This window comes from Tursiops truncatus, chromosome 5 (genome assembly GCF_011762595.2).
Source record: "Tursiops truncatus isolate mTurTru1 chromosome 5, mTurTru1.mat.Y, whole genome shotgun sequence".
In the NCBI taxonomy this organism is placed as follows: domain Eukaryota; kingdom Metazoa; phylum Chordata; class Mammalia; order Artiodactyla; family Delphinidae; genus Tursiops; species Tursiops truncatus.
Genome location: NC_047038.1, coordinates 135,201,422 through 135,258,924, shown reverse-complemented (window position 1 = coordinate 135,258,924; position 57,503 = coordinate 135,201,422). Strand labels below are relative to the sequence as shown.

Sequence of the window (57,503 nt, the reverse complement as noted above, 5' to 3'; positions counted from 1 at the left end):
AAAAACGTTTATAGCTTAAACGTTTCCATGCTATAAACATAGAACGTTCTTGAGATCAAAGAGGAAGAAAATCAGTGTTTTAAAAATGAAATACACACATATTTGGTTTTCTTTTGCTTTCCCAAAACCCAGCCTGTGCCTCTTATAATACAACAGTGATCAATAAAGTGTTTTTTCTCCTTAGTTGTATGACTGAGCGACGCTTAGTGACAACAACCAGCATCACTTGAAAGATACTGAAAAGCTTAGAATACTGAAGAATTTCCACAACCTCCTTCCCAGTCCTCATCCTTAACATATGACCTTATTTTCTACTTCACAGAGAATTAGGAAAAGATCAGAAGGGAATGTACACAAGCCTCCAGCACATCTTCGCCACCTCCTGAAGCTGCACATGTGTACTTTTTCCTGTGTATGACCTTCCTGTGCATCCAACAAGGAGGCCTCCCTCGGCTCTGCACTAGGATCCCATCTGCTTGCACCCACACAAGGACATTGTTCCAGGAATTCTCTCCTTTCTTTTCCCTGGTGGTCCACCCTCAAGACAGCCCTGGATGATCCTCAGTGCTTGGTACCTGCACCGCGATGCAGTCCCCTCTCACACTGAGTCAGGGATGGACTGTATAACCAGCAGAATTCTGCAGAAGCCACAGTGTGTGACTTCAGATGCCAGGTCATAAAAGACAACGGCACCTCTGCCTTCTTGGAGTTCTCACTGTGGGGAAGCCACACCATGACATGGGGATACTCATGCAGTCCTCTGATGAGGCCTGTGAAGGGAAACTGAGGTCTCCCCCCAAGCAGTGAGGGCCAACGTGCCTGGCCCATAAGCAAACCTCCTCAGAGGTGGCACCTCCAGCCCATCCACATCTTCAGGTGCCTGGAACCATGGCCAGCATCTCCATGCAGTTTTGGGGGAGACTCTGAGTGAGAACCCCACCCAAGATGCTCCCAAATTCCTGACCCACAGAAACTGTGAGAGAGGACAGATGTCCAGTGTCCCCCAAGGCACTGCATTTGGGATAATTTGTTACGCAGCAATAGATAACTAATACATCTCCTGTGATCACAGGACTTGAGCTGCTCCCCATCTTTCCCAGAGGAAAATCCAGAGTCTCCTGTAGGCCTTACAAGGCCCCTCCTATCCTGTTCACCCCATTCTCACCACCCCAGGTCCACCCACGGTGACCTCCTTCTCTTCCTCAGAGCCCTGAGATGGGCCTCAGGGCTTCTGTCCTCACTGTTCCCTCTCCCCTCCCCCCCAGCCACCCCTCAATGTCTCCCTCTCTGGGAGACCTTCCCTGATGACCCTTCCAGAAACACAGCTCCCCACATACAACCACACCCACATCCACACACACTTGTCTTTCCCCCTCCTTTATTTTTTCCTTAATACATCTTACTATTTAATAGACCACATGTACTGTTTATGATCTGGCTGCCCTCATAGCTGAGAGCTGAGCTGGTATAGGGGTTGTTGTCTGTCCCCAGTGTCTATAACACTGCCCAGTTTACTGTACATCCTCCATAAAGATGTCTTGGATGAATGCATGAATGTTAAGGATGTAAGGATGCAAAATTAATAGTACCTTAAAAATGCCTGACATAGGCCTTTGTGATCTGACTCCATTTATAAACCTGCCTCTAAAATTTACCACTAGTTTATACAGCAAATATACAGGTCCTTAGAATCTGCACCTTTTGTTTCACCTTGATTTTCTTCTAAGTTCTCTGTTTTTTAACTTTTATTCCTATTATTATGTCCTCATTCTACACTGCTTCAAAGACTTCATGAAATTAATATAAATAAATGAAAGTAAGTAAATAATGTTAGTGTTCTCCTAAACTCAGAATAGGTGATTAAAACTATCACTGGTTCAGTACATTAGAGAACTGTAAACTTTTTAAGGAATAAAGATCTAATTTTTTGTGAACCCTATTTTTAAAAGTCAGCAAAAGGTAATAGTTTTATTTTTCATTGAGGTAAACTTTATTGTGAAATAGTTTACATGAAAAATAAACTTTGGATCAGGACAGGAACATTTATTTTTAACATTTTGCCTCATCAATTCTCAGTATCACAGTGTATTTTTTCTAATGTCAGGTTATTCTTGGAAAATTTCGTTTGCTTTCTGGATATAATAAAACTCTTCTTGAAAATTATTTGTGATAAACTGATTCCTTCTTTTCCAAAGAACCCAGGGAGAGTTCTTTTAAAGACTACAGTGGATGATTACACTATCTAGTGGATAAACAGGTTTTTTTCTGCCTTCACACAATTCATAATTTCTCATTATGTATAGAATCCTCAAATTTGGGAGCAGGAGAGCACACCCAGTAGGATCCTATACGATCATTTAGCAACTACTGGAGGGAGGGAGAGTAGCGTAGATTTTGGAAAGCCCTTACAGCCATACTTACCCCCAAAGAGTCATAAAATGATAAACATCTGTTCAATGATCAAAATGGGAAATAATTGGTTTTGATTCTAAAGGAAAGAATAAAATAGGACTTCTCAGGATATGTTTCACTTTATAAGTACTTCTCTTATTTAGTGAATGGTTGAAAAATACAATCAAATGAAAAATATATATATAGGTATATACCTTATCATGTTTATGTGATTGATATATTTACCTGGCTGAGGAAATAGTGTAATTGTCATAAAATAATCACAAACTTAATACTTTTGTAGATTTTTTTAAATTTACTTGTGTATTGAAGTATAGTTGATTTACAATGTTTCAGGTATACAGAACAGTGATTCAGTTTTATATATATATATACACACGTATCTGTATATATTCTTTTTCAGATTCTTTTCCATTATAGGGTATTACAAGATACTTAATATATTTCCCTGGTTTTAGATCTTTCTTTTCTAGTATATGTATTAAATACTATAAATTTCCTTCTGCGCACTGCTTTCACTGCATCCCATAAGCTTGATAAGCAGTATTTTCATTTTCATTTTAGCTCAATATAAATTTTATTTCAAAAACTCTTCTTTGATGCCTTAGTTATTTAGAGGCGTGTTGTGTAATGTCCAATATTTGGGGATTTTCCAGCTATCTTTCTGTTATTTATTTCTAGTTTAATTTCATTGTGGTCTGAGAGCATACTTTGTGTGACACATATTCTTTTAAATGTGTTAAGATGTGTTGTACAGCCTAGAATGTAGCCTATCCTGGTTAACATTTTGTTTGAGCTTCCTGAGCTTCTATGTGAGGTTAGTGTTTTGCGTGTTGTCTCTTGTGATTGGATGAAATACAAAACTGTCTTTCAGATCCAGATGATAATGGCGCTATTCAATTCAACGATATCCTCACTGATTTCATGCCTGCTGGATCTGTCCATTACCAATAGAGGGGTGCTGAAACTGCAAGTGTAATAGTGCATTTATGTCTCTTTCTCCCTGCAGTTTCACCTGGTTTTGCCTCATGTACTCTGATGCTCCTTTGTGAGGTTCAGACACAGGATTGTCGTGTCTTCTTGGTGAGTTGACCCTTTATCATTATGTATCCCTGAAAATTTCCTTGTTCTGAAGTCTGCTTTGTCTGAAATTAAAATGGCCATTCCAACTTTCTTCTAATTAGTGTTAGCACTGTGTATCTTTCTCCGTTTTTAATCTGGGTCTTTATAATTAAAGTGGGTTTCTTGTAAACAACATGTAATTGGGTCCTATATGTTACTCACTCTGTCAGTCTTTACCTTTTAATGGTGTATTTAGACAATTCACATTTAAAGTGATTATTGATAGTGGTGGATTGATATGTACCATATACTTTTTTCTATTTGTTGCCCTTCTGCTTTGTTTTCTTTTTTTGTCTTCCCTCCTTTTTTCTGGCTTTAATCAGGGATTTATATGATTCTATTTTCTCTCCTCTCTTAGCATATTAATTATACTTTTTAAAAGATTTTAAGGGTTGCCCTAGAATATGCAGTAAACATTTATAACTATTCTAAATCTGCTTTCATATAACACTATACCTCTTCACAGGTAGTGCAGGTTCTTTATAATAAACTATTCCCAGTTCCTCCCTCCTGTCCCTTATAACATTGCTGTCATTCATTTCACTTACCCATAAGCTATAATCACCCAACTTATTGTTGCTATTATTATTTTGAAGTGATCTATTAGATGAATTAAGAACAAAAAATAAGGTCTTATTTTTACTTTCATTTATTCCTTTTCTCACGTTCTTCCTTTCTTCATGTAGATCCAAGTCTCTAACTATATCATTTTTCTTCTCTATGAAGAACTTCTTTTAACATTTCTTCCAAGGCAGGTCTACTCATGAAAAATTTCCTGTTTTTGTTGTCTGAGAAAGTCTATTTCCTCTCCACTTTCAAAGGATAATTACACTGGATACAGAATTCTACATTGGTGGATTTTTCTTTCAGCACTAAAATACTTCATTCCACTCTTCTTGTTTGCATGGTTTATGAAGAGAGAAGTCTGATGTAATTCTATTCTTGCCTTGCCATAGGTAAGGTATATTTTTTCTTCCAGCTTCTTTCAGTATTTTTTTTTGTCTGATATTCTACAACTTGAATATGATACACCCACATGTAGATACTTTTGTACTTATCCTGTTTGGTGTTTTCTGAGCTTCTTGAGTCTCTGGTTTGGTATCTGCCATCAATTCTGGAAAATTCTCAGCCACTATTACTTCAAATAATTCTTCTCCCTCCTCTCTTTACTGTCTGGTATTCCCATTACTTATATTTTACACTTTTTTGTAATTTTTTCATAGTTCTCGAATATTGTTCCTTTTTCAAAAAAAATCTTTTTTCTCTTTACACTTAAATTTGAGATGTTTCTATTGACATATCTTCAAGCTCATAGGTTATTTCTCAGCTGTGAAAAGCATTCTTCATTTTGTATTGTTTTTGTTTTCCAGCAGCTTCTTCTGATTCTTAGAGTCTTCATCTCTCTGCTTATATTACACATCTGTTCTTGCAAGTTGTAAACTTTTTCGAGTAGCGATCTTATCATGTTAATTATTTTAAGTACTTTAAATTCCCAGTCTGATCATTCCAAAACCTCTACCATATCAGAGTCTGGTTCTGATGCTTGTTTTATCTCTTCAGACTGTGTTTTTTTCTTGCCTTTTAGCAAGCATTCTAATTATTTACCAGCCATACATGATGTATCAGATAATAGGAACTGAGGTAAGCAGGTCTTTAGTGTGAGGTTTTATGTAAACATGGCCAAGAGTCGGGCTGTGTTTACTGTTTGCTGCGTCAGAGGTTCCACTTTCCTTTAACATCATTTGTTCTGTCTGCTGTCTGCCCTTGTGTTTACTTAGAAACTCCTTTCTGAATGGTGTCTGTGTCCTGAAGCTCTCTCAGTTGTAATCCACTGTTATTGTACTGGAGAACTTTTAATAGATCGTAAGGTATTGGGAAGGAGAGGCGTTCTATAATCTTATGATTGAATCTCCCTTTTTATCCGGCAGGAATCCCCAGGCTATTACCTTCAGAATAGTTGTTCAGCTTTTTTCTTGTTGTGATGACAGGCATGACAAACTTCCAGCACCTTCAAATGTCCAAGTGGGAAGCAGCAGTTCTTTTTTTCCCTCATGTGAGACAGGGTAGAAGAGGCACAAGTTATCTAATTGTTCTCCCTGGAGGTCAGATGGAGCTCTGATATTGAAGTTTCCCTTGAGGGCTAGCCTTTGTTTCAGGAAAAGGAAGCTTTGGGTATACTTCAAAATGATTGCTTTCTCCCTCCCCTTGCCAGAGGCAAGAGAGAATTTTTCTCTGATCTTCACAGGACAACCTTGTGGGGCTCCTGAAGGTAAAACTCTGGAAAGTGTGGGTGCTCCCCTAAGGCTGAGTCCTTGCTCCCCCAGAGTTTTCCATTCTCAATTAAGTCCACCCTCAGTCTCCAGCTATTCACAGATCACAGATTAAGTGTCTCCACCCATGACTGGCTCTTGTTCCTAGTCAGCTGGGATTGTCTTGAATTCATTCACCTATTTCTTCAGTTTTCAGGGAGGTGATTTGTCCTGGATTCTCTGGTAGATGTAAGAAGAATTGTTGATTTTCAGTTGGTTCAGCTTTTCTCTTGTTGTGATGGCAGCAGTGACAGTTTCCAAGATCCTCATGCATCAGAGTGGAAACCTGAAGTCCTAATAATAATATTTTATATCCATTATATCTTTTGATGACATGAAAGGGTGCCAATGAAAGATTAGTCGATCTAAGAAAGAAATGGAAAATTTTATTCAAGCCAGTCTTGAGGATTATAACTCAGGAAGACCATCTCAGAAAGCTCTAAGAACTATTGTGCCCATTAGAAGTCAAGGCACAGTTCTCTAAGTGTTTTCAGACAGAGGGCTGTACATCAAGTGACATATTACTGGCAGTTCAGATGATCCAGATCTAATCGGCATCGTGGTGGGACATGTGATCCCCTACAAGGTCAGGAAGTCATGTTGTCTTTTAAGGATCTGTCTTGTTAATGCTGGGAGAATGTTGCTCGTTGTGGTTGAGCAGGTATTCCTACAAATGGGGGAGGTCTGGCCGTTGCATAATGCGGATACACAATGCATAGTGCCGGGAGAGAGGGGGCCAAAGGTCAGAGAAGGCTTTTTTATGTTTAAATTTTTCTTGTCTTGCCATTAAATACAAATTTTTATTTCACAAGGTTGCGGAGCACAGGCTCCGGACGCGCAGGCTCAGCGGCCATGGCTCACGAGCCCAACCGCTCCGCGGCATGTGGGATCCTCCCTGACCGGGGCACGAACCCGTGTCCCCTGCAACGGCAAGTGGACTCTCAACCACTGCGCCACCAGGGAATCCCCACAGATCTTATTACTGGCATTTAACCTACAAGAAAACTGAGGCTGAAGGAGATTAAATAGCTTTCCCAAAGACAAAGGGCCAGTAGATGAAGCATAACCCACATCTTCTAGACCTGCCAACACAGACACGTATGTTCAATCATTCATGCACCTGAAGCAGTGTGAAAGGAAAACTTCCATGTGAGAGAGGATCGTCCACATTTCAGTTGGCTCTGTGGCCCGATATAAAAAGCCCTGCCCTGGGATATTCCATAATGAGTCAAGCCTGACTCAGACCCCAGCTCCCATTTAGATTTTAGGGAATTCACAACAGTGGGAGTCTCGGTTTCTCAGTATGAATCTGGAGCAAGAACTAACCACGTGACCATTCACCGAGGTCTCTTGCAATCACAAAATGAAGCAGTGCTAGGCTGCATTTAGGCTCCATATTTTTGGAAGAGAGAGTTTGTCTATGTGTGTGTCTGTGGGTCTGTGGGTCTGGATATGTGAAAGAGGAAGTTATTTCTTTACAATTTTTCTGAACTGCTAAATTAAGCCTCTCCCTTAAGTGAAAAGCCTTAGCTTCTTTGATTCTTTTAATGACATGACACTTTACCTTCCCACCTGCTTAAATACACTATAGCTTATGAATGTGAATAATATTTAAAGCAGGACTTCCTTCCAGGATTTCCTCTGCCTTCGGATTTTCCTTATGTTTTCTCGTGGTAACTCCACAACCATTACCAACCACTGAAATGTCTCCGTGTGCAATGTCACTTCCTCAGAGAGGCCTTCCTTGACCTCTTAGACAGGACAGAACCCAGCACTTCCTCTTTCTGAACCTACATGTTCATATCTGTGTCCCTCGCTATTCTGGAATCTTCATGAGGGTGGACTCTGCATACGTCACAGCTGCACCCCCAGGGCTGACAGTCTAGGATGGACCTTTCTGCAGGATAGAGATGTTCTATCACCTGCAAGTGATTGCTGAGCACTTGAAAAGTACAAGTGAACTACTGAACTTTTAATCCCAATTTAACTTTAAATAGCTATAAGCCGCTAGTGGCCACATATCAGACGGTGGAGGACTAGAGCAATGTTTCTCAAAATCTAAATCAAGCTGTCAGGAATCTGCTTCTTGATCCGTGCTCCAGGTAATTCTTACCAGCAGTAAAATGTCACAACTGCTGGTCTAGAATGGGCTTCTCAATCCTGGCTTCACATTAGACCCACCTGGAGGAGGTTTGAAAAGAGAACAGTGTCCCAGCCACACCCCTAGAGATTCCATTTCAATTGGTCTGGTGTGGGGTTCAGGTATTAGTATTTAAAAAACGAAACAAGACAGAAACTCTCCCCTGGAGGCTGTTACAGGCAGTCAGCCTTGAGCATCTAGAAGATCTGTTCTCACTTGACCCTCAGAATAGACCAAATAAATATACAGATAAACGGTCTGGGGGCGTTTATAAAGGATTAGTGATTACAAGTGAAATCTTGTGATGTCCGAAGAGATAATTAGTGACATTAGTGGTTCAGATGAATTTCTTGACGTTCCATGAAAAAAAAAATTCAGCTTTAGATAATCTCTAACGACTGTGTGAAATTCCTTGTCCTTTTATCCATAAACGGTACAAATCATGCCAAGCTCTGGGACATCTGGAGAGGGTGACACGCTCAGAGTTCCCTAAGCAATCATCTCTTAAAATACACAAAAGCCTCTCTAGTTTGCTGGTTGATTGACAGAGGGCCTGGTGACTTCACATGGAGTCACATGACCGTGCCCTGCCCAGCAGCTGGAAGAAGGTGTTTTCCAACCTGCCGCTCCGGGCAGGTCCCGGGTCTCCTTTGCTAAGTCCTCCCCGTTCCTCCCTCCTCCAGGTGCGTCGGTCACCGTCTCGGCGGTAAGGAACGGCGCCCGGACTAGCGCGGGAACGTGGGTGCCGGAGTCCCGCCCTCCCCTCCTGCAGGTGCACAGGTAAGGGCCCCGCAGTTAAGTCCAGACTGGCCGGGTGCCGGGCGCAGAGGGAATCAGGCGGGTGCAGGCTGGGCACCGGCGCGGGAGGCGGCCGCGCGGGTGCAGAGCCCAGGGAATTTCAGCCCCGGCCCTGGGCGCGGCGAGGACCGCAACTCAAGGAAACCCGAGCAGCTTTGCAGGGGGAGTGTCTGATGATTTTTCAAAACATGCTCCTGATTGAAAAAAAAATCAAGGCTCAGAATAAGTAGATTCAAGCACTGCTAATTTTAGCCAAGACACTGGAGGAGCTTGCCAGGGGATTTGAGGAAATTAACATGAAACTAAAACCGAATCTTAGGCGAAGAGGAGCAAACAATATTGATCAGCACGTACTAAACGCTAACAAAAAGGTCTCCGTAGAGAGAGGTTTACAGGAAAAGGTTTAAATTACTACGAGAGATTTAAGGGAGAAGCACTATTCAATGAAACAAAAGTACTAGAACAAAAATAAATGAATATAGTTTAACAATATATCAGCATATACTTACACATGTGAAAACTACTTTAGTCTAAAGTATATTAAGTTAATTTAAATTTTATTCAAAAGTAATTTGAGCCTTGTTAACTCAACAGGTTTGCATTTTAAAAAAACTGGGTCTAGTGTGTGCTAGAGTGATATTTTTTTTCCTTTCCACAGAACTTCATTGATTCAGAATGAGGTAGATTCTTCCTTAAAGATAGTAAACATTGCCAACCCACAATGAAAGCAGATCACATACTTCCTGAAATGTACCAGAGGGGCATGCAATAAACTTCATTTATCTGCAGGTAATAACTAAGTAACACTGGCTGATGCTCCCTCAGCCGTCAAAATGCAGTGTATGCACCGTGATTAGTACACCAGATTATTCTTTCAAGGAAATCTGAGAGGTCTAGGGGTGTCAGTATTCTTCAGTGGAGACATCGTTTTGCTCATGTTGCAATTTTTTTAAGCGTAGACATTCTCTTCGCAATGTGCTTATAGAGGGGTTTTTTCCTTAGCTGATTTTAGTTCAAATGGAAACAAAATAAGTTTCTTAGCTGGACTTAATCACATGTCCTTAGTCCTGTGATATCCTTCCTGGATACCTCCTGCCCCTCTGACCTATTGCAGCTCTGGTATTTTAGCAACAATCCACTAGCTTGACCCTTGAGCCAAACCCACGTAAGCTATTGAGGGAAGCCACAGGGCTGAAACTTTCTTTGCATCTAATAGTAAGCCTATTATTATTTTTACTGAAGTAGTGTTACTGTGTCAGTGTTTAAATGTCTTAGCATCTCTTCCTCAACTATGGTCTTAACAGCATTTTGTTTTATTTTAAGAAAACACACAAAATTTTAAATAGATATCTTTTTTGCTAAAATTTATTCATCAATTTGAAGTTATTCCTGTTTTGGGTTAAACTATGTTTAATAATACCAAAGAAGATATATTGTAGGTAGTTGTATATTTGACAATTCTCTGCAAAGAACCCATAAGGAACAATACGTGAAAAAAAAATGAAACACCTTAAATGTAAATATTTATCATTGTAAAATAAAATAATAAGGAAAGGTAATTTCAGGTGTATTTTGTTCAATACACATCCACAAGAGGTTATCACTATAATATTAAATTTGGGGGAAAAAACCCACTAGATTATTTTAAATTCCATTCCAGAAGATTTATGTAGAGAAGTGAATGTATCAAAAGATCAATGTGCAAAATGATTTCACAGTGGTATTGTGGCGTGACTCTGGTTACCTCCTGGGTTAAAAATGACTGTGTTATCTTTTTCTCATGTAGCTTGTACAACTAAAAAAGTGAATTATGCTCAACACGCTTTTCCAAATGTTATCTTATGAAAAATGTCTGGTTCTTAGCTATTCGGGTTTTGGTCCTTTAGGAAGCTAGCACTTTTTAATAAGCTCAGCAGTGTTGTCCAGTAGAATTTTCTGCAATGATAGGCGTGTTCTACGTATAACCTGCTCTGTCCAGCGTGGTAGCTGCCGATTGTATGCAGCCATTGAGCACTTGAAATGTAGTTAACTTAGCTGAGGAGCTGAGTTTTCTTCTTTTACTAAATTTTAATGAAAAGTTAGTTACCCGTATGTGAGCAGTGGCTCCCGGATTGCACAAGCATCTGACTAGCTGTTCCCCTTTGTTCTGCTGGCTGGTTGATAGTACTGCGCAAGACACAACTGCTGATCTCGTGCTGTCGGGGAGTCCTGAAGGTATTTTTCAACAGCCTTAATCTGGAAGGGATTTAAGAGATATGTTTTTTTCATTTCATTTTTAATGACATTTGTTGCTTTGTTTTCATATTACGAGCAATACGTGTTCACTGCAGACTACCAGAAACACATAAAAGCGTAACATAAAAATTTGCTGTCTCCCATAATCCCCACCCTCCAGAGATAACTATTTTAGCATTTTGACACATTTCCTCCCGGTGTCTACCTATTTTTTTTTTCAATTGAGGTATACTTGACCTACATCACTCTGTTATTTCCAGGTGCACAATACAGTGACTCGATATTTCTATGCATTACAAAAGGATCCCTACAATAAGACCAGTTACCATCTGTCACCACACAAAGTTATTACAATATAATTAACAATTTTCCCCATACTGCACATTTCATCTTTATCCCTGGGACTCATTTATTTTGTAACTGGAAGTTTGTCCCTCTTAACTCTCTAACCTATTTCACTCATCCCCCGACCCTGTTCCCCTCTGGTGACCACCTAGTTGTTCTCTGTATCTATGACTCTGTTCTTTGTTATGTTTGTTCCTTTGTTTTGTTTTTCAGAGTCCACATATTAGTGAAATCATATGGTATTTATTTTTCTCCATATGATTGATGTCACTTAGCCTAATAGCTTCTAGGTCCATCCATGTTTTCACAAGTGGCAAGATTTCCTTATTTTTATGGCTGAGTAATATTCCATGTTGTGTGTGTGTGTGCATGTATATATGTGTGTGTGTGTGTGTGTGTGTGTGTGTGTGTGTGTGTGTGTGTGTATCACATCTTCTTTACCCATTCATCTGTTGCTGGGCACTTAGGATGCTTCCATATCTTGACTGTTGTAAACAATGCTGTAATGAATAGAGGTGTGCATATATCATTTTGAATCAGTGTTTTAGTTTTTCTTCAGAATGATACCAAGAAGTGGATTTTCTGGATGGCATGGCAGTTCTACTTTTAGTTTTTTTGAGGAACCTCCATACTGTTCTCCATAGTGGCTGCACCAATTTACATTCGCACCAACTGTGTAGAAGGGTTCCCTTTCTCCATACCCTCTCCAGCATTTGTGATTTATAGACTTTTTGATGATGGCTGTTCTGACAGGTGTGCGGTGATATATCATTGTGGTCTGATTTGCATTTCTCTGATGATTAGTGCTGTTGAGAATCTTTTCATGTATCTGTTGGCCAAGGGTGTGTCTTCTTTGGAAAAATGTCTATTCATATCCTCTGCCCATGTTTTAATTAGGTTATTTGTTTTTTGATATTGAGTTTTATGAGTCCTTTGTATATTTTGGATATTAACCTATTATGAGGTATATCATTTGCAAATATCTTCTCTGATTTAGTAGGCAGCCTTTTCATTTGATTGGTAGTTCCCATGCCGTGCAAAAACTTTTTAGTTAGAGTAGTCCCATTTGTTTTTGTTTTTTAAAGATTTGTTTATTTATTTATTTTTGGCTGCGTTGGGTCTTCGTTGCTGTGCGCGGGCTTTCTCTTGTTGCGGCAAACAGGGGCTACTCTTCGTTGTGGTGTGCAGGCTTCTAATTGCGGTGGTTTCTCTTGTTATGGAGCACGGGCTCTAGGTGTGCGGGCTTCGGTAGTTGTGGCACACAGGCTCAACAGTTGTGGCTTGCGGACTCTAGAGCAGAGGCTCAGTAGTTGTGGCGCACAGGCTTAGTTGCTCCGCGGCATGTGGGATCTTCCCAGACCAGGACTCAAACCCGTGTCCCCTGCGTTAGCAGGTGGATTCTTAACCACTGCGCCACCAGGGAAGTCCCCCATTTGTTTTTTTATTTTTGCTTTTGTTTCCCTTGCCTGGAGAGATAGATTCGAAAAAACTATTGCTAAGGCCAGTGTCAAACAGTGAACTGCCTATGTTTTCTTCTAGGAATTTTATGGTTTCAGGCCTCACATTTAAGTCCTTAATCCATTTTGAGTTTACTTTTGTACATGGTATGAGAAAGCAGTCCAGTTTGACTCTTCTTCATGTAGCTGTCCAGTTTACCCAACACCGTTTATCGAAGAGGCTTTATTTTCCCCATTGTATATTCTTGCTTCCTTTGTCATAGATTAATTGACCATATGTGTGTAGATTTATTTCCGGGCTCTCTGTTCTTTTCCATTGATCTATGTTTCTGTTTTGGTGCCAGTACCATATTGTTTTGATTACTGTAGCTTAGAAGTATGAAATCAGGGAGCATGATAACGCAAGCTTTTTTCTTTTTTCTCAAGAAAGAAAAAAGCTTGTGTCATCTTTGACTTCTTTCATCAGTATCTTATAGTTTACTGAATATGGGTATTTTTGCCTCCTTAAGTAGGTTTATTCCTAGGTATTTTATTCTTTTTACACGATAGTAAATGGGATTGTTTACTTAATTTTTCTTTGTGTTCTTTTGTTGTTAGTGTATAGCAATGCAAGAGATTTCTGTATATTAATTTTATATCCTGCAACTTTACCAAATTCATTGATTAACTCTAATAGTTTTCTGGTGGCATCTTTAGGATTTTCTATGTATAGTATCATGTCATCTGCAAACAGTGGCAGTTTTACTTCTTCCTTTGCGATTTGGATTTCTTTTCTTTCTTTATCTTCTCTGATTGCCGTGGCTAGGACTTCCAAAACTATGTTGAATTATAGTGGTGAGAGTGGGCACCCTTGTCTTGTTCCTGATCTTAGAGGAAATGCTTTCAGTTTTTCACCATTGAGAATGATATTGGCTGTGGGTTTGTCATATATGGCCTTTAGTATGTTGAGGTAGGTTCCCTCTATGCCCACTTTCTGGAGAGTTTTTATCATAATTGGGTGTTGAATTCTGTCAAAAGTTTTTTCTGCATCTTTTGAGATGATCATATGGTTTTTATTCTTCAATTTGTTAGTATGGTGTATCAGCTATTATTTTTTTAAATATGTTTTTCGCCCCTTTTCTCTCCCTTCTCATTCCTACACCCCTTAATGTGAATGTTAGTGTGTTTGATGTTGTCCCAGGGGTCTCTTAAGCTATCCTTCTTTGTTTTATTTCTGTTTTCTGTTTAGCTTGGGTGATTTCCACTGTTTTGTCTTCCAGTTCGATGATCCCTTCCTCTATATCATCTAATCTACTGTTATTTTTTTCTAGTGTATTTTTTTATTTCAGTTATTGTGTTCTTCACCTCTCTTTGGTTCTCCTTTGTATTTTCTAACTCATTGTTAAAATTCTCACTGTTTCATCCATTCTTTCCTCAAGTTTGTTGAGCATCTCTCTGATCATTACCTAAACTCTTTATTGGGTAAATTGCTTACCTTCACTTCACTTAGCATTTCTTGTGGAGTTTTATCTTGTTTTTTCATTTTGAAAATATTCCTTTGTCACCTCATTTTTCTGGTTCTTTGTTTTTGTTCTTCTCTGTATTAGATAGGCTGGTTATATTTTCTGATCTTGGAAAAGTGGTCTTAAGTAGTAGACATCCTATTCATCCCAGCAGCACACTCCCCGCTGGTCACCAGAGATGTATTCTCTAGGGGTGCTTCTCATATGGGCTGCATGAGTCCTTTTGTTGTGTTAGGGCCAACTACTGTGGGTACACTGGAAGGTGTGGCTGGCCCTCAGCCCAGTTGATTGCCAGGCGCTGCCTAGTGCAGAGGCTGCTGGCCACTGGTGGGAGGGGCCAAGTCCCAGGATGGCTGGCTATGGGGACCATGTTGTCCCAAGGCTGGTGCCCACTCACTGGTTGGTGAGGCCAGCTCCTAATGCAGCTGGCTGAAGTGCACCAGGGGGTCATGTGTCTAGTGCCAGCCCAAGTATGGAAGCAGAGACTCCGCTCTTAAAGAGAGAATGCAAAGTCTCACATGCTGTACTAGTGGTCTAACACTAGCTCCATGACCCCTAATGCAGAATCAAGTCCCGGGGTGGCTAGCTGCAAGCGAGGGGGTCCTGGAGCTAGTCTTGTCCTGCTGATAGGCAGGACCAGGTTCTGCAGATACTGGGGACTGGGGAGGGGGGCCACCTATGGCTCCTGCTGGCTTGCTAGTGGGTTGGACTAGTCTCTGCACTGCTGGCTGCTTGGCCTAGGACATCACAGGACTGGTGACAACTGGCCTTTGGGTGAGGCCAGATTCCAGTGCTGATAGGCTAGTGGGAGGACTTCAAAATGGTGCTTGCTAGCACCAGTGCCCTAGTGGCAGCATGAGCTCCTGAAAATGGCTGTTGCCAACATCTGTGACCCCAGGGTGAGAATTGCTTGCCTCCCACCTCTCCAGGCGACTCTCCAAGATCAGCAAGAGGTCTGACCCAGGCTTCTTTCATATTACTGCCTCTGCCCTGGGTCTTGGAGTGTGTGAGATTTTGTGTGCACCCTCTAAGAGCAGAGGCTCTGTTTCCTACAGACCTCTGGTTTTCCCAAATGCAAGTCTCACTGACCTTCAAAGCTAGAAGTTCCGGGGGCTCATCTTCTCTGTGCAGGATCCCCGGTCTGGGGAGCCCAATGTGGGGCTTAGACCCCTCGCTCCTTGGGGAAATCTCTGCAAATGTGATTATCCTACTGTTTGTGGTCACCTACCCATGGGTGTCGGTCTCGACTCTACTGTGTCTTCACCCCTCCTCCCATCACCTTGTGGTTCCTTCTTTATATCTTTAGTTGCAGACGATCTTTTCTGCTAGCCTTCAGGTCATTTTCATTGATAGTTTCTTTGTAAATAGTTGTGATTTTGGAAGGAGGTAGGTTCAGGGTCTTCCTTCTCCACCATCTTTGTCACCTTCAAGAGATTGTTAAAGAGATCTTTAGGAGATTCTTCTATCTGTTCAGTTTTTTAAAAAGTCACAAATATAATTTCATGAACTATTTAAACTAATACACACCTAGGTGGTGCTACTGTTGAAGAAAAGTGCCTTTACCTCTAGGGGATCCTGAGTATATAGCAACAATACAACTTAAATGTGCCCTTAAGCTCGTGTTAAATAGTAGAACAGCTTGTGCTCAGAAGGCACATAGGTCTCAAAGTCTTCACCCGTGCTCTGTCATTGACTTGTCACAACAACCAATTGAACTGAACAGGATCCTGGTCCACAAATCTTCATGATACAATCTACCCACACAGAAGAATTTCTTTACAATATCATACAAATTGTATCCAGGTCTTGGAAGAAGTTAGGTTTTCAAGTGCTGAAGACAAATTTTGCTTGTTTTATTGTTTGTTTTGTAGGTCAGTGATCAAAAAATATTTGTTGCCAACATAAATGAAAAACTGAATGAATGAACATGGGGTGTGAATGTAATACATAATTTCATAATGTCTTAACTTTTTATCTGGAAGGACTCTTGCCGTACTTTTGACAAACTCAATAAGTATCATGTATTGATGACAGTTTGCTCACAGATTCACAACTTTTTAATTGTTTCATTTTTATTCCTTTTATTTCAGAAGCTCTTGAAAAGTACATCAAGTTGGAAGTGAACCAGCTTGCTCTCGGGCAGGACCAGAGCCATGAGCAATAATGGAACAGACCTCACCACTGGTTTCATCTCCTCTATTGTAGCCATCCTTTTGTTTGGCTCAAACTTTGTACCACTTAAAAAATATGAGACTGGCGATGGTAGTTATGTTTCCTTCATTGTTCGTCTTAAATTAATTTTAAATGTGAAGTTCACTTTTTCTGTCTTTTTTAAATGATGGCTATAAAAATGAATTTTGCTGTACCTGAGGCCAAATGAATAGAGCTTAAAAAAAATCCTTTGGCAATGCCCGTGCCATGTTATCTGACTGCTAGTCAGTATAGGATAACCTTAAGATTGTGTTTCATCATAAAGCTAGGATGGGGAAAGCCTTTTAGCCATATCTGTTATGTTCAGAAAAGAAGGAAGTTAGCTCTACTGATAACACTTGTTTTGCAAACACAAATTGCCACCACAATTGATATAATAGAAAACAATTTGCACATAACACGAAATCTGTGTTTGCCTATGAGCAATGTTGACTCTGACAAACATTAGGTGAACACAGAAAACTGCACCCAGATGAACAAAGATGCACAGCAATGCACAAAACATGCTCACACACACCCCTTCACACAACCACCAGGTCTGTTACACCACACCCATACACATCTGGTGTTCAAACCCTCCTTCACCACCTTCCCAATAATTCACAAGCTACAGCACTTCTGACATCCATCTGCATAAGCCAACTTCAGATCTTTTTTAAGGTAAAGTTCCGTATTTATTGCAGCATTTGTGAATGTCTTAACCACTTAACCAGTGTAAAACTGCACTACCATCGTTTTAGGCTCCTATCTTTTCTTAATAAGTTGTTGATGGAGTTTCTGAGTGTTGTGTCCTTAGCCCCATTTTCCCCCTAAGCTCTGCAGGCTTTATCACATGATTTTACACAGTACGGTGATGTTTAGGAACACACATGTCACTTTATGGTAGAACTGACTGTAATGTGAATTATAGGGAAGGAGAAGCAGTAGTTGTTTTTATCTACCTGCCTTTCCTGTTAAAGCCAGGAGGAGAAATTGGGGATGTTATGGTGAAAGCCTGGTGGGAGGCATTGTGTTTTCACTCCAATTTATGTCTTTTTTTTTTTTCAACTTTATCTCAGCCTTTTTTCTTATGTCTTTATACCACTAAGACAATAGAGTTACAAATCCTTTCCCTCCAGAGCCTTTCTTCTTCTCCCCTTTGGAGTTAGAACAGGAATGAAAAGTGCTTAAAAAAAAAAAAAAAAAAAAAACATACTAAGGGTTAGAGGACCTGACTTTTGGGTGTTCTACAAGAACTGTGTGATCCCAGACAAACCTTATCCACTCTTTTGTTCTCAGTTTCTCTTTTGTAAAATGAAGTTTCCTTTCATCTCTGTGTTCTTACTTTTTTGTCTTAGAGGTTAACAGCCTTTTTTTCTCTCCTCCACCGTGAGATTGAATAGAAATAGGGAAAATTTTCCAATAGAGTCAAAAGTGCTACACTGAGTTATAACTACCTTAGTATTTTTTCCAATGTCGATGTTTTCTGTATCCTTTTAATCCCTAAACCCTCCTTCTAAGCCTCAGAAAAGTACAGATACACCTCATATCACCATGTGAACTTCAAGTAACTGGCAGAGCATAGGAAGGGGAGTAGCTCTGACCTAGAAGGCTAATTCTCAGGTCTGGAATGTCTGACTCAGTGCAGACACTCAACTCCAAGTGCATGAGACCTACATATGACCATAAAGGACTTTATGTTTATCCCAAAATGGCACATACGATCCCCAAAGGTTTAAATTACTATCATGCTATTGTGAAGTTCTTAATGCCTTGTCTTTGGTGAGGAATGGCACTAAGTATAGCATCTGAATAAAAGTACATAGTCTTGGTCTTGCCAACATTCTTTGGTAGAAAATTTTTGATCCCTGTTAAGCCGGAATGCACAGTGTAGAGCAAGCTTTGGAGTCCAGTTGAGTTTAAATTCCAGTTTTACAGACTGTTAGCTATTTGGACAAGTTGCTTCATCTCCGGTTCATTTTCTGTCTTTGAATTAGGGTTAATTATGATGCATAGTAGTTACAAGAAATATAATAAACATGTAAAGTGCCTGGCATAGAGGCATGCAATAAATTGTGACCATTACTATAATAATTCACTGATATTCCTAAGCGCACTAATTCCTTAGATCAGTTTGAACCAATGACACCAGTTTTTTTTTTTTTTTTTTCCAGGAATGTTTCTCCAGTGGGTACTTTGTGCTGCTATATGGTTGGTTGCCTTGGTGGTCAATCTGATATTACATTGCCCTAAGTTTTGGCCTTTTGCAATGGTTGGGGGCTGCATTTGGGCAACAGGTAATATTTGATATAATTTATTCTTTAATCACTTTATGCTATGATCCAAATAAATCTGGTTCATAGTAGAAGGAAACTAAATGAACAATTTAGTTTCTTTCATTTATATGCTCCATAAATATTTTTGGTACGTTTCCTGACTCCTTCCTTTTAATGATTTCTTTCTTAGTTCCTGGTAGATAATTGTGATAGTAAAATTATTACTATATATTATATGTATAATTATATAAAATTATTATAGGAAAAATGTTTCATTCACTATCTGTTCGAGCATAACTCATATATTAGTTTAAGTGCTCTGGTCTTTCTTTCTTTCTCTCCCATTATGTTTGTCAGAAAATATTTATTAAACAGTCGTTTCTACTACTATCATCTTTAGGACTTGTCCTTAAAAGTAGACAAACACAGGCACATTATCATTTCAAAAGCACTGGCAGAAAAACAAAAGCAAACAAAAACCTTCCCTCTGTTGCCTTCTCACTGTTGCCTGAAGTTATATAACTAGAATTTACACCTTTGCTTGGCCAATCAGGAATGCTTTTCTTCTTTTAATATAAATACACCCCAGGAGAGTTTTCTTCTCTCTAGCAAAGAGAATCCCAACTATCAAGGCTCTCTAGAGGCAATTTGATTAAAAGCAAATGAATTTTTAAACGTTAAAAATGTATTAGGTAACTACTTAATTTGAATCTCTACAGAATTAGGTGATGTAGTGAAGATGATGAGTTGGAGGACAAAAGAGTTAAATTTCCACTAGAGTTGTAATTATTATAGCTCACTTATACCTTAGTATGCTTATGATTGTCATGTCTAATGGGAGAGGGGAACAGAGAAAGCAACCATTCATCCTGCAGATCTTGACAACCACCATAGTATCTATGTTCACCCAGCAGGTCCCACTGGGAGTCGGTGGGTTAGAGTCTAGTTTGAGAACTGCTGCAGACGGGGATGCTGTAGGTTACAGTAGCTGATTGAATGTGGGGAGCAGAGGAAAGGGAGGACCCAATGGTAATGTAGGGATTTTCTCGTAAATGATTAGGAGAGTGATGGTGTCATTGACTTGGATGAGGAAAGCGGGGAAGAGAACGTGTCCGAAAGGGAAAATAATGAGTTCAGCTGGGACCTTTTGAGCTGAAAGTTCCTGGTGTTGGAAATTTCTTTTTTTTTTTTCTTTTTATAAATTTATTTATTTTTGGCTGTGTTGGGTCTTCGTTGGTGCATGCAGGCTTTCTCTAGTATTAGCGAGCGGGGGCTACTCTTCGTTGCGGTGCCCAGCCTTCTCATTGCAGTGGCTTCTCTTGTTGGGGAGCACGGGCTCTAGGCGTGTGGGCTTCAGTAGCTGTGGCTCACGGGCTCCAGAGCACAGCCTCAGTAGTTGTGGCGCAGGGGCTTAGCTGCTCCGCGGCACGTGGGATCTTCCCGGACCAGGGCTCGAACCCGTGTCCCCTGCATTGGCAGGTGGATTCTTAACCACTGAGCCACCAGGGAAGCCCAGGAAATTTCTTATCGGCACTAAAACTCTGGAGAAAGTCCAGGCTAGCACTGGGAGCATGTGACTCTAGCTGATAGCTGAAACCATGAAACTAGTCAAGTACCCAAAGAAGAATATAGCGAGAGGAGGGGTGTGTTCTAGGGAAAATATTCAGAGGGCATCTGAATCCGGAAGGTCTGATGAGAAAGAGAAGCCAGAGAAAGAGAGAAACAGGAGGGAACTGGGAGATGAAGAGATCTTGGAAACCAAGAGAGGGAACCTTTCCAGAGGAGATTGACTGAGACCAGACAGCCAGTCAAGAACTGGAAAGACGAACCATGAATTTAGTCCTGAGCACGAAGCACTGGGTGCAGGACTCCAGAAGACAAGTGGGAGAGCATGGGAGAGCAAAGTCTGGGCCGTACTGGGACAGGGACATCTGCCAGCGGTTGGCCCTGGTTCGAGTCGTAGGGGATGGTCACTACTGATTTTATCATTGACCAGCTTCTGCAAAAAGACATAAAACAGAGACCTATGCTAAGGACGAGGAGCATTGGTGCAGTTAGGCAAGGAGCTAATTCAACATTTTCTCTGTAGGATTTTGCCCTAAGCCTGGCTCTTTCAGCAGTCATAATCATGAGTTTAAATGCCAAAACACGTGGCTGTTTTATTTTTAAAATGACGAATTGCGCTTTACTAAGTTTGTCCAAATCCCATAAGCTTTTTTTTTTCATTTTTATTAAATCTTTATTTTGTTTTATTTTTTAAAATTTTTATTGGGGTGTAGTTGATTTACAATGTTGTGTTAGTTTCTGCTGTACAGCAAAGTGAATCAGTTATACATATACATATAACCACTCTTTTTTAAGCTTCTGTTCCCATATAGATCATTACAGAGAATTGAGTAGAGGTCCCTGTGCTGTACAGTATGTCCTTATTAGTTATCTATTTTATATATAGTAGTGTGTATACGTCAATCCCACTCTTCCAATTTATCCCTCCACCCCCACTTACCCCCTGATAACCATAAATTTATTTTCTACATCTGTAACTCTATTTCTGTTTTGCAGATAAGTTTATTTGTAGCCTTCTTTTAGGTTCCGCATGTGAGCAATATCATATGCTATTTGTCTCTGTCTGACTTACTTCACTTAGTATGATCATCTCTAGGTCCATCCACATTGGTGCAAATGGCATCACTTCATTCCTTTTTATGGCTGAGTAATATCCCATTGTATATATGTACCACATCTTCTTTATCCATTCCTCTGTTGATGGACATTTAGGGTGCTTCCATGGCTACTGAAAATGCAAATCAAAACTACAATGAGGGGTGAGCTGTGACAAAGCGAGAGAGAGGCATGGACATATATACACTACCAAACTAAGGTAGATAGCTAGTGGGAAGCAGCCGCATAGCACAGGGATATCAGCTCGGTGCTTTGTGACCATCTAGAGGGGTGGGATAGGGAGGGTGGGAGGGAGGGAGACGCAAGAGGGAAGAGATATGGAAACATATGTATATGTATAACTGATTCACTTTGTTATAAAGCAGAAACTAACACACCATTGTAAAGCAATTATACCCCAATAAAGATGTTAAAAAAAAACACAAAAAACTACAATGGGGTATCACCTCACACCGGTCAGAATGGCCATCATCAAAAAACCTGCAAACAATAAATGCTGGCGTAGATGTGGAGAAAAGGGAACCCTCCCATGAGCTTCAGCTGAAATTAAAATAAAAATTAATTCAATTGATAAACTTGTTTTCTGTATTGGAAATAACACCTTTCTTCTGTATATTTCATCTACAGGAAACATTGCGGTTGTCCCAATTATCAAAACCATTGGTTTGGGCCTTGGAATCTTAATCTGGGGATCATTTAATGCCTTAATCGGCTGGGCAAGCTCAAGGTAACACAAAGCAAAGTGTTTCAACTATGATTCTCTGCACTCACCCTCTGTGTAAGGCCAGTGCTAAGCATGGGACTAGCTGAGAGGAATAATGCTTGGTTCCTACCCTCACAGAGGCCACTACTGGTAAGGCATACACATAGCATATGCTACCTTGAATTACTATTTCCCTTAAGTTCTAAAGAAGTGATCTGACACTCTGATCAAGATAAAGTAAAGAATTGTCTCTAGGGAACAAAGCAGGGAGAGAGAAAGGACACTGAGATTTATGTTCCCTTTCTATGTGTGGCAGTTTGCTGGACATATTATATACATTATTCCCATCTCATTTTCACAACTCTATGAGGTAAGTGCTATCTTATAAGAGAACTGGCACACAAAGAAGATGAGGGACTTGCTGAAGTTCACAGAGCTAATCAGCCATGGTTCTAAAGCCCATATTCTTCCCTCTGGGGTCTGAGCCAGTGTCAGCAAACCCTGGTCCAGCTTCCCAGCCATTTTTGTAAATAAAGTGATATTGGAACACAGCCAAACACATCCGTTTAAGGAGTGTCTGCGGCTGCTTGTTCCCTATAATGGTAGAGGTGGGTAGTTGCAAGAGGCCACCTAGCCCGCAAAGCCTAAAATATGTACCCACTGGCCCTTAAAGGGAAAGTTTGCCAACCTGCAGCTCTAGAGCTGAGCTGTCCAGATCGGGTCACCGCAAGCCACATGTGGCCATGTGTATTTAAATTTAAATTAATTAAAATGTGACAAAGTTAAGCATCGAGTTCCTCGGCTGCGCTGGCCACGTGTCAAGTGCTCTATCGCCGTATCTGGCGGAAGCTGCCCTATGGTCTGGTGCAGCCTGGGAACAGCTTCATCTTCTGAGAAGATCCTTTTGGACTGCACCACCCTCGGTCAGCATTAAGATGAACGTTCAAGTTGAGTTTGGGAAAATAAATAGAAAGGGGGCTTTCACTCTAACCTTGCTTTCCGGGCCCCTCTTCCCGCTCAAAACACTACAACAACCTCAGTTATAACAAAGCCAGCTAAGTTCCAGTACATTCTTTCCTGTCCTTTCCTCATCCCCGCCCTGCTTTTTACAAGTGCTATTGTCTTTTTCCTGTCCTTGCCTCCTTTCTCTGGCCCTGGGTGGTTCACAGTGACGGTCGGTGATGATCGATACAACCTCAAGACATGGGGAAAAAAAAAACAAAGAATTTAAAGGGATGCCAAAGAGCAGCGATCTTTAACCAAGCAGTTATTGAATCTATTTCAAGTATTATACAAAGTAGCAGTCAACTCACCAGCATTCAATTACCCACTTAATCTATTTTTTCTTCCTTCTTCCTTAGTCTTAATGAGAAAGGGACTTTTCTTTTAGACAAGTACTTTTACATATACTAGCTCATTTAATCTTAAGAAACCTGTACGTGAGGTGTAATTGGAGGTGTAATTGTCCCAGTTTTAAACATGGGAAATTGAGGCCCAATAAAGATAGTTAACTTATCCAAGTCACAGGTAGGAGGTGAGGGACCTAGGATTTCAATCCAGGAATCTGACCCCGAGTCCATGGCCTTAAACACTGTGATGAACACATATTCAACAATATCTTCTTTGATATGACTCTTTCCATTTCCAGGTTTGGCTGGTTTGGAATGGATGCAGAAGAGGTGTCAAAACCACTGCTCAATTACATCGGAGCCGGGCTGTCAGTAGTAAGGTACATGGCCATTTTTATGATTTAACTCTTCTTCCCAACATTCAGGACACTTGTTAAAGATCCTGATGCGTGGACATTGCTTTACACCCACGTCTTATCAATCAACATGATTTTTTCTCAGATTCTTCATTTACATTGACAGGCATGGCTTCAGGGGACACAAAGTATCAGCTCTGGGGTCAGGGGCCCCAGCCTCAGTGGTCAAAAGCTCTGAGACCCTGGGAAACCTTTAAGCTGCTGTGAAGCTTATTTTCATTATCTGTAATATTCAGAAAAATCATAAGACATAGCTCATAAATGAGGACCCAATGGAGTTAAAGTATTTTGCGAACTAGAAAATGCTATAAGTCAACGTTATTCTGGCTTCCTGGTGCTCTGAAATAGCCACTGATTCTCTCTTATTACTCAGGTATTCTTTGCCACTCAGTTTCCAGTTTCCTGTCACGTCACTCAGCTCTTCTCAACCCGCTCACGTAACCACTCTCTCACCTGTGACGACACACACTCATGTAAATACCTGTTTGGGGATGTCTAGTTATATTCACTGAATGGAAGTGTTCAGCCCATAAAACCATCCCAGAATTAGGTCACCTTAGATTCGGTCCCTTTTCCTCTCTAGACTCCATCTGTGTTTCCTGTCAGCACCTCTCATAATGGATAGTATTGCCTGCGAAGGTTTTAGTCTTTTTTACTCTTCAGGGAAAGAACACTGTATTTCCCTTCCTCCTGCAGTTGATGGCTTTTCTCCAACCACATTCAGGAACAATCTCTTTGTCGTTGAAATGTTGCCTTAGAGAGTTCTTCCAGGCCAATCGGACAGGAAATAACATTGATTATTCTAAAATAGCAGATTCTTGACATTTTTGGTTAGAGGCAATTTTGTATATTTTGTACAATTCACAGAGCATTCAAGCTTTGAAGAGCTCTCTCAGAAAACATTTCTTTACGCCCCAAAATTGGAATGTAGAATGCCTTCGTCTTGACGTAATGATAATTTGAGGCCAATTTATCCACTCCATCAGGCTTTGTTTTTCTCCACGTTCCTTCTCCCTTTAGAAAGTGTACATTCTCTAAAATTACAAATTATTCACGTTCTATCACTTCTACTTGTGTGACCTTGGGCAAATCACTTAATTTCTCTAAACCTTGGTTTCTTCATCTGGGGATAAAGTGGGGATAATAATTGCACCAGTCTCATAGGATATTTTGAGGATTAAATAAATATGTTCAGTGCCATGTATAGGGCTAGACACATGGCTAGTGCTCTATATGGTGGGTAATTTTAATTACAACAGTCACTCTTTTAATTAATAACTATTTCATGTTTGGTTACTGTTACCCCTTTGGGTCTATGTTGTCCAACTCAACAGTTAACTAGCCAGCGTGTCTGGGAGTCACCCAACTTAGTCTGGATCTTGGTCTGAGGCAGGAAAATGAGGTGATCTCTTCTGTGGTGCATCCTGGCTCTCTTCTAAGTTTCTTTTGTTGACCTGAAACAAATAGACGCCCAGATTGTCCCCAGCAAAAATGGGTTTATTCAGGACCAGCAGAGAACTGCAGTTCAGGGTCTGCAACCATGGCGAGCCAGTACAAGTCCCTCACATCAAGGGAAGGAGAACGCTTTTATAGAGGACACAGGAAGTTGGGAGGGTTATAGTAAACGAGGAGTCCACGCTGTCCATTGGCTGAGGCCTGGCCAGGAAGGAAGAGGGGTCTGTCTCTTTCCCGTTGGGCTCTGCTATGAGCACAGGGCATGTGAGCTCCCCATTCCGCTCTCTCGACTCTATTTAACTGAGTTTTCTGTTTGTTAATATTTTTTACCCCTTACTAAAAGGAATTTCTGGAACCTTTCCATTTTAACTCTGTTAAATCAGTTTGTTCTGAAAGGAATTCATTGAAATGACTTGGAGTTTCATAGCCAGTATAAGGAAACTTGGAATCTGGTTACATTGGTTTAGGATGTTGCTTTTCTTTTTAAAATGGAAAGAGTTGCTCCCATTCTCTGGACAGTCAATTGTAAAGCGTTGCTAAGGTCATGTCTAGCCTTACATCTTCCCTACGTGTTATCCAGGTTAAGTATCAGTCAGTTTCCATATCCAAAACCACCCCAGGCATCTTAAACAGCAGAGGATATAGCACAGGGAATTGTTGACAAAAAGTGTTATAAAGCCCAAAAGAGCAAAGGGAGAAGGTGGCATCACCCAAAGCCCCAGGGCACCCACCCCAGCTGGCACTGTGGGGAGAAATGTGTCTGCCCTGAGCTGCTGACACCCCTGCAGCCACCCAAGGCAAGATGATGCCCGACCCCACCCCACCCCCACCGCTGGCAAAGCCGGGATGAAGCACAGTTTGGGCAAATGTAGTTTTCAGTCTTCTAGTTCCCATGGTTCAGGGTGGAAGTGGAGCGGATGCCAAGAAACAAGTCCAGGACACTCTCTTAGACGTGCTTCAGTGAAGACCCAGGAGTCGGAGTTCACAAGAAGACAGATTTCCTTTTCAATTAAAAAAAGGCTTTGAGGACTTCCCTGGTGGCGCAGTGGTTAAGAATCCACCTGCCAATGCAGGGGACACTGGTTCGAGCCCTGGTCCGGGAAGAGCCCACATGTCTCGGGGCAAATAAGCCCATGTGCCACAACTACTGAGCCTGCACTCTAGAGCGCTCGAGCCACAACTACTGAGCACACATGCCACAACTACTGAGCACACGTGCCACAACTGCTGAGCCCACGAGCCACAACGACTGAGCCTGTGTGCCACAACTACTGAAGCCCACGTGCCTAGATCCTGTGCTCCGTAACAAGAGAAGCCACAGCAGTGAGAAGCCCGCGCACCACAAGGAAGATTAGCCCCCACTCGCAGCAACTAGAGAAAGCCTGCGCACAGCAATGAAGACCCAATGCAGCCAAAAATAAATAAATTAAAATTAAAAAAAAAGGCTTTGAATTATCCTTGAATCTACTCTCCATTCTTTTCTCTACTTCCTTAACTTGCTTCCTCTGTAGAGTTGTGTTGTGAGGAAGCCCAGATCTTTGATTCTAGCGGTTAGCTTTCTTCAGAGAACTGCGGATCAGGCTAAACATCTCGACGTGCATGCCCCCCGGGTGCCTCCTACTCCGTCTCAGGTGGGGCTACCTGTGGAAGGAGACCCTGCCAGGTCAGGCACAAGGTCAGCCCTGCACAAACCCTGGGCTGCTGGTTCCTTTCTATTTGCCTTCAACATTTCCCACTCAGAATTACTTTTCTTACTTTAGCCTTCCCTGAGCACTGGTCCCTCTTCCTGCGTTCCTTCTCTCCGTAGAAGGTATTAGCCACAGTCATTCAAATTCAGAACCTCGGGCATCTTGAATTTTTTTTCCTTTGTACCCGACCCCATATCAAATCCTGTAAAATTCTTTCTGAATCTTTCACAGGTTCCTCCTCTCCTTTCCCTCGGTCCCATACTACCTACCCACCTGTATACCGTAAAAATCTCACATCTCAGTTCCCTAGTTCCATTCTTTCCTGTTGCCAGTATGACTTGCTTGTATCTGCTCTCAAATCAGGACATCACTCTTCTATTTAGGAACACCTGAAGGCTCCCCACTGGATTCAGAATAAATCTGTCTTGTTAATCCACCGTGTCCTCCACAGTTAGAGATTCAGCACTTCTTCCCAGCACAGTTTCGCCCTGGGTTGTCAGTTCACTGACCCAGGATTACTTATCATACCCGACACTTCCTTCAGCCCCAAAAGCCCTTTCCTCTGCCTCCCTGAAATATCAGTTAAGATTTCCCATTCTGTATGAAGTTTTCTTGATTTTCTTCTTCCTAATTATCAATAGAATGGATCACCCCTAGTCTCCCATTGTATTTTGCACTTCTTCTATTACCCACATTCTCAGGGTCTGTGTTGTATTATTCAGACAACCCTCTGTATCCTTAAACTATGAGATCCTGAAAGACAAAGGCTGTTATTTTCTTTGTGCACCATTTCTCCCACCATCACTATCAGACTTCGCTGCACAGTGCTTGACCTATAATAGATGCTTGTTGAAATCAGTTGTCAGTGTAGACACACACGTGAGTTTTACTAATAGTAAGTGTATAGGGTTGCAAATCTAGGGAAATTGGCAAGGTTGGAAGTATAGAGAAGTACCCTTGCGTATAACATATTGATTTATTTTTAAAGTTTCCCATGCTTTTGAAAGCATTCACAGACTCCATCATGGAACTTTGTGTTTGACACACTGTACCAAGTTCTTCAAGTCTGTAGCCCAGAAGACCTTGTGACCTATTTGCCTTTATGTTCATATCCATAAGATACATCTCATGACCTTGTCCTAACTTAGTGCCACCGGATTCCCTCTTGACCTAATCGAGCTGGATTCTTCTTTCTGACTCACCCATTTCATGTCCAGTATACAGGCTCAGACCACTGATTCCTTAGTCTTCATTTCTTCCTCATGCTCAGCACCCCATCTCCCATCCAATTTGTAGTGAAACTTCTCAACTAACATATTTTGAGATTTTATCATGTGCCAAAAAATACCCCGAGAATTTTGTAGCCATTGCTATTTAATTCTCATCACAGTTCTGTAAAGTGGGTATATCTCCATTTTTATTTTATTTATTTATTTTTATTTATTTATTTAAAAAAATTTTGGCTGCATTGGGTCTTCATTGCTGCGCGCAGGCTTTCTCTAGTTGTGGCGAGCGGGGGCAACTCTTTGTTGTGGTGCACGGGCTTCTCATTGCAGTGGCTTCTCTTGTTGCGGAGCCCGGGCTCTAGGCACACAGGTTTCAGTAGTTGTGGCTCGTGGGCTCAGTAGTTGTGGCACGTGGGCTTCAGTAGTTGTGGCTCACGGGTTCTAGAGTGCAGACTCAGCAGTTGTGGTGCACGGACTTAGTTGCTCTGTGGCATGTGGGAGCTTCCCAGACCAAGGCTTGAACCTGTGTCCCCTGCATTGGCGGGTGATTCTCAACCACTGCGCCACCAGGGAAGTCCCTCCCCATTTTTTAGATGAAAAAATTTGAGGGTCAGAGAGGTTAAGTGATTTGTTGGAGGGTCACACAGTTGTTTGAAGAAGCACTCTAGGGCTTTTCTCTGTGTCCTTCAAGTATATTTCTAACATATCATCCTCTATTGCTATTAGAAAAACAGATGGGTCTATACAAAGCAGAGGGTTTTCATGGTAACTTTGAGGAGAAAATGCAGTTGCAGTGTCTAATGTTAGCTTTGCAAATTAACATATATATGAGCGCACACACATGCCTACTTAACAATTAAGATAGACACATATAATCAGGTTTTATGCATTCAATTTTACTGAGTGTCAGGTACTTCGAGGACCTTGAAGCAGACGGAAAATGTGGTTCCTATCTTCTATTGAATTGGAAAGTCTTTAGAGAAAAAAGATTACATGGACCTGTGGCAGATGGTCTGGACCGTGTGATGACGATTCTCAGTGTTTGGGGAATTCAGAGAAGAGGACAATAGGGGAGGACCAGCCGGGGGTGGGGCTCCCTTCTCACAGTCAGCACTTCACGTCTTCTCTAGTTTGGGTAAGAGGTGAGGACACGGTATGTCCAGCTAAGGAAGGCTCACAAGCGGGACGTACAAGCTTGGAGCAGGGGCTGGTCAGGGAAAGAAGTCCATGGGAGAATTATGTTGAGAAAGGTTGAACGGGGCATGAAGCAGAGAGCAGTAAAAATCAAAGCAAAACTTGAATTTCCTATGGAAGGGAATATGGAACCATTCACGTTTATAAAGCAGCCAAGAGACTGAACTAAGGAAGCTAACTCGACATTTTAAATTTTTGTACAAAAGATAGCATATCTGGGTTCACTGGTCTGCACTCAGCTACCTATACTATTTCAGTCTCATGTGTGCTTTGAAAACTTGTTATATTGCTTTAACTTTTGAACCATGCAAGTGTTTTTAAAAAGGAATATCAAAAGTATACCAAAGTTGTTAGTTTCCTTCAGTTAATTTAATATTTTAACATATTTTAGCATTTTGGCGTGGTTCAAAAGTCAAGGTCAGTGAGGCATTTGTTACAAAGATACTGGACATGAATAGTCAGTGCCTTGGGAGAGAGAGGTTAAAGGGCAAAAAGGCATTAGGCTTACGTGTGTTTTTATCTCTTAAAATATACTCTGGAGGTCTTTCCATATCAGAGCACAGAGGGCATCCTCATTCCTTTTTTGTAGCTGTGTCATATTCCACCGGATGATCATGAAGGTCGGCTCACCTGAGTGTGTCTGTGCTTGTGTTAGAGGTCCCGGAGCGGGACTGGTAGGGACAAGAGTGGACACACCTATGCCTTTAGTACATGGCCTCAGGGTCTCCCCTGCAGGGGTCACACAGTTCTGCACTCACACCAGTGGTACGTATCTCCTCGAGTTTGTCCAATTGAGGATGTTAAGCTTTGGCGGGGGGGTTGTCAATAGAACAGGTGAGATATATTATTTCAAGGTGTTTCCATTTGTGCTTTTTACCGTGTGATTCCAGGGTTAAGCATGAATAAAAAGAAAGATGGGGCCATTGACTGAAACAAGAAAATCAGGAGAAAGATCTGATTTGGGAGGGAAGCTTATGAGTCTAGCTTTTAAGCTGTTGTAATTGAAGACAAGGAGAGATGTCAAAGAGAACAGCGGTGCTGGAGAAATGGCAGGACCCCTGAAGAGGCAGTTTGGAAGTAATCATCGTATCATTAAGATACGATGTTTTCCCTTAAGTTCAGGCAACTTAATGTGAACCAGGGTTGTGATAAATGTCACTAAAATTTATTTTCTTTGCAGTGCTTTCATATTTTTGTTCATCAAAAGCAAAATACCAAATACCACATATTCTGTGGACACCACACCATTAATAACAGAGCATGTGAGTAGAGAATGAGAACCACCTTGATCTGAAACGTATAATTAAGACGAAAGGAAAATGCATGAATTTGAATGCAGATAAGCGGGTAATGGGGTATTTTTTTTAAAATCAGGGCTATCTGAAATATTTTAGCATATTTATTATGGCTAGGTCTATGTAGCCATCAATATTTCCACAGTAAAGATGCTCAACAAATACAGAGGTCTACTTCTTTTTATTAACGGTAGATCCCTACTAGGAGATGTGCACACAAGCCCATATATTGAAGTAACTTAAGGATTTCCGCAGTACGGGAACACTGAATACTGAGAAGGAACACGAAAATGACTTTAGAAAGGGGGAGGAAGGAGGCTTTAAAGTAGGATTGGGAGAGGGCAGGGGCCACAGATAAGACAAAGCCAGTGAAAGGGTAAATCAAATCACACGAAAGTGGGAATTAGACTTGACTTTCTTCTATTTCTCTTTTCTGCCGTATCCCATTCCACTCAAAGGTGAAGACAGGAAATAAGTAAGGAGTCACTGTTTTGACCCTGAAGAATATGAATTAGTCTGGAATAGCAAGTCTAGGTTAAACAGGGGCAACCTTTACAAGACAGCCGCAGCACTAGTGCCAGCGGCTCCACATACAGAAGTGGTTCCAGGGCAAACCGCCACGGCCATGAGCACAGACTCCAGCACCACGGATGCTGAGTGTCTCGTGCGCCTGCCCAGGGCCCAGTGCTGGCTGCCGCCACCTCCCACCCACACACGGAGGCGCTGCCTCCCTGGAAGGCGCTGCCTCTACTCTTTACTTCAAAATGAATTGCTTCTTCCCCTTCCTTCTTCCCCTATCAAAACTTTTATCAACTAAGGTGACAGAAACCTTAGTTAAATTGACACTAAAGTCAAATGATAAGTAGCTTAGGTGTTAGAGGAAAGATGTATTGATCCGTAGGCGTCTCTGATCAGGGAGATGTTTCAGAGAGAATGAAGGAGTGGGATGGGGAGAAGGTGTCTGGTATTCCTTGCCCACTTTAGGGACCCAGATACCTCCTAACCAACTTCCCTGCAAACAAAGGGGGAACAAAGGAAAATAAATGCAATTTGGCAAAAGCCACAGAGAAGGCTAACGACCTTAGATTTTTCCATCAAGATGGAAGTATGTAAGCAAACTTAAGTTTAAAGATACATAGAAAGTATTGGTTACGATGCTGCTATACATCACGAGCGGCTCGTGGGGTGAGAAAGCATGATTGCCAAAGGAAAGCTTGACTTAGCACATAACGAAGAATTCAAATGTACAATAGTTTCTCATCTCTTATGAAAGCTTTAGGAGTATGGCATCAAGGAAACTTCAGCTAGGAGACAAAGATGCTTACATTCAATAGTAGAAATATTCTGAATTTGCTCATAACTTTTCCTGACTTAGAATATTAGCTAATCTCAAAACAAGGCTGGAAATGTTTCGTTAGCTAATATAGTTAAAGAGGCTGGATAACAATATGCCTACTGATCTTAGGTATTCCACAGTAGAAGAGTCTAAGTTCTAATTTCTTTACAAGTTATTAAAATTTGCAAATAGAATGCAAGCATTAATAACTTTTGTTAGCTTTGACAGGTGTATCAAAATAGCCATTTAATAAACTGTGAAAAGCATTTGAACAGAGAAGTTGCCCACTGCCAGACCATTCTGAGTGACAGAGAAACAGAATCAGAAACATCTGAGTCTAGAGATGCCCACGGAATCAGTATGCAGGGTGACGTGGTCATATTTTAAAGTGCGTTTGAGAGAGAAGAGAAAAACGCTGAACATCTTCTTGTCACCAGTGTGGTTATCAGTTGAATGCTGTTTTCCTTTTGATTTTTGCCAATGTTTTCAATAGGTGGTTAACAAAACTCAAGACCCCGATCCTGAACATTCCTGGGTGGATAAACTTTCTACAGTGCAAAACCGCTTAGTGTAAGAAAAGGTTCTCTTATTCTGTTTTATATTTGGTTAATGCAAGAGTGAAGTCATATTCATCTGAGTTCAAGACGAAAATGGTAACACAAGCTTTGACTTCCTAGCTCCATGGTAGAGAGACTTTCGGGTCGCTTGCTGAATTTTAAGGTACAGAGGACCTTGGTCTCGGTGCTCCAAGGAATTCCTAAGCCACTGCAGTGTCTCTAGCCAATAAGTAGCTGACAAAAGCAATCTCATTTTGCAGGACTTTCATGCCTAAAGTAAAAGTAAAGTTAAAAAAAAAAAAGAAAAAGCAAAGTAAAGTAAAACCATAGGCCACAGAGTATAATGGCCAGTATGCTCCCAGCCATCCCAGTCGAATTAGGGCCACGTCTCCATTACATTATCCAGGATGCTCTCCACTGGAAATCCCTCCACTCGTGTGTCAGACAGTTTTATAATCCCAAGATATTTATTGTCAAATACAGTAGAATATTTTGTGTCTGTGTAGGCCCTAGCGCCCACCCCCAATTCTTTGTATCAAGACCAGGAGAGTTAGGCTCAATGACAGCCCTTATATTTTAGGGTTTTGGGGGCTGACAGAGAAATATGAGAATGTTTATGTTTTATGTATGAAAATTTTGTATATTTTATATAAGAAATATGGATATGTAATAGTATGTAGCTTGCATTTTTCGGTTGAGGGATGTTTTAGACTTTCTGTGGTGACTCCTCAAGAATAGGAGGCATGTCCTCTGTTAGTATATACAGTGACCTCACAGTGGGAAAGAGGCAGTACTGGGTGCATAATAGATGCTCAATAAATATTTGAATAAATGGAATGAATGAAAGAATGAACTAACCCACACGCTTTGGAAGAAATAAATATGTTGCTATTTTTGCTTTGGAATAAAATAGATATATCAAACAAAACATTTTTCACAAAGCATTGCCTTTGTTAAGAAGAATGTTTTCAGTTGTCTCATTGGCCAGCCTAGTCTATTACTCTGGTCCGCATTTGGGACCCTCCTCCAGGACCAGATGGTCTAGGCCTCCCCAGGATGCAGGGGTTTCCATCATGAACAGAGCTCACTGGCCATGTGAGTACCTACAGTCTCATATTCCTTAAAACACCACTAAAATAGACTTCATTTTTTGGGGGGGGGCCACACCCTGCGGCATGTGGGATCTTAGTTCCCCAACCAGGGATCGAACCCATGCCCCCTACAGTGGAAGCGTGGAGTCTTAACCACTAGACCATCAGGGAAGTCCCTAAGCATTTGTTTTCAAGCTTGGAAAGGTATGGTTTTTGCCTAAAACTCTTTCCTGTTTCATGCTATTGTTCTTTATATTAAGCCAAAGGGATTGTTGCAAAATATTATTCACCTCCCTGCCAAAACCACTGGAAACCCTTGCTTCACGCAGATATGGCCCAAGTCTGAGGGATCAACGTGACCCTAGTGCTTAAGGCAAAACGTTTTCTTCTTACAGGAAGTAATGTTTTACCTGAAATATTCAAATTATTTTGTTAGGGAACTCCCTGGCAGTCCAGGGTTAGGACTTGGCGCTTTCACTGCAGGGGGCCGGGGTTTAATCCCTGGTCTGGGAACTACGATCCCACAGGTTGTCAGCACAAAAAAAAAAAAAAAAAAGGTTTCTTAAATTATGTTATTAAATCAGCACTTCCCCTTGACCATGCCTAAGACATAGGCAAGTCTGTGGATCTCAGCAGTTGTTTTGAACAAACGTGTGTTTGGTCCTTAGTCTATGCTAGTCATTATTATTATCTGTGCTATTGTCACAGAGGGTTTAAAAAAGAAGCATAGGGCACGGTGTCAGTCTACAAATACTGCATAATTTAATGAGAGAGCCAGGTTTATTTATGTCACCTGTAGAATATGATGACAATACTCTCACCTACGTAATGACAATTTATCATGATAATCCACTGCAGCGTCTGTAAATCATGTCCTTCCACCATTAGATGGTGGAGGACGGAAGCTGCATCACAGCAAGGTGGCATCAGGTACCTTGACCCTGCAGGGCACTCCTGGGGCTTTTGCTTGTCACCCCACTTGAGATAGATGGGTGATGGCTACACAATGCCTTGTGATTTCCATTCTGAAGCATGCTTTTGATACGATTCCATGTGTGCGTTTGGCAGAAACATTGCTCTGGGCCCAGATGAATAGTGATTTATTTGTTTTTAAGGGGCTGCAGTCTCGCGGTAATATCTGGAATACTCTATGGATCCACATTTGTGCCAATCATTTACATCAAGGACCACAGCAAGAGAAATGATAGTATATATGCAGGGGCAAGTCAGAACGGTGAGAGGAAAAAGTTATTTTACTTTATAACTAAACTCAATACCCATGTATCTAGTTAAGAGTATAAAAAGAATGGGACTGTGGTGGATACTGGTACATAGATTTGTCGATGAAAATTCAATTAACAGTCAAGTGAAGAAGCGAAAAAAGGGAATTTTATCTGAGCCAAACTGAGGATTATAGCCCAGGAGACAGACTCTCAGAAGCTCTGAGAACCGTTCCACCTGTTAAAAGGCAAACGCACTGTCACATACTTTTCCGAGACAAAGGATCGTACATCAAAATGACGTACCGATATTTTACGTAAAGTTCACCAAGGACACATAGTCCACCGTAAGCAGCTGCAAAGGAGCAGCAGGTCACCATGGCCCGCTGCAGAGCTGGGAAAGAACAAGTCTTTTAAGAAGTTATCATACATTGGTAGCATCAGGAGCAAAAAAGAAATTGATCTTTCCGGTCAGGCAAGCACTCCCATTCTGAGAAGCTCCAGTTAAAGTGTAATGCAGATGCGACCTCACATTAGGGAGGGAGGAAGCCCAGACAGACACAGAGAGAATTTTATGTCTAGATTTTCTCGGCGTGCCTTAAAATAAAATTTCATTTCATCAGATTTGATCTTACTTTGTTCTTGCAAGTGGTGAGTTAGAAGGGCACGGGAAACTAAAAATAAAGGACTGTTGGAATATTTTCATGTGATCTTTAACATACAAATAGAATCAATTTTAGTCAGGATTCGTTTCAGCTACTTGGATCTTAACACATGGTTTCTGGCTTTGCTGCAAGATTTGGAGATTATTTTCCAGTTTGATGATCTCTAGGAAAATATGTATTCTTCTCTTTAAAAAAAAAAACCCTGAAGTGTAGCACATAGTACTTTAAAATCAAATAAAGGTCAAAATATAGCCTGCTTAGTATATCATTTTTCGAGCACGAGTAACGCATTGAAAGGCCCAATGTAATGCTGCCAGATTATCTCAGTTTCTAGCGCTAGAATTAATCTCTCAAGACGTCACTTCCACACAGTGTGCACCAGCCTTCTGCAGGCTCCGAGGAGGTGAGAGTGTCTAATTCAGGATCCTGTGATTATACTGAAACGTGGCTTACACCCACGAAACGACAAAAGAATGATATTGTGGTTAAGACAGTTCTACATCCGTGGCACAGGAAATGAATGTCATCTGTGATCCGATAAGGGAGACTTCTGGAGCGCAAGTCATGAGGGAAAGATTGATGGAGAAGCTGGGATTTGAACTCTAAAGGAGCAGATAGACTTTGAGTGACTACCATGGTCTGTTTCTTCCTTTTTATATTCAGCCCCACGAACAGTACTCAAACTTTTATTAATTTCTGTCTTTTTTTAAAGATTTTATACAAATACCTTTTGTATTTTTATTCTTTTCATTTTAAAGGATAAAAACTAACAAAAGTAGGATAGCATAGGATAAATTAAGAGAGAAGGAAAAAAGAGTGACAAAATAAAAGAGCCACGAATGAGTCGGAAAACTGTGCTACACTTGTACACTTGCTAATGATGAGTCATCATTTGGCTCTAAGATTTCTTACAGCCACAAAGGGAATCAGATCAGTCCCAGAATTCAGCAAACACAGGATAAAAACAACGAATTGTTCAGGAGTACAGTTGTTCTTGGTACTGGGACATAATAAACAATGTCCTCAACAATCTCTTCCCATAAATAGTACAATCAGTTCTTAGGGATCTTTCTTATGACAACTCAGATGTCGTCTGATAGAGAGACACTTTATTCCAATTTATTCAAAAATAATTCAAGGGGGCCTATTTTTTTAATGTCACTTATTTAACAGTCACATAAATGGTTTATGCTCTGTGCTGGGCGCTGTTCTAGTTACAGTAATAACTCAAGGGACCCTCCTAGCAGCCCTACTGGTTGGATACCATTATTATTCCGGTTTTACAATTGAGAAAATTAAGACAGAGAGAGAGTAGGTAACTTACCCAAGTCTCCAAGTTAACAAGTGGTGGATTGATGAGTCCCACCAGGTTGTCAGTGTTTTAATCACTAGATTATGCTGCCTTTTCTGGTGGTCTTTGGGTGGATGTGTTGTGATATGACTCAGAAGTAGGATTTAAGACTTTAGAAGAAGAGACAAACCCTTTGACTTTCAAGATTTTCTGGCTAAACAGGGCCACTCATCTTTCTCCAAATTTAGTTGAGACATCGAGCCCAGTGTGACCTTCCCAGTCAAGAACCTGCATTACACCCATCTGTTTGGCCAAAGGACCCTCTGCTTTAAATAGTCAGTGGAGTTGGATTTCTCAGATATTGGGCCACCATCTGTGTTATTAACTCCCCCGTGTAATTAGGTTTATAGAAAACAAATAAAATCCTCTTTGGAATGACTTCCTGAATGTCCTTCTGTATAGCTGCCTGGGTGGCTGCCATCTGCAGCCTGGAAGCTTGTCTCCAGATTGATCAATACACCGTAAAAAATTAGCACTTCTAAAATTTTTTTACACACCATCCCCCAACTACAGTCTACTTGGAGATTTGCTACAATGGCTATAGCCATCAGTAAAATTAGGTCTGATACCGATTCTTAAAAAAGGAAATATGTTCTTTGTTATACAGCAGAAACTAACACACCATTGTAAAGCAATTATACTCCAATAAAGATGTAAAAAAAAATTAAAAAGGAGATATGAACGTTATATTCACATAATGTTTGTCGTTTCTTATTTAGCTTTCCAAGATAATCATAAAAGCCAGTCTTTTAGATTTGATTATAGTAACTAACTTCTTACTATTTTAAATATGTTAATTAAAATTCTATATAAATAACATGTAGATGATAAAAGAGAATTAATGCTTCCTTTACATTTAAGGTTGATTTGAGTGAGTTTGTTTTATTCTTAGGACTCTGGATGTATGTGAAATGACTAAACTGATATGCTTGAGAGTTTTCTAACCTGTATTTCCAGATTTAGACTACGTTTTTGCACACTTCAGTGGCATCTTCCTTGCAAGTACAGTCTACTTTCTGGCCTACTGTATAGCCATGAAAAATAATCCTAAACTATATCCCAAAGCAGTCTTGCCAGGTAAGAATATTAACGACAGAAACTCTTCTTACTCTGTGAAGTAAATCAGTGAAAGCATCATGCCCTATTCATTTAGCTTGAATAATCGTCTTCTGGAAACCAAGCCATTCTCTGTGTGTGTCCGTTTTTGTGTGTCTGTGTGCGTATGTGTTCATTCCCTCGGTGACTTTGGCCCAGTTCACCACCAAATATGAAGGATTTAAAAAACATGAAACTGGGGCTTCCCTGGTGGCGCAGTGGTTGAGAGTCCGCCTGCCGATGCGGGGGACGCGGGTTCGTGCCCCGGTCCAGGAAGATCCCACATGCCGCGGAGCGGCTGGGCCTGTGAGCCATAGGCCCGCGTACCGCAAAAAAAAAAACAAACAAACAAACAAAACATGAAACTGGGTTTGAAATGCCAAGTCATTATTACAGAACCTAGAACTTGAACAATGAATCTAAGATTATTTCCTGTGCTGAAACATCTTGTGTACTGACTATCAGACTTTAGTATTTCTTCTTCACCAACTAAGGATGTATATTAAGAGTCAGAGTCCTGGGGCTCTCTCTATATTTTTATTTATCTATCTATCTATCTATTTATTTATTTATGGCTGTGTTGGGACTTTGATGCTGCCCTCGGGCTCTCTCTATTTGCAGTGATCGGGGGCTACTCTTCGTTGAGATGCATGGGCTTCTCATTTTGGTGACTTCTCTTGTTGCAGAGCACAGGTTCTAGGCACATGGGCTTCAGTAGTTGTGGCTCGTGGGCTCAGTAGTTGTGGCGCACAGGCTCAGTTGCTCCACAGCTTGTGGGATCTTCCTGGACCAGGGATTAAACCCATGTCCCCTGCATTGGCAGGCGAATTCTTAACCACTGCACCACCAGGGAAGTCCTGTATATATTTTTAAAGTGTCAACAAATATGAATCTCCAGTCACTTGGGAAAATAAACATTTTCTCCAAAAATTTAGGGGAAATTATTTTAAAGTTTAAAAAAGTTATGTTAAACGCACATGCTTTTGGATTTAATCCGTTAGGCATTGGTAAAAAAAAAAAGTGTATATATAATGAAAAGTTATAATTTCTCACTTATTTAAGAGTTTGCTGTAATTCAATATGGAATATAGATCCACAAGTAAAATTTTTTAAAGAACAAAATAAAGCATATGTCCGAGATTCACTCTGAGTGCCTGATTCATTTAAGCCAAAGTACGCCACGGTACCACTATACCGTTATAGAAAATGGTAGGATATTTACTGAATGTCTAGCTAAAGTATCCTGAAAATTTTAGCTGCTATTTTTATTCAAATTCCAGGAGGTTTTCTTTTCCCCCCGTAGCTAAGCATCATCTTGAATTTCACATATTTTTTATATTGTCACTAGGGAAAACATTTTCTCCAAAAAGTTAGGAGAAATTATTTTTGAGCTTAAAAATGGCATGTTAAATGTACATGCTTTTGAATTTAATCCACACGGCATTGATGGTAATATATCTGTGTGTGTGCATATAATGAGAAATTATATGTGTTATAAATGTAATGAGAAATTATAATTTCTCACTTATTTAAAAGTTTGCTATAATTCAATCTGGAATATAGGTCCACAAGTAAAGTGTTTTAAGGAACAAAATAAAGCATATGTCAGAGATTCACTTTGAGTGCCTAATTCATTGAAGACAAAGTGTGCCACGGTACCACTATACCATTTTAGAAAATGGTAGAATATTTACTGAATGCCTAGCTAAAGTATCAAAACTTTTAGCTGCTATTTTTATTCAAATTCTAGGAGTCTTTTTCCCCTTAGCTAAGCATCATTCTGAATTTCACAGATTCTTATGGTCATGGTTTAGAGTAAATGGTGTTTGCAGAATATGTTCAGACCCAGTGTCTTCCCTGGGTCCCCCTACACTACCCAATCTTTACCTCAACTACTATTTTGGGTACTTGATTTCATGTCAATAAGGTAAAAGGTGATTTTATACCCACAGCAGTCAAGAAAAGAGAAATCATTTGGTTTCCAAAATGGTCCTAAAACATGGCTAAAAAACCCATGTTGGCCGTCAGTGTTGATAGGAGTGTGTTGATCTGAGCACTTTAACATTCCCGCTCTACCTGGAGTGTGGATTTTTCAGGACGGGAGGTGGTTGGTAAACGTGTGGTGTGTGTGTGTTTCAGGATTCCTGTCTGGAATACTCTGGGCCATTGCTACCTGCTGTTGGTTTGTAGCGAACCACTCCCTCAGCGCTGTGGTCAGTTTTCCAATCATCACTGCTGTAAGTAGCTGAACTGCTTTTCCAAATTTTTGTTTTTCAAACGTAAATCTCATTTTTCTCAAGCATTCTTAGTGAATCACTGAAGCCTGTCATGGAGTTTAATTTTTCAGGAGTATAATTAGTATAACAGATTCATGTAGATAAACGGATACCCTCTAATCTCATGTCCGTGATCTCTAAGGGAATATTGCTAACCTCATTTTAGCAGGTTTGTTAATCTTTGATAACCTTGCAGTTTTTGTTTGGACGTTTTACCTAATTTCGTTTGGGATACATTGTAATTTGCTCTTGATAACAATATTCATCTCTCTATAACAGTTTATAGATGTAAAAAATGCTTTTGTGTGTATCATCACACTTGACTCTCATGACAGCCTTGTGAGACAGAAAGTATTTCGGCCCCTGTTCATAGGGCCCGTCAATATTTTAAGGAAGGCTTTCAGAAAGCGCTGAAGCAAAGTATTGTCTCTGGATGGTGGCATTTAACATGCATTCGTAATGCAGTTTGCTTCATCTGATGTTTTTAGGTGCCAATCCTGTAGCGCATAGGTAACAGAAAAACAAAAATGTTTCTTTTGACACAGGCAGGACAGGTATTGTCAGGCTTGCGCCCATTTTGAAGATGAGAAAATTGAGGCAATAGCTGACAGAGTCATCTGAAAGAACATGGCTACGTGGACATCTCAGGGTTTCTCAGGAGAGAGTTTCTTGCATGCAGGACTACATTTTGCCTTTAGTATAGAATCCAATTTAGAATGTTTCAGGTTCCTTATGGTACTAGGACCGAGACACACACACACACACACACACACACGAATTAATTGCTTTAACGTTGAGCTCTTATTTCTACTCTAGTATCTTAGATTGTTAAGTTGTTTACCTGCCTCCCTGCTTCCTAAATCATCATCATAAACAAAATTTGCCTAAAACATTTTAGCAGCACACCTGTGCAAACCTACAAAACTGATATTTTCAAACACATCGTCTGGTCTAAAATACAATTCCATAAAAGTTTGAAACATCCTTAAATTTTAACTTAAATTCTGGGTTTCAAACAGCATATTTTGACAGTTCTGTGTTCATAAAACTGTTGGCTTTATTTTTTATTTGAATTTAGTGGTACACTAAAGTGAACTATTTTGATAGGTTAGGTTTTTTTTTAATTTAAAGGGCTCACATTTTGACATTCTTAATTTCTATTGCGGGAAAATGTTATCAAAATTGAGCAAGTTATAAGGAATATATATATATATATATTTTTTTTTGCGGTATGCGGGCCTCTCACTGTTGTGGCCTCTCCCGTTGCGCAGCACAGGCTCCGGACGCGCAGGCTCAGCCGCCGTGGCTAACGGGCCCAGCAGCTCCGCGGCATGTGGGATCTTCCCAGCCGGGGCACGAACCTGCGTCCCCTGCATCGGCAGGCGGACTCTCAACCAGTGCGCCACCAGGGAAGCCCTATAAGGAATATTTTTAAGTTTAAGTCTTCATCATTGGAATGGCGACCCAAATTTTTTCACAGAAAGGGTTTGTTTCTCATTATTTCAAAGATATTTAATGCTAGAAGTGACCATATAACAGGAAAATGTAATGGGCAATGGGATATATCACTTACCAGTGAAATGCTTAAAAGTAAATTTGTAGAGCAAAGTATACAGTATGATGTGCACCTCGACTAGGGATGCAAATGTTATTTGACAGTCATATCCCACTACATAAGGAGGAATGACACATTAAAGTAGATGCAGTCATTAATCACATCAAATTTAAGCCACTTTTTGTATAAAATACACAGATAGAATTAAGCCACACAAGACAAACAGAAATACAAATAGAAAATGAAAACTATGATACAAGTGAGAAAGTCAGCAAATAACACAGAGAGTAAATAGTTATGTGATTAAACACTGTTTTACTTTTGCTTGCAAAAGGGAGTGAGACAATGTGATAACTAATTCTTTTTAACTGGTAACATTATTTCCTCAGAAAAGACCAGTTATTTTCTAACACTAATATTTTTTTTGCTTTTGTTTTTTAAACACTAAATTCTTAATAGAATTTATCCTATGGGGCCTTATACAGGGGACGTGGAACAATAATAAATAATAATAAATAATATTCTTCACAAAAATTTTATAGTAGATAGAGACATGGTTTTCCTCCTACTGTTTCTTGTATTAAGTTATGGTAAAGCCTTCGCACAAGACATTAAAGCCCGATTCAGTGGAAATAAATGGCTACGGCAGGTGGGGTGTAGGTAAAGGGCCGGTGGAAGTGGTCACTGTGGCATTTGGAGACTCTCCCATCAGAAGCATGATTCTCAAACACTGTGATGAAAGCAGGCGTCTCACCCACCACGTGTGGCTTCCTCTGGCCCCTGAGGACTGTTTCCAGGAGGGACAGGTATTTCCGGGAGGTGAGGGCCTAGGTCTTTATTGCTACTGGGCTCTTGCTTGGTTTCACTGTCATTAGTTCAAAGACAGCCTTATCTGTATGCAGAAAAGATTCGGCCCTGCCCTTCAGGATCTTACCTTCTTCTTCATTTTATTTTCATGGTAGAGCTAGACTGGTTTTAATTTTAACTTTTTTTGCTGGAAAATTTCAAAGACACCCAGCTTTAACAATTATGAATACGGTCAGTCTTGTTTCATCAAGAGTACGTTTTTCAAGTCCCAGCAGCATACCCTTTTACCCTAGGACATGTACTTCCATTCTTAGGACCCATTGGTGACTAGACTGAGAGTTCCTTGAAAGCAGCATCTACATTGTTTATTGGCAAATATTCCATTAAAAAGAAAAAAAGAAAAGGAAAAGAGAAAGAAAGGAGAACAGCCCACGTAGCAGGACAGCGGGCTGGGTACCTGTGGTCCCGGTCTTCCTCAAGGAATTGAACGGCCGAATCAGCTTCTCAGGAAGGTGGAGCTTCTCCAGATGGCTCAAGCTCACCTTCTTTTCCAAGGCTGACTTATAAATGTGTAATTTGTACTCGTTTACAATAGAAAACGACGCAATCCCAGGGCCAGGACAGCTGTGACTCTTATTTAAGATGCCCTTCTCCGTTGACCGTCCTTTGCCAAACCAGGGTCCGCGCACACTTAGACTTCTGCTTGGTACCTCTTGGTATTGTCTTCTCCCACGTATTCTGAAGGGATTAAAGAGGATAAAATTCTTGAGTGATTGTCATGACAGCATTAATATTTACACCCTATTCTATCATTTCCTCCCATCCTGCCCCAGGTCACTATGAATCTGCGAAAGGGCCCAGGTGCTTCTTGTTGGGTTTGGATTTTGAGGCTTAGGACCATGCGTCATTGGTAGAAGACAGTTCCTTTGACCTATTTCTCTGGCTCTTTTGATCTTGACTTTTCCAGATCCCAGTAAACAGAGAGTAGTGTGTTCCTATTGCTTTGCTCACCTGCCAGGAGTGGAGTCCAGCTTTGCTGAACCAGTCATGTAGACAGTTGGAGTGGTGGAGGGGAAAACAGGCTGGGATTGTTTATTTGAAACTCTTCCAGAGTGTATGCAGGGTTTGAAAAGGAATCGTCAAAATGCTGATACAGTACACCTTCTACACAAAGACTGCAATTAATCTAAATTCCAATGTTTTCCTTTCTCAGTGAAAAAAATTAATAAACTTTAATAGCTTCAAGTTTTCAGCTATTTCAGTTTTCAGAATCTTCCTTTCTCCATCTCATTTCTTCTCTTTTGTGCTGTATTATCTCATTCCTGTCTTTGTCTCCTGCTCACTGACCTGTCGTTTATTTTTCCTTACACGGTTTTCCCATCTTCCCATAATACTATCTGTAGCATTCACTAGAGCATAATGTGAGACATAGCTGATTACTGTGCAGTAATATCAGCTAAAGAGAACCTTAAAGTCCATGCTGCTCCCATATGCACATTATTTTTCAGGTCCAAAAGAACACACTAAAATTTCTTTAGTTATGATATTATTTAATGCCAAAGGAAGTTACAAGTTTATTCATACACGTTTTCCTCTTAAGCCCATTTCTAGAATCCTAAGGAACTAGTTCACTAGAAAAAAAAACTATTTGCTTATTAAAATATTTTATTATAAATCACATTAAAGAAACACATTGTATGGCATAAAATATTATAGCATCATCAAAATAATAAAAATGAAAACCATAGAGAAAAAAAAGGAAAAAAGTCTTCATTTTTTCCCCTAACGCTACTTAGTTTAACTCAATGGTGAGCTCAGATTGAGATTATGAATAGTTTTTCCTGACAATATTTTTATATTTTTACAATAGAAGTTTATTTGAGGAAAGTGTCAGATCAGCTCTCCACCTTACTGTATTTGTGTAGAGTACAGTCACAGAAAAATAACCAATTTAAATAAAGTTCTTATTTTTTTTAAGGGTCCAGGATTTATAGCTGCAATGTGGGGTGTCTTCATGTTTAAGGAAATACAGGTATGTACACGAAAGGTGCAGGTCCAGTTGAGAAGGGTATTTAATACTATGTGTTATTTTCTGAAAATTGCATGCAACATGAATGAATTTGACAGGTCAGATGTTCAAAGTGCTATCATCTCTAACTAGGAAAGAAGATATCAATGATGTGACAATTATTATGAACATGTTTTTCTCCACCCCAACTTCAGGGAAAAATGCTTTAGTTGACTTTATTTTCCTGTAAGAGATTTTGGTTAAATAATCCAAAAAAATATGATAGAGGGGAAATTTTATGTATTGTAAAATATGGTAGATAAATAAGATGAAATATTTTTTATCCCAAAGATTAAAATATCCCTGAGGCAAATGGAATTTGGGAATAGATTTTCTGTTGGCTCTCATGCCTCCCAAGGTCTTCCATGTCCAACCACAAGCTTTACAGGAAAACAGTGTGGTAACAGGTGACAACTACCTCTTCCCTCTTGAGGGTAAATGGTGCTGACATTTTTTTTTTTTAATTTATTTGGCTGTGCTGGGTCTTTGCTGCTGTGCGCGGGCTTTCTCTAGTTGTGGCAAGCGGGGGCTACTCTTCGTTGTGGTGCGTGGGCTTCTCATTGTGGTGGCTTCTTTTGTTGTGGAGCACAGGCTCTAGGTGCACAGGCTTCAGTAGTTGTGGAACGGGAGCTCAGTAGTTGTGGCGCATGGGCTTAGTTGCTCCGTGGTGTGTGGGATCTTCCTGGACCAGGGCTTGAACCCATGTCCCCTGCACTGGCAGGTGGATTCCTAACCATTGCACCAACAGGGAAGCCCCCAATGGTGTGGACTTAAAATTGCATTTATCAAATAGTTCTAGGATGTATGTGTGTATTCTCATTAAAAATTGTTTTAGGATTTTTCCCCTTTACCTTTATTTGTGGAAAAAGTCTTCAGTTGAGCAATCTATGTGAATAGTATTTTGTAATAGTTTTTACTAAAAAAATATATAAACTAGAGACACTGTCAAGGCATCATAGATATAATACTTTTTGTCTTAATAAGCAGCAAATAATTCCTATTTCTAAGAAGATCTGATGTTGCTAATCTCTGGGAGCCATAAAGTGAATATGTCACTGGATAATTCTTAAAATGATTATCCAGCTTTACATTTAAAACATCATTTCATTCATTCCAAATGAAATGTTTTGACTTAGAAAGCCATAAGATGTTAATACAAGTAAGATTTTCAGATTGAAGAAGTAACAAATTTGTTTAGAAGGTATTTGGATCATGGTCTTAATTTTTGTGTTTTTAAATTTACAAGACAATTTAAAACATTTATAGACCCATAAGTTACTTTTGTGCACATGTTTCTTACTTATTTTAGTTAGGGTTGCTTTCCACAGAAAGTAATTCTATGCCTAAGGCATGCTGTAAATCTCTTTGCAAATATTTCATCTGCCTCATGAAGGATAATGATTTCTATAGAATTGGGTATTATACAGTATAACACTCTGAAGCCTTAGAAAAGAACAAGTAAGTAACCATAGCTTATTTGCAACTATAGATATAAATAAGCACAAACTAAGAATAGATTTATTATGAAGCATTTAAAAATTATTTTAGTCACTACCACAGTAATAATGATACTGAATTTAAAGTCTTCTTCCCTAGATACAAGAACTCCCTTGAGAGAGAGAATCCCTAACCATTGGGCCTCGTGTTAATTCTTCAGAGTCCTCTAAAAAGACACTAAGCACATTCAAAGAAATGTTTTTTTAAGACACCTCTTAAAAAATCAGCTCAGGCCAAATAGAGGAGGAACTTTTAAAAATGATAAAACATGACCAAGTAGGGTTTAATTCAGGAATGCGAGGATGGTTCATAATATGCAAGTTAATTAATGTAATTTATTATACTATTAGATAAACAGAAAGAAACTCTGTGACAATATATATTCAAAAGGCACTTACTAAAATTAAAAACCAGTTTTTAATTAAGAAAACAGCCTCTTACAATAGTAGAAACCTCTTACAAATAGGAGGAAGCTTTAGTTGATACAAGATGTCTATCAAAAAACAATAGCAAATATGTAACTAAGGTGAAACATAAGAGTTCTCTGTCAATTCTATCTCAATAGAACTGAAAAAAATAAGAGTTCTCTGTAAGTTGGAAGTCATAGATTCTCCATCATTGCTATTATTCAGTATTTTCTGGAGATCCTAGCCAGTGTGATAAGATAAAATTAAGAAATAAGAGGACTAGATATAGGAGAGAAAATTGTCATTTGCATATAACATTCTCTTCTTTAAAAATTTAAGAGTATCAGCTGAAAATCTTGAGACCCAATAAGATCATTTACTAAGGCACTGAAATATAGGATACATATTAAATCAATAGCTTTCCAATATGTCACCAAGAACCAGTTAAAAAGAGGAAAATAAATGCTATTAATACCTACAAAAAATTATAAAAATAAAAGAAAATAATTAACAAGAAATGTGCTGGATTTATAAAATCTTTTCCTTTACTGCAGAAGTTTACTACAAAACATAAAAGACTACCAGAACAAATAGGAGACTCATATGTCCCTGATGGGACGGCTCACTGTGGTTCAGGCAACACCTCCAATTACATTCAGTGTAATTCAGATAAAATCCCAGTGTGTTTGATCTGCAGATTTGAGACTGAGTGCAAAAGTTTGGCCAAGTATGTAAGTAAAAATAGAGAGAGGGCAAAGCTGAAAGCACAGCGAGTTTTGCTGACCTCTTAACCCTAGTTTAAAAAGCCTTACAAATCTGTCTACAAACAGAACTTAAGGTGTGTCCAGCGATACTTGTTCAATGCAGATACTGAGTTGCCTCTTGACAGCAACTTTAAAGGAAAGTTTTAAATACTTCCCATGCCAACGAGTTTAACAAAGAGTTATCAACTAGACAGTGATACCAAAACTCTATCTGAATTTTTAAAATTATTTTTCTTAAAAAGAAGATAAAACCGTAGAGCAAAACAAAACCAAGACGTTTACCTTTATGACTCATAGGTCCTATCAGCTGTGTCTTGAAGCAGTCCTCAAAGACACGTATTTAAAAGTCTACAGCCTGGAGCAATAAGGACTTAATGGGAGATCCAAGCATTTTTTGAGTGAAAGAGTTTAACGATTTTATTTCATTTTAATGACATCAGTGCTCTGTTTGTCTGCTTTGCCCTTGAGACCTTCTTTTATATCTGATATCTGTTCTTCTTTGGGAAGTTTGTTTTAGAATCTTATATTTAGCTATTGTAAACTAGACAGACATCATATTTTTAGCAACATATTTTAGTCTGTGTGTCCACAGAAATCCCAATGTAGGGGATTGTTACCACAGCAATTTACAGGTCCATAGCAACGCCCAGATAAAGAATGAGATGATTTGTCATTTTAGCAGCTGTCTCAGAAATCCAAGTTAAACACTTTCTTTGCTTCGGGAAGGAATGTTAGCATGATCTTTCTAAGAGTCAACATTCACCTTGGACAAAGGAAAACTATTTTGCCCAAATATAATCAGTCTTTTTATCTAGGACACTAGGCAGTTTGTACAGATTCTTAACCTTAAAAGGGAAAAAATTTTACCCCCTAAGGACATTGTTCTTCTGTCTACATAGACAATAAAATAGAGAGCTTATGAGGTGTTCACATAATTAGGTGGTAAAGTGCTGATAAGTGAGGCCCCATATATTGTTCTTTATTTCAGTGATTGCATCAATTGGCTAATTTACAAAGCACATTTGGAAATTGCCCGAGTGTATTGATTCTTTGAACAAATATTTATTGAGCGTCCACTCTGCACCAATACTGGCATCTAGGCAAAGGCTGCAATCTTTAAGACTAAGAAAAAGATGTCAGGGACCCTTAACGCCTTCATGCAGGAGTGTGTGTGTGTGTGTGTGTGTGTGTGTGTGTGTGTGTGTGACTAAGAAAAAGATGTCAGGGACCCTTAACGCCTTCATGCAGGAGTGTGTGTGTGTGTGTGTGTGTGTGTGTGTGTGTGTGTGTGTGTGTGTGTGTGTGTAAATAGGCTGCCCTGTGCCTGGCAAGGATTTGTGCTGTCTTTCACTTGTAGAGCTTGAATTAGAGTGACTTCTGGTAGGGTTGGTGCTGACAGTGAATCAGGTAATTCAACCAGCCCAACCCAACTTGCAAAGACCACTGTGGTCATCAAACAGACGCAAAATCACCCACTTTAACCCAACTGTTTATTAAGATGAAAAAAAAGGGGATATACCTTTTTGACTATATATTAATTGTCATTAATCTTTAAAAAAAAGCTGGTAATAGTATCATATGATTTGACTATCAGGAGATCTCAGTGTAATTGAGACCCTATATTACTTGCCTCAGAGTATTGGGTCTATATTTAAAGAGCTATATAGACAGCCTGGCAATCATTCAGAAGGAAACATCCAGGACCGTGCGGGAGCTTGAAACCATTCCATTTGAAAGATAGTCAAAGGAGCTAAAATATTGACCAGGGAAAAAGATGCTTCAGGGATAAAAGACATTTATTTTTCAATGTTTGAGGATTTATCTTGTGGAAGAGAGATTAGAATTGATCTATCCGTATCCCTAGAGATGGAACTTATGAGAAATACAATATTTCTACTGCGCACAAGACGGTATTTCTTTGTTAAGGTACAGAGGGACTGGCTGCAGTGGGAAGTGGTCCTCCGTGCTTCCATCTTTAAGACAACATAGCTGGGCGAGTAAGCTCCATCTCTGTTTTTCCCTTGCCCTTTAGACTGGTCTCTGTCTCTCCGTCTTCACTGCATCGTTTCTGCCCAGGAGGACTGCAATCACCTTCTCACTGGTCCCCTTGCATCCCTTCTGGCTCCCTCCGATCTGTTCACCATTTGCAAAAGCGTGGGCTTTACAAAATGCAAATCCCATCTTTTCGCCACACCCAGCTCTGCCCATTCCTCCGATGTTTTCCCACTGCTTGGACAAATAAAACCAAAAGTAGAGCATGGCCTCTGAGATGCCTGTGTGCTCAGGCCCATAGCTTCCAACCTCATCGAGCTCCACCTAACTCACTGCTGTAGCCTCTTGGACCTTCTCTTAATCCCTGGCGAGTACCATGTTTCTCTTGCAGCAGAGCTCGGCACACACATTCCTTCCACCCAGGATCTCTACCAGCTGCCCTCCTTCCCTATTCAGTTCATTGATACTTAGAAGCTCAACTCAACCTCAAACCTCCCACCTTAAGATTCCTTGGTAACACACAAACAGCCTTGGGCGTTTGCTTATTAGCCTCTCTCTGTCTTTTAACAAGCCTTTGTGCAATGATTTTATTCATTTCTGTCTCCCATATTATGTGAGTAACTGAATAGGGGCACGTTTTTGTTCACCGTTTTAACCCCAGCAAGTGTGGATGCATAGTGGGAGCGCACATGTGTTTACTGAACGGTTAAAGGATGGAGGATCTGCGGGGTTTCCAGAGAGTCAGGAAGATCAGGCAGAGGGGGGAGCAAAAAACATACAGGAGGTAGACCAGATGGTTACTAAGGTCCACAGCAATGTTGAGAGTCTGTGCTTTTTGCATATTTGGTTCAGGTTTTCTTAATGACAGTTATTCATTTTTATTACTTAGGGTCGACAAAACTACCTGCTGATGATACTTGCATTTTGCATCATCTTGGCTGGAGCCCTATGCACAGCTTTTTCTAAAATCTAACAACCACAAGGCCAGCAGATGGCAGCAGTGCTTGAGAACACGTCTGTCCTGGACACAGAGACTGTGCTGAGAACAAGGTTCATGTTCATACAGCAAATGGATCTCCAACCATCCCAGATTAGGGTAAATGATTTTTTTTCCCCCACAAATGTGAGAATGAAGGAAAACACTTTCAGTCGAGCATAAAAATGAGAAATTCTTCTAATGAACTATTTATGAAGCATTACGTCTAAGGATGCTGCTTTAACGACAATATGTACTTACTGGTGCATAATCTAGAAAACCGTGTGGATTTCGTATACAAAGAACTTGGTACATGTCCAAAGTTCCAACATATGAACCTCATTAGTGAAGAGAGGCATAAAAATGTTTGGGGAGGAGTGGGAAGAAGACTTATAGTGGAATTAGAATCCAAAGATATCTGGGGCCTTTGCGAGAAAAAGTAAATGTCAGAGTTGGTAACAGAATGTGAAAAGGGCCATTTCATTATTTTTAGTCCAGACTTATTTTAACCTCAAATGAATGTTGCCCAGTTCTCCATCACCCACCTGACTTAGCTCAAAGTGCCTTTTGATTATCTCCAGACAAAATCCATCCTCAGAGAACAAAAACTTCCACCGTTGAGAATGTGTGTAACACGTATACATACATAAGCAAGTACACACATGAATACACATGCATATATGTATGTACTACTCCAAATTGGGAGGAGATTCTAGAATTGGTGAAGTGAGAGTCTAGCTTATCGGAGTGAGAATTTTAAGGGACCAACACACTCCTTTAGATGTACAATTTAATTTTTTTTTCTGAAATATACTTTTCTAAAATCCCTCTTGTAACCGGTGGTTTTCTTCCTGTTTTAACTGGCGGTTTCCACCAGGTAAAAGAAAATCACAGAAAATGATAGTGTTCTTTAAGAAAACTGAAATGGAACTGCTAGTACAATGTTTATCACTGTGGTTCCCAAACTGTCAAAATAGTCGAATTAAAAAACCTGGAAGAGGGCTACCCTGGTGGCGCAGTGGTTGAGAGTCCGCCTGCCGATGCAGGGGACACGGGTTCGTGCCTCGGTCCGGGAAGATCCCATGTGCCGCGGAGCGGCTGGGCCCGTGAGCCATGGCCGCTGAGCCTGCGCGTCCGGAGCCTGTGCTCCGCAACGGGAGAGGCCACAACAGTGAGAGGCCCGCGTACCACAAAAAAAAAAAAAAAACCTGGAAGAGTGCTGTGTCAATTTCACCCACTCCCTCTCCTAGAAGCACTTTACTTTGTTGCTAGGACAGGCAGAAGGTGTGTGACTCCCTAGCTAATCTGTATGGGTTCAAATCCCGCCTCTGCTTCATCTTAATTGTGTGACTTTGGATAAAGGTCCTGCACCCCCTGTATCAGATTCCCCATCTGTAAACTGGAGATAAGGGTAACATCCATCTCACATGGTTACTGGGATGTTCAAATTAGTGAAAATCTGTGAAGTATTTTCATGAGTGTCTGGTGCTTGGCAAATATATAATTCTTTTTTTTTAATTCACTTTTGGCCGCACTGGGTCTTCGCTGCTGCGCGGGCTTTTCTCTAGTTGCGGCAAGCGGGGGCTACTATTCATTGCGGTGCACAGGCTTCTTATTGCGGTGGCTTCTCTTGTTGCGGAGCACAGGCTCTAGGCACGCGGGCTCAGTAGCTGTGGCTCGCGGGCTCTAGAGCGAGGGCTCAGTAGTTGTGGCACACGGGCTTAGTTGGTCCGCGGCATGTGGGATCTTCCTGGGCCAGGGCTTGAACCCGTGTCCCCTGCACTGGCAGGCAGATTCCTAACCACTGTGCCACCAGGGAAGTCCCTCTAATTCTTAGCTATTGTCATATGTCTTGTTTGAGAAAGAAAGCCTGTGTCTGTAGATTGGAGAATACTTTGTAAGAGCTACTCCTCTCACCACCATCCACACTCAAACAACTCCTTATGCCTCTCTAAGAGCTCAATTTAAAAATGATCCTGGAGTCCCTGTTTAATTGTTGAAATGTGAATATAAATAAATATTTGATTGTAACATCTTCCAAAAATTCATTTTAACCTAAAGTGTTGATATCTTTGAATCAACTGACATGATACGAAGCTATTTTTCTTGTTTAAATATATTTAAAAATTGTATATTAATGGCATTGAATTATTCTTTAGCTGAGGTTGCCAGTTTGTATGCAAAATTTTAAATGTGAAGTAAAGCAATTGCAGAGGAAAAATGAAAAGAAAAAAAATCTTATTACCACTCTACAGTTTCTGCTACCAGATAGTGCCTATAATGTTAGGACAGTAGTGTGGGAGAGAACAAGCTTTTTCAAAAGGCTTACCAAACAAACAACTTTTTATGTAGAGGTAAGTCTAAATGGGCAATTTCCAAATCTCCATTCCCTTCGCTTACCTTAGGAAGTTAATGCCCACGGTTCTTAAAGTTTGGGGGTTTCCTTTTTCCTTGTCTAGTACGGTCAGATTCTTGTGTATGCATTCCTTGTGGCTTGGCTCTCTGTCTCTGCGTTCAGAGGACAGTACCTTAGGAGGGCATAGCCCCCAGTGAAGCTGGCTTCCAGATTGTGGTACTTTTCTACTATCAGAAGAAAAATGCCTGATTACCAAAAATCCCTAACGCGTTTTAAAGAATTAATAGTACAGACTTTCCGCTGAGCTACCAAACCTCCTTTCAGTCCTGTTATACTGATTTATTTGTACTTATAGAGTTGCTACCTACTAGCCTTGCATGTATCACTATTGGGAGAGCTTCTGAAAAACACATTGAGTCAAAAAAGGTGAGTTGTAGAGATGTGTGCACGGTGTGATACCATTTAAATAAATTTTTAAAAATCAAAGAACTATGTACATTTTCTGTGAATCCATATGTATGCAACATATTAGAAAAACATATGTACCGAACTCATAATAGTGAGAATAAAACGGCGACACTAGGTCAAGGTGACCTTGAGCATTACCCGTAATACTCTAATTTTTATGGCAATGAATTCATCTATGTGTTCTTTAATATGTGTTAAAGAATCAACGGCAGAAAATCTCAGAAGCATATGTCTAAATGGTAAAGTAATTCAAACTAGGTACTGCTTAAAATATCAAAGCAAGAATACACACACATGAACACACAAACTAAAAACACAAAGATCAGGACAAAACTGGGAAATTTTCCAGTGTGGGAGTCCCACCTCCTAAAGGTGGAAGCCAGAAACTCGCTTTCCTAGCCTCCCTGTGGTAGGGTCTAAGGGTTTTTCTGACCATGGAGCCTCCAAGCCGAGTTCCATGGTCCTGCGGGAGATTCTGTGAGCTACCTAATATAGTTGTTGCAGAAATTTGGCCTCATTAAACAACAACAACAACAAAAACTCACAAATACCTTGTAGTCTGTTTTAATCAACTTTAAGAGGTATAATTTGCATCCAATAAAATTCTCCCATTTTAAGTGAACAGTGCTATGAGCTTCAGCAAATATATACTCATGTAACCACCACTACACCCTAGATACAGAACATTTCCAACAACCCAAAAAGTTCCCTTCTGCCTCTTTGTAGCTAACCGGTGATCTGTTTTCTGTCGTTCTAGATTACTTTTGCCTATTCTAACATTTCATATAAATGGGATCATATACAATGTACCCTTCATATCTGATTTCTTTCATCTTCTAGCCATTTTCAAACAATTTTTACTGATCTGAAACAATTATAATGCATTCTCAATTGTTCTCCCTAGTGGAAGAAAGCAAAATAACAACTAAAGCAGAAATGATTAACATTTGGAATTGTTACATTTAAGTGTGTGATGTGTCATGTTCCAGAAAGTCACCATTTTAAATTAATAGTGTGGTTAAGAAGAATTCTTAGCTACCCTTTGAGTCCATCCCCACTCTATAATGTTCTCTTTTGAGGGGCTGTAAGATATTAAACTGCTTAAACTAGATGACCTCCATTTTCTACATGTTGAAAAAAAACGCCTGTTCTTGGGTTTCTTACAATGACCTAATGGATTATAATCTCTGGGGCTGGAAAGTATGAATTTGCATTTTTTACAAGTACTCTTGGTGATTCTTATCACACTTGTGCTCTAAAGTTTTTCTATTTGTGGCTTATACCTTGCTATCTAAAAGATTTCAAGGTACTAGGTTATTATAAAATAAAAAAGAATATTGTCTTCTACTCCTAGAGGAAAGAGAGAAGATATAAAAGAATAGGTATCCACTTAATTTTATGAAGATTTTTAGGAGAAAAAAATGAAAGGTTTGAAACCATCCTGTTTACGTGGAATTTTTGACAAAAAATAACAGTAATAATGACTGAGCATCATATTACCTTTTTTGGCTCAAACCACGTAACTTCCACACATCGAATCATCTCTGCCTGGTGGCCAAGTCTATTTTCACCTCAGATTAGGCAGACTGATTCCTTCTCCAGTATAAAATCTCTAACACAATTCATGTTGACAGGATGCCATGAAAACAAACAAACAAAAATTCCAATTTCCAAATGGAGATTTTGCAAGAAGATCTAGTGAAGCAAATTTAAACACTTGAATACACTGTTTGGTAATACTGTCATGTGGAGATTCTCATGATGTGTCTGAGACTCTAGTAAAAACATGTTTATTATAAACACACAAAAGAACATGCAATTCTTAAGAGGTTCTCCTCTGGATCATACCTGATCTGACATTAATTCGAATTTCACTCACTTATCTTGAAGTCAAATTAAGCTCTATAGAAGTAAACATGTGGAAGCGTGTAAAAAACGTGGTTCAGCCTTTTAAGAAATTTGTGCACAGTCTGAAAAAGGAAACTCAATAGACTCTCTCCACGTGTGTAATGCGTCTTTCAGCTGAAACCTGACACAGAGCTGTTGAAATACAAAGGAGGAGGGTAAGTTGTCATTGACTTGACTGGTCACAGCATTATGAGCTTGGTGGTCAGTTCATTCACAATAAATTTTTTAAATACATAAAACGTTTTAGTAAGTGATAAAATTCCATAAATTTTGATGGAGAAAAACATGGTAAGACCATATATGTTCGAAATAGTGTTTCTATTTGGTTCAAAATATGATATAGTAAGAGAAGGAAGCTTTGGGGAAACTTTGAGGTTTACTTTTATTGAGGCAATTGGTGAATTTTGCTGGGTGATAGGCCATGGGTAAGAGAAGGTCGGTGTGTGTGGACTGAACTGATGCTTCTTCACAGCAGCTCCTAACAATGTCTGCTGTATGAGGAATGGAAACCAGCAAAGAGCAAGGGGGAGTTGCCCTTTTCTGATCTTGCAGACAGCTCTCCACTGGTTTTCAGTGTATAAACATCTACAGAGAAGCTTCTTCATCTGTCTTACAGCCCCAGTGAAGAGTGGACACCCACTAATGACCCCACTGACATGCTGGGGATAGGCACCCAAGAACAGCTCTTTTGAGGACTTACTTGGTGGTCCACTGGTTAAGACTCTGCAAGGGGGAAGTGGAGGGTGGGATGGATGGGGAGATTGGGACTGACATATATGCACTACTATGTGTAAAATAGATAACTAATGAGAATCTACCGTAGAGCACAGGGAACTGTACTCGGTACTCTGTGGCGACCTAAACGGGAAGGAAATCTAAATAAGAGGGGATATATGTACACGTATAACTGATTCACTTTGCTGTACGGCAGAAACTGACACAGCAGTGTAAAGCAACTATACACTCCCCCCACCCCCCGCAAAAAAAAAAGACTCCATGCTTCCAGTGCAATCCCTGGTCGGGGAACTAAGACCTCACAGGACGTCTAAAGCCCCACACCCGAGTACTCACCCCAAGGGGATTAGCATCTGAGATGCTACTGAAAGCAAATAGGAACAGTACATTGTAATGAAAAGCAGGTTCAGAGGAAATGTTACATTTTTGTTCGTGACAGGAAATACATCATACTTTGAAGACTATAGAGAAAAATCACTGGATGGTGTTAGGGCCCCTACATACTACCAGCAGTGAAACTGTGGGAAGATCATTTGATTCCCCTGGATTTCATATTTTTGTTTTTAAAGAAATAGTTTTTATTGTGCAAGTAGTAAAGTTCAAGTTTGAGAAATTTAAAATTGTCAATCAGAAAAATTATCGACCAGAGTAACCACGAAGAGCACTAGGTATGATTGCTGGCTTAAGAGACTATAGCCTGATATACCGTGATAATAATGTACATGTCTGTGTTCCTAAAATATTCATTTTAATATGCCTGATAAATATGCATGGTAAATTTATTTAAGGCATTAAATAATTCATTGTCTACTTTTTAAGATTAAGTAGTGCAACAGATCGAGGAAACTATTCTTTCTTATTATTTCTGCATAAATTGTAACATATATAAATACCTAAATCCCAAGTATATAAGTGGTATTATCCAATACAATTTACTACTTACAGTTTAGAAAAGTGTAGAATTGGGACCTCTCCAAAAAAGAGCCATTCAACCTTAATAACTAGGGGAAATGTAGTCAGGTGAGTTAGTGAAAATGGGATATTCATACAAACAGGCACCTGGTTGCTCTACCTTTAGTTATTTTGACGTATGCTAAATAACCATTCATTTAATTCATCCGTAGAAATACATTTTCATATTTGACCACCAGGAGGCAGTATAGGCTTAGTTGTGATAGTCTTTATGTTAAAACATGTAAACTTTTTTTTTTTTAAGTTTGAGCTTCCTCACTCTTCCCCGTCCCCACCCCTGCCCTGCCTTGCCCTGCCTTGCCCTGCCTTGCCCTGCCTTGCCCTGCACCTCTCTTCGGAAATGACTATAATTTGCCATCAGTGGATTTTTTTTCTTTTTGCGGTACACGGGCTTCTCACTGCTGTGGCCTCTCCCGTTGTGGAGCACAGGCTCCGGACGCGCAGGCTCAGCGGCCATGGCTCACGGGCCCAGCCGTTCTGCGGCATGTGGGATCTTCCCGGACCGGGGCACGAACCCGTGTCCCCTGCATCGGCAGGCGGACTCTCAACCACTGCGCCACCAGGGAAGCCCCCATCAGTGGATTTAAAAACTATGCACTAGGAAAGAAAACTA

At 40.2% G+C, this 57,503-nt stretch overlaps 1 protein-coding gene across 1 annotated transcript; it reads left to right on the top strand.

Annotated features, from left to right (window-relative positions):
* The first annotated feature begins 8,586 nt into the window (after window positions 1-8,586).
* TMEM144 (transmembrane protein 144) lies at window positions 8,587-51,637 on the top strand. Its single transcript, XM_004324595.4, has 13 exons — window positions 8,587-8,763; window positions 9,440-9,570; window positions 16,411-16,582; window positions 18,685-18,807; window positions 22,096-22,195; window positions 23,820-23,900; window positions 30,680-30,761; window positions 32,624-32,700; window positions 34,894-35,012; window positions 37,972-38,091; window positions 40,249-40,346; window positions 44,726-44,779; window positions 50,365-51,637. The coding sequence occupies exons 3-13, from the start codon at window positions 16,474-16,476 to the stop codon at window positions 50,446-50,448; spliced, it is 1,047 nt and encodes a 348-aa protein (XP_004324643.2). The 5' UTR covers window positions 8,587-8,763; window positions 9,440-9,570; window positions 16,411-16,473; the 3' UTR covers window positions 50,449-51,637.
* Window positions 51,638-57,503: the final 5,866 nt, after the last annotated feature.

Coding starts and splice junctions, on each gene's coding strand:
- TMEM144 (XM_004324595.4), top strand. CDS start 16,474: ATGAGCAATAATGGAACAGACCTCACCACTGGTTTCATCTCCTCTATT. Junction 40,347..44,725: donor GTTTTCCAATCATCACTGCT/GTAAGTAGCTGA, acceptor ATTTTTTTTAAG/GGTCCAGGATTTATAGCTGC. Junction 44,780..50,364: donor TCATGTTTAAGGAAATACAG/GTATGTACACGA, acceptor TTTATTACTTAG/GGTCGACAAAACTACCTGCT.